The 72,089-nt window shown below is 37.7% G+C and overlaps 3 protein-coding genes across 3 annotated transcripts; 1 reads left to right on the forward strand and 2 right to left on the reverse strand.

Annotated features, from left to right (window-relative positions):
• Positions 1-23,078: 23,078 nt before the first annotated feature.
• On the reverse strand, positions 23,079-28,860 carry LOC105167779 (benzyl alcohol O-benzoyltransferase). Its single transcript, XM_088883202.1, is given in 3 exon segments — positions 23,079-23,874; positions 23,876-24,192; positions 28,290-28,860. Coding segments are annotated over 3 exon segments (1,377 nt in total). The 5' UTR covers positions 28,734-28,860; the 3' UTR covers positions 23,079-23,258.
• Positions 28,861-40,053: 11,193 nt separating this feature from the next.
• LOC148787143 (uncharacterized) lies at positions 40,054-42,365 on the forward strand. Its single transcript, XM_088884172.1, has 3 exons — positions 40,054-40,952; positions 41,034-41,677; positions 41,762-42,365. The coding sequence occupies exons 1-3, from the start codon at positions 40,187-40,189 to the stop codon at positions 42,356-42,358; spliced, it is 2,007 nt and encodes a 668-aa protein (XP_088740298.1). The 5' UTR covers positions 40,054-40,186; the 3' UTR covers positions 42,359-42,365.
• Positions 42,366-42,706: 341 nt separating this feature from the next.
• LOC105177075 (uncharacterized) lies at positions 42,707-47,947 on the reverse strand. The gene has a single exon (XM_088883495.1). The coding sequence runs from the start codon at positions 47,945-47,947 to the stop codon at positions 42,707-42,709; it is 5,241 nt and encodes a 1,746-aa protein (XP_088739621.1).
• Between the last annotated feature and the right edge of the window lie 24,142 nt (positions 47,948-72,089).

A 72,089-nucleotide genomic window follows, 5' to 3' on the forward strand; every position in this document is an offset into this window, starting at 1 on the left:
ATCTGGATCGATGTCCTACATCGCTTCTCCTTGTCCGGTTTCAAAAACTCGTACCTATCGGGTAACTGGAGTTTTCTAATCAGCCTTTAGAGAACTTCGACATGGTCAGTTAAAGTTTCGATTACAAGTGATGTTTGCATTATTCCATAACGAACCTGTATAAATTAGACACCAAGTCTAATTTTCCTCCCACTAGTCCTTTGACGTATGCAGGACCATTCCTTATATTCAAGACTTTAGTAGGTCACAGGTTTGCCAATCCATATTAAATATGGTGTCTGCATTGTGACTTCAAAAAATACTACGTTTTACAACTGGACGATTTTTTGAAAGTCCACATCCAGACGGGCCAACTGAGTTAGTGAAGCACCGATTAAACCATGTCCAATCGAGGTTCGATTTATTCCTCACCAGAGACTGCCTCTCTAAATTAGCCAACACTCGAGAGGATTGTGGAACGAGGCGTATCACCATACAATACCTCCCTCAATCGAGGGCTCCGATCTACATTGAAGTCATGTCTTCCTCGGAAGACCCCCGTCATCTAATGGTTGGAGGTGGGACTCCTTCCAAGCAATAGGTGGGAGGCTGCCAGATTTAAAACTTGAGCCTCTTACTTTCTGTTACAAGGAAGGATCCTCTACAATAAATCCTTCACACATCCTTTGCTCAGATGTCTATCTCAACTAGAAGGGATCCATGTCCTAAAAGAAATACCTAGTGGTTGTTATGGAGCACATGCGGGCACTTGGATGCTTGCTAATAAAGCACTACGGGCAGGGTACTTCTGGCCCTCCGTGAAGCAAGATGCAAAGCAACTAGTGACACAAAGTGAGAAGTGTCAAAAGATTCCTTGCTTATACATCAACCTGCAAAGCCTCTTACAACCATGCTGTCACCCTGTCCCTTTGCCCAATGGGGAATAGACATTGTGGAACCATTCTCCTTAGCACCCCAGCCAAAGAAAATTCCTACTGGTGGCTATCTACTACTTCACCAAGTGGGTGGAAGCTGAACCACTCGCCCGTATCACAGAAACAGAACTGATGAAATTCAAATGGAAAAACATCATTTGTCGTTTTAGACTCCCTCGAGAGATAATCTTGGATAACGGGCGAAAATTCCAAAGCCATAAATACAAGGCTGCAATAAGGGTCTGCATATCAAATAGAGATTTACATCAGTAGCACATCCCAAATCCAATGGACAAGTAGAGGTCACCAACCAAATACTTGTCCAATGGATCAAAAGATGCTTAGAACGAGTTGGAGGAAGCTGGACATAAAAATTAACTAGTGTCTTATGGGCATATCGCAAAACCCTTAGAGGATCCACTGGAGAAAACTCCTTCACCATGGTGTATGGGACCAAAGCAATCATCCCAGCAGAGTTGGGGATACCCTCCCACAGATTCCTACATTTCTTAGAAGAGAAATAACACGGAGTTGCTGAAAGAAAACTTGGACCTCATCGAAGAACTAATGGAAAAGGCTTTCATTTGGACCCAAAGATATAAAGCACCATTATCAATGCTCACAATAAAAGAGTAAGACACGAAGCCTTCAAGTAGGTGACCTTGTGTTACGGAAGGTAGATGTATTGAAATCAGTGGAAAAACTGGATCCGATCTGGGAAAGACCCTTCAAGGACACAGTAGTAATAAGACGAGGCACCTATGAATTGCAGGACCCCGAAGGACGTCCGCTATAATGACCTTGGAACATTCATAACCTCAAGAGATATTACTCATGAAGGAGAAAGCCCCAATTCGACATCCTATAATAAGTTCTCCTAAAGGACCCTTACTTAAAGTTTCCTCCCGCAAGACGCCTTACAATAAGTCCTCCTGAAGGACCCTTCCTAAAAATGTCGTCCCGCAGGACACCCTAAAATAGGCACTCCAGAGGGACCCCTCCTAAAAATGTCCTCCCGCAAGACACCCTACAATAGGTTCTCCGAAAGGACTTCTCCTAAAAATGTCCCCCTAAAGGACATTCTCCATAAGGCCCTCCAAAAGGGCCCTTCTAAAATTTGTCCTCCCAATGGACATCCCCTAACTAGTTCTCCTATAAGGACTCCCTTTGCCAAGTCTACCTTTACAGAAATCCTTCTTGAAGAAAGAGGTTAAGAGCGCATAAAGCAAGGAAAAGTGAAGGAGCTAACCTACCCAGAAAGGTTCCAGGGGGTACCTCCCCTAAAGAAATCAAATGAGACCTCCCTACTTAAAATTCCTAGAAGGCACCTTCCAAGAAGGATGATACGAATATCCAGCCAAGTAACACCATAGAGGCACCCTCCATGAAAAGGAAGAGTACATCTTCCCTTCAAAGAGATTTTTGGTGACCTCCCTCCAAAAACGTAAAGGAGGACCTCCTATCCCAACAAGACCTGTGGATACCAACATATCAAAAAAATGGTCTCATTTCACAAGATGAATTGCAAGAGAAGAGTAAACTGATCGAATCGCCGAACCAGGCCCCTGGCCTAAAAGCACGGCCAGGGGCGAATTAAAAATATCTCAGTGGAGCAGAAAATTAAAATTGTTTCATCCCCATTTCTCATGCGGGATAGCAAGGAAAGCAAAGAAATAAAATTATTTTCGTCCCAGCCGAGATGATAAATCTTTCGTCTGCAAATTCAATGAATGAATTACCTCTTGATGATCTTGAATCGGATCAATATCATGAATAACAATATCTAATCTATCAAATCAATTCGTCGTCGAGACTAACTGTCAGATTACATCAAACTTTCTCCCCACAGGTGGGGTCTTCTACTTCCTTCTCCAGAGAGACAGCATCGGTAGGCAAGGGGGTAGTAGGAAGAGCTGTGTCACTGGGTTAAGGAAGCTCTTCTCCCGTCTCTTTAGAGGCACCTTCTTCCTGGAGATCCCCCGTTGTGGCATCAATTGCGGCTTCATATAGAGGACTCCTCACTTCTACCACGGCCTCCCCTAGTAAATTGCCCAAATCTTTTTTTGTTAGAGATTGAGAAGGATCACAATAAAGCCAAAAAAGTATGAATAGAAGATGAAGAAGAAAACTAACCTGAGTATGGGGGAAGGATTCCATCTCCTTGGATGGAGGGTTCGGCAAAGGGATCAGGTGCGTTATATAAGGCAGTAGCAAGATCAAGGAAAGAGAGCTCCTCTCTTGGGGAGAAACCCTTAAGCTCGGAATTGCTCTTTGCAGGCCGAGAAGCCATGTTCGGAGAAGGGTCCACTCTCTTAACTACTTACTGTTGGTACTCTAGGGATCTCTTGAACTCCTTCAAGCGGCTCTCCCAGTAGGCCTCCAAGAAGTTTTTGCCTTCATAAGAATGGGGGAAGTCCATCAATACCTTCTCCACTATTTTCTTAAGGGAACCCTCATAGCCGACCACCTTCTTCTTCAACTACCTCACCTCCCTCTCCAATTGTTGACAGCGGCCCATTACCTCCTTTTTAGCCTTCCTCAGCTTTGCATTGTCATTCCCTAAGTGCTCCAGCCTATTCCCGAGTATAGCTCTGGGCTTACTAGAAGAAATAGGAGTGGTTCCTTGGGGGTTTGGAGGAAAGTTCTTCATAAACCGTGGTTGTCTACCAGGAAACAAAAACTATCAAAAGCAAACACACATACATAGGCACCAAGCATAGGCAGGAAGGTACCTTGAAGATATAGAGGTCCCCCATCCCTTCTAATTCTTCCTTGGAGAGAGGAGATAATAGTTGCCTATCCCCAGAGGACAGAACCCCCTCCTAAAGTCTGCCACCAAAGAAGCTTTTCCTTTATCCTGTTCAAGCAAGTGGCGACTATGGAGACATGCAGAGGGTGTGTGGGAAGATCGAGGAGGAGTGTCCATTTTCCCTTTGGAAGGAGGTGCGAGAAGGAGGTGCCCCTGTTAGAGGTTTCTTGGAAGAGCTCCCTGCCCAAGGACCTGGCAAGAAGGAGGAGACAGGGCGCTTACCCTTAGAGTCGCTGGAAGCAGGAGCCCACTTTTAGGCTCAGGAGTAGGGGCCCCCCCGGAACGACCTCCCAGCACATGATCTTCCATCAGTTTGCTAAATATTATGCTCTCTACACATAGACAAATAAGATAACTCAACACTCCACAAAAATATAAAGAATGAGAGCAACAATAGGGAAAAGACTAAAAAGAAATACCCATAGAATCCCCTAAGGGCTCTGTCACGGGAGCCAACCCAAAATGCCCCAACAACCTTTCGCCAATTAAAGATTAGCAGTCATAAGGAGGGGCATTCAACTTTTCTAGCAAGCAAGACAGCGCCACTGTCCTTGTCCCTACATCCGCAGGACGAGGGGCCTCATGAATCCATTGCCTTACGGAAGACCAAGCATGGGGAAGGAGGATAAAGAAGTAGCTGACTTTCCAATGTTTAGGAGCGTGGGGGAGGTACAAGAAGGATAAACCCTTCTTAGCCTTCTTAAGGCGATAACACATGGCAAATACATGAGCAGTCACAGGGTAACCATGAAAATGAAGAGCCATAAAGAACCTGGCCAAAAGTTTAAAAGAATTTGGAACTAGTTGATTTAAAGGAACTTGGAGAATGTGGGCAATTTCGGAATAAAAAAGAAGAACAGGAAAACGAAGGCCTGACCTCAGTTGGGTGGCAAAAAAGCATAAACAGTTAGGGGGAGGAAAGAAAGGACGACTTATAGGGGAGAGTGGTATATACGACAAACTCAGGAGAAACATGACACTCCTGGAGGAGCAGGCTTACGGAGGAGGTCCGTAGGATAGAAGGCCCCCAGTGCAATGGTGACTGGGAAACCTTCTCTTCCTCCCCCTCCTCCACTGAAGGGATTTCTCCTGGAATAGACCCAGAACGTTCACCTATAGTAGAAGACTCCGGTGTCTCGGCCTCCTCTGGTAGAGACCTCACCCTCTCTTCCTTAAGAGAAGAACCCTCTCCTTCATTTTCCCCTCCTCTTCCTCATTGGTGGCCACATTAATCAAGCGACGAGCAGCGGCAGTGGCCTGCCATAAGCTTCTCCTCAAGCCCTCCCAAAATGAGGCGGAACAGGGTCCGTCCTTTTGGAGGTAGCCTCCAAGGGATCATCGCGCAAGAAGACCTCCTTAAAAAAGTGCACAAATTCACTAGAGGAAAATATCTTTCAGAAAAAATGAAGAAACTTTCAAGAAAAGGAGGAAGAGATACTTACAGAAGAAAATGAAGGCTTGATAGAGAGCCTGGTGCTTTGAAGAGCAACCTTTTGGAGGAAAAAAAGGACTCAAGAGGTTGCTGAGGAAAGGGTTTTTAACCCACATCTTCGATAACTGCGACATTAAGGAGCAATTACCACACGCATGCAGTTACATCAAAGACGCGCCCTTCTTGCCATCATTACAGTCTTCAAATTAGCCTGCCAAAAGTTGCAGCCTCGTTTCCCAATAGGGCAAAGTTGCAGCAGTTGAACAGATGGATGGATGCAAGACAGGAAGGTTCTCCCTTTCCAAGAATACCAGGGCCTTCCATTCAGAGTACGAGAGATTACCTTCCTCCCTAAAAAATGAAGACGGGTCCTCCCTCCCGATGAAGTGAAATTTTCTACTCTAAGGATTTACGAGACATCCTTCCTCCCTAGATGGGGGGGGGGGGACTGAATGATGGGTATGGCCCAAAAGGGACTGATCCAAGAAAAAGCGCTAGGCCCAGATATACCCGCTAGTCCAGGAGAGAGTCAGCCCGCCCAAGACTCCAGGCTTGACCCAAGAAATGGACATCCTATAATTTGGTTTGCCCACTAGGCTCAGCTCAAGAGGGCACCCGCCCCACACCAAAGTCCAGCCAAAGAAGGAAGCCTACCTTGTCAAATATGGCCCAAGGAGGAAGCCAAGTTCGAAGACCCTCAAAGCCAGCTTGAAGGAAGGTTGGCGCCCTCAAGAAGTTGGACTCTTCATCTTGAATGGACTCCTCATTAGCTAGGAGTCTACACAAAGAAGAAGTCTCCATTCATCAAAGACTTGCTGCTCAAGGAAATGGATAAGGAAGAGCCTTATCCACGAATCCCACCTTTCTTGCTGGTTATGCGAATCCCCCTCAGCAGGACTCCTAAAACTGGGGAACTCCTCCTCTATTATAAAGGAGGTAACCCTGGGCAAGCACCCCTTCAACACTTGAGAACCTCTCTTGCTGATAATCTACTCCTCTAATTTCGTGCTTTTACATACGAAATTCTCATTTTTATCATAATTTCTTATCATAATTCATTTTTATATTTATCTATTTTTAAATCCGGAACTAACTTAAGCATCAGAGTGCTAACCTTTTGTTTTCTAGGTCCTCTTTCTCAAGAGCTTTCACTCAATTAGCCCAAATCCGATATCAAGATCCAAAAACTTTGGACCCATGCTAAAATCGTGCATATCATATATATTCTGATAAATTATTTTTATTTTATACATTCTTAAATTTAATTTTGTGTTTCTTTGTTAAATTTTTTTGGGAATTATTTTGTTGTTGCTAACTGAATAAAATTTACTTCAAATTTTTTTAACTTTCTTATTTAAATATATTGTCTTTTAACATAATCAATTAATATACAATGTGTATTAAAGAAAATTTTAATTTTTCATCCAATAATATAAGGCTTTTCCACATTTAATTCTCACTTTAATTTAGTCTTGTATCCTTAAAAAAATAACAGTTTTGGTCCCATGACACCTTCGCCTTAAATGTATAATGGAAAAGGCCGTCTGGCCATTAAGTGTATGGGACCAAAAGTGCTACTTTTTAGATGTTATGGGGTCAAAAATGAGAATTCTGTAATCAATGAAACAAAAAATAGAAAGACCCTAAATTATGGGCTGAAAAGTGCTATTTCTCTTGTGTATTAATATGGTGTATATATATGACATTTATAAGAATATAGCATGGTCCCAATCATTTGATTTCATTAATCCAGTCCAATTGGTAGCACAACTAATCCAGTAATTCAGTTACTTGTTTGATTTAATTTATGATCAAGTTTTCCTAACATTAGTTTCTAGTCTTCCACTAGTCCCACCTACGTCTCAAACAACAAATAATTTGAAATGGAAGTTCATGAGGGGTAAATGGTAATTCTATTTCCTCACAATAGTATTAAATACTAAGGGGGTGTCAAGGTTATCTACAATTGGAAAGATTTCCTATTCAAGCTAGGATAGCTCTAGAGGGAAAAAAGACAAAATAAATTTGGTGCCTAAAGATTTCTTGTCTTTTCCATTACTGCGGGAAAGATTAAATATGTGTAGTAGATAAAAGATATTGTGACAAGTGGCGTAATCTAATTTATTAGGCATATACCATTAAAATGGCATTTGTCCTTTCCCTATCTTTTATTTTAAGCCAATAATAATCGTTCAACTTAGCAGGTCTGCAGAAGGCATTAAGTTGGGCACAAGATTGTTTTACGAGCTGCTTGCAGAATTGGGCTTTCCTCCATCAATATTTTCACTAGTCTCGTCAAAAATTGGCCTAATAGTTGTATCATTGCGTGACCGATCAAGAAACACCTTATCCTCAAGGTGGAATTGGGGAAAGGAGGATTGAAACTTTGTCAACTCGATCCAAGTGGCGTCTCACTCGTTCTAACCATCGAGTGAACCAATACTTGTCGGCCAGAGGGAGCATCACTGCGACGACTTGAAAGGATGCGCAGGGGATGGTAGGCAAAGGTAGGGCTAAAGGTATTTGGCAGTAGAGTGCCCTAGTGGGAGGAGGGTCGCCGCAAAATGGTTTTAATAGGGAAATGTGGACGACTGAATAGATCCAAGAGCTTGCCAGCAGCTCCAATTTATATGCAACAGGACTGATATGGCACAAAAAGTGAAACAACCCATAATACCAGCGACTAAGCTTCTCGGATATGAGTCAAACAATAGAGTGTTAATGATAAGGCTCGAGACGCAGGAGCACCCAATCGCCTATAGTGAAATTGCAGTCAAGGCGGTGCTGGTTCACTTAGGATTTCATACGAAATTGGGTGCGGGACAAGTGGAAATGAGCCCGATCAATGATAGCCTTCCGCTGGTGGAACTGGTCATAAACGGTAGCGATTGGGGAATCGCCAGCCACATAATCGACAATAGATGGAGGAAAGCAACCATACAACGCCTGAAATAGGAACATTCCGACAGAAGAGTGATGGGAAGAGTTGTACCATTACTCGGCGAGATGGAGCAATCAATGCCAACATTGGGGGTTTCCTCGTTGTTCCTCGTTGATGAAGGAACTTAGGTACATTTTCAAAATCCGATTGAGGACCTACATTTCGGCATCAGATTGGGGGCGATAGGTGTTGCTGTAAGCCAAAATGGTGCCACAGAGTTTAAAGAGCTCCCACCAGAAATGGTTAACAAATATCTTATCGCGGTAGCTGATGATGGTTTCGGGCATGCCGTGCCAGTGATAGATGACCTTGGTGAAAACAGTTGCCAACTGGAGTGCCGTAAACCTAGACGGAAAGTGAGCTATTTAAAGTGGTGGTCAATGATAACCCAAATCACTGACTTGCCACTTGAAATTGGTAACGGGGTAATAAAATGCGTTGTAAGATCCTCCCGAATGCGTCATGGCATACGCAGTGGTGGGAGGGTTCCCAGGGGCTTTTGTGTTGAATATTTGCTTTATTGGCAAGTCGAACAGGTGCGGACGAACGCCTTGATGTCAGATAACATTTTCGGCAAATAGAAGGAGGTTGCGCATGTTGGAGTGACCATAAGGCAGCAAAATTCGGCACAAAAAGGTGACTCTTGAAGAAAACAAACCTGTTTTTGGGATAATAGCTGAGTGGAGACGAAGTGTGCTAAAGTACCTTAGCAACTAGTGACTTTCGCTCAGACAAGGTGTGCAAATAATCCTGCAATTAGTCTAAGACAGCTGGTGTGGCTGAGGACATACCCTCAAAAAGCAGAACTAGATTTTCACAGCCCATGTGTAGTGGATCTCAAAATCATATCCCAACAACTGGGTAAGCTATTTCTGCTACGCTAGTATCTGTATTGTTTGTGAAACTAAGCCCTTCAGGCTGCGCTAATTACTATAGATGTTGAATTTGCGGCCTAGTAAGTATTGACGCCATTCTGGGACGACCTCAAAAATGGAAAACATTTTGCAATCATAGGTTGACGCTTCTTGCATTCGGCTACTCAACTACTTGCTAAAGAAGGCAATAGATTGGCGCTGTAGAGAAAGAACGGCGTCAATAGTTACTTGAGAGGCGTCCGTAATCTCGTCAAAGGGCTAGGAAAGTCCAGCAATAGAAGTACGGGTAAGAAAATCATGGCCTGTTTAAGTGTATCAAAAGTGGAAGCAGCAGCCAGCTACAACAAAAAGTCTAGCTTTTCAGGAGGTGTGTGAGAGGGCCCACAATAGAGGCCTAATGACGAACGAATTTGAAATAGAATCTAGTCAACCCCAAAAAAGCTCGTACTGCTATTAGTGACTGCGGAAGCGGCCAATTGGAAATTGCAAGAAGTTTTGATGGATCAGCAGCCACGCCAGCCACCGATATGACATGTCCTAGATAATTGGTGGAAGGGACCCTAAATGTACAGTTGCTGCGCTAGGCAAAAAATTTGTTGTCCTACAAAAGATGAAAGACCTGCGTCAGATGAGACAAGTGAGAAGCCCAAGAATTGCTATAAATTAATTTCAACACTGCCTGAAATGTAGATGGGGCATTAGAGAGCCCGAAAGGCATCACAAAGAATTCGAAATAGCCGTCAACAGTGTGAAATGTTGTTTTGTACGTGTCCACGAGCGCGACACGGATTCGGTGATAACTGACCCGCAGATCAATTTTAGATAACATAGTAAAGCCATGCAACTTATCTAATAATTCATCCATCGTGGGGATTGGTAATCTATCCCAAACAGTAATAACGTTCAACCCTCGATAGTCAACACAGAAGCGCCACGAGCCATCCTCTTTTTAAACGAGCAAAATAGGCGAAGAGAAAGGGTTGTGGCTGGGTTATATAATCCTATCCCGCAGCATTTCGTGAATCATTTGAACCATGGTCTCCTTATTGGAAGTGAGGATAGCGGTATGGTTTAATATTGATGGGGGAGTGGTGGGGCAGTAAGTGTATGTGATAGGAATGTTGATGGGGAGGGGGTAGGCCGTAAGGGACAGAGAAGACTTGTGGTGAGGACACGACAAAGCTGAGAGAATGAGGCATATTGTGGTGTAGAAGTGGGGGAACCAGTAAGTATAACAAGGGCATTGTTGTGATAAAATTGTATAAACAAAAAAATTGGATAAGAAAGGCCCAAGAGTACAAAGCTATTACACACCCAAGACTATATCAGTGCCAAATATAGGAGTAACGTATGAAAAATTAGTAGGAATGCAGAGTGAGGGCAACATTGTGGCAAACACCGGAGCAATGCAGGGCGACGCCATGCCCCACTAACACCGAAAAAGAAGAAACAGGTGTGATGGGCAGCACGAGAAAGGTGGCAGCCCGAGAAAGGTGGCAACCCGAGGCGGATTAATATTGTGGACCAAGATCCAATGCTCTCGAATGTAGCCCCATAAGCAAAGGGTACGTAAAGAATTGGAACCCAAAGCAGGCTGGAAGTGGATATTATCATTGGATGAATTTGACAACAAGAATCAAGCTAGAGGCGGGGGCAAGGTGATCGAGGTGTTGTCAACATCCTGCGAAGTATCCACCGGATCAGGGGGTTCAGAATCATCAAGAAGCAGGAGCATAAATTTCTCGGCCTTACTATGATAGCCCGACCCAAATTTTTCATCATAGTTGAAGCAGAGACCCTGAGCTCTGCATGTCTACATTTCCAAAGGAGAAAGGCAGCGAGGCGAGAAAAGGGAGCAGACACAAGGGCTAACAGTAAAAGGGGGCGCGCGACCAAGGAAAGGCGGCTGGGGTTCGTGAGCTGCGAATGTCCTTGTACTTGGCCTTGAGGAGCTTAGCCAAGCTAATGGCCTGACTGATGGATGACGGCTACAATACGTCCATCTCACACCAATATCAGAACGGGTCCCGAAATGAAGCAATTAAGGATGGCTCTCAGAGAGAGAACCACTATACGACTGCAAAGTTGTTCAAAATCGGCCTGAAATTCAATGACAGTGCTACCCTGGCGTAGCTTGAATAACGTTGCCTAATGATTAGAGAAGGAGGATGGCCTAAAATGCAGCTCAAAGGTACGAACAAAGGAGTCCCACGAGGAAAGTTGATGGCTAGTGTGCATCCATTTAAACCAGCTCAAAGCATGGCCTTACATATAAAATGAGATGATATCAAGGCGCTGACATGGGGGTATTTGGTGGTAATCAAAGTATTGTTCCGCCTGAAAAATCCAATCTAGGTGGGTTGAACCCTCGAAGGGCAATAAATTGATCATTGGCGGCTTGACAGAAACAGAGGGAGGTTGCGGCGTAAGGGAAGTTGTAGGAGGAGAAGGCGGTGAAGGTACAGCATGGAAAGCCGGGGAGGGAAGCAAGGCGGGTGGTGGAGAAATGGAAGTAAGGTGTTGTTGTATATTAAACACGACAGCGACATAGGAGTCATGGAGTTCATCCATCCATGCATGGAGATTGGAGAGGCACCCGGAAAGGGCCATAATAGCCTCTTCAAGGGCCTTTGTGGACTTGGGAGGTATGGGAAATGAAAGCACCAATTTAAGGTTATCTGCAATTGAAAAGATTTCCTAATCGAGCTAGGATTGCTCCAAAGGAAAAAAAAAAAGAATAAGTTTGGTGGCTAAAGATTTCTTATCTTTTCCATTACTGCTGCAAAGATTAAATACATGTACTAGATAAAAGATCTTGTGCCAAGTGGTGTAATCTAATTTACTAGGCATATACCAGTAATGGCATTTGTCCTTTCCCTGTCTTTTATTTTAAGCTAGTAATAATCCTTCAATTTAGTAGGTCAAGAGATGGGCCAGCTGGATCTCCTTAATATTGGGTCTCCCCTTTCTTCTGCATAAGGCATTGTGTTGGGCTCAAGAGTGTTTTTGGGGCTGCTTACTGAATTGGACTTTCCTTCATAAATTTTTGCATTGGTCTAGCCAGAAATAGGCCCAATAGTTGTATCAGGGGACATTTACTTCAATATATTAGTTTGGGTCGGGTAATTTGTACAACTCAATCTACCATTTACATTAACGTATGGGAGTCCGCACTTACACCAAAAGTCCGAGCCTATTTACTGTTTTGCTTAGATAAGCCAACCCACCCTAGGTGGTGGGTTAATTAATCAAGCTTGAAGGCCCAATCGGACAAGATGTTAATTTTACCATCTTGTTTTCTATCAATTTACTACATACCTTTTAATAAGTTTTGCGCTATTATTCTCCCCTTCTTCATATTTCCACCAATCATTTCCTCTCCTTCACTAACTTCGATGCGAGAAGATGAGCTAATGGTATTCTAGTTCTTGTCTTCTATTTGGCAAACTGAAAGGGTCCTTGTGTTCTGCCCCTGCTGCTGCCCCCTGTGCTCTTCCATTTGTCAACACCAACACCCATATTCTTCACAAAATAACTTTCACAGAAATAAGTGAAGTACAAGTAAACATGTTTTTTTGTCACACACTACAAAAAAAATACAAGATTTGGTGCAGTTTTAGAAGTGGTTTTTTTTGGCATTTGGAGTGGTTTGAAATCAAAGAAATTACTTTGAAGTGGAGTTTGGAACTGTTTAAATTCCATCGTTATAGACAGCATTCTTAAAATTTAGGGATGGTTGGTAAAGGACCGCTCACAATAGGACTGGTATTATAACACAGTGTTGTTGGTCGTTCCTTACGAAAATTTCTTTTTCTGATTGGAACACATTGGATAAGATTTGGAATAATTATGTAATTTCATTTAGGATATTTTTGAAACAATTTTTGTAATACACATGGCTGAATTTTGGAACTGCATTTATTTATGTTGATAATATATTTTGGAACGATCAATGGAATTGTATAGTGCTCAATTTTTTAAATAATTTACGCACAATTTATTTTTTATTTGGAATAGTTTCTTGTAACTCTATTAGGAATATTTTATGGAACAAAATATGGTATGTGCATTAGCTTGAGTTGTAATACTTTTAGGAACAGTCAATCTTTTTTTGGAACACTTACTTAGAACTGTTTTAGCAATTGCGTTTGGAACGGTCTAAATTTTGAAATTTATAACACTTTCTTTACAATTATTAAAAACGATTCTTAATTTTTTAATTTAATGATAAAATTTTAAAAATATTTTAATTTATATAATTAATTATTAAATTTAATTATATTTATAAATTTAATTAATTGAATAAATATTAAATAATAGAATGTAATAAACATTATGAAACATGAATAATTAGGAGAGAATATTTTCCAATTAAAAAAATTTAAAAAAAAATAAAATCTAATCTAAACCCTACTCATCAGCAATGTCTATATCATCTTCGTTCAGGGCGGTGAGGTTTGTCGGAGAGCATGTTGGAGCGCTACTTAGGCGATCGGCAATGACGACCCCATAGTCGAGGAGTTTGCCTGCATTTCCATCATCATGGCCACATGTCGACCATCACCATCTCCAGCCGGCTCATGCAATCCTCCATGGCCGAGTTTGGTTGTGTTGGTGGTAGTGGTGGTCGTCGTGGCAGTGGCGATGGTGACGAGTCTGGCTGGAGACGTGGGCCTCAAATCCAAGGCTGAATACACGACCCTTATTTTTGCCTCCAACAGCACCCAGCCACAACTGTTGCTTGGTTCGCTACCAACGCCTCCAATTCGATTGGGGTATCGTGGTCCTCGGCCATGGGTTAAGGCTGATGATCCTCCATCAACTTCTGGAACATCTCCTGTAAAACAGACAAAATTATTAGAACTTTACCCCAAAATTACTTTTAAAAAAGATTATTATTGTACATACTCAGCTTACCTCGCTCGCTCTAGCCGCCATCGTCCTCCTTCTTGTAGCATCTAACGAACAATTCCATCTGCTTGGGCGGCCAATCCAGCTCTACCTTCTGTAGAACAATAAAACAGTTAGCATAATATTTATAAAATAATAATATATCTTAAAAAACAATATAATTTACTTACCATCTTCCTCTTGTACATGCCGACATAGGAAGATCCGCTATGGTAACAGTAGAGGATGCAACGGGGTTCGTCGCTCAATTCACCTTATTTTTTGCAGACTCGTCCTAGAAGTCCGCATTGGTCTAGTATGCATGGAGCTAGAGCCATAACTCGGCGGCCACCCAAAGTGCCTTGACCAGCTCCTTCCGGGCAACAACAAACTATTTCCAGATCAGTTGGCCCACCCACATATCGATGACCCAAAGCATGAACTCATCATCACAGTCCCACCCGTCAATCACCCTAAAAATATCAAATTGAAAAAATGATTTGTAAAATTCATTAAACAATTTAGATTATAAGATAAGACTATTATTTTACATTATCTTCATACTCTCGAACAAGAACTGTTGGTGCTCTGGAGGCGCCTGCCTCAAACATCCTCAAGGGTGGGGAAAGTGTCCTGTGACACCCCCTACATAATTAGAGCTCATCTCATAAGCAATAACCATTTAACTTAATGAGATAAATCCTATTTTCACTAGTACATTATACAATTCTTATGGAAATATTCAATCCTCAAATAATCTAATCCCTGCTTTGATACCATCAAATATGACGTTCATTTCCTAACCAATAACCATTTAACCGGATAAGATAATTTCTATTTTTACTAATACATTATATAATCCTCATGGAATGATATATCTCATTGAAATTTTATATTTAATCCTCAATCTTAGTATTTATGAACATAAGGAAATGAGAGAAGTGAAGTTTCTAGTTATTACAAATTTTAATGCAAATTCACTGAAATCTAACACATAAGTAATCATGTAGCCAGAGCTCCCAAGTCAAGAATTCCACTGCTGAGCCTCCTATTAATATAGATGATCGTCTAGTCACTATGGCCTATTTCAGGAAAAAAAATTATGTAGCAAGAGATGAGTTGCCAACTCCAGTAAGTGTAGCTAATTAGCCTTAATAATATATATATATATTATATATTATTTTTAATTTAATTTAAGCTTTTCTAGAAAGTTTCATTATGTCCTATCTAATTTCTTAATTAATATAATTTTCTCCCAAATACTATAATGAGCTCCAATTGACTCCATTCAAGTTTTGACATATTCCAATTTAAACCTATAATTTATTTATAATTAAATCTAAATTTTCTTAATAATTATAAATTATTCTCTCAATTATTTAAAAAAAATCTATTGGTCTTACATGTCTTCGTACCACCTCATTGATGTGCTCATGGAATATTCAGTCAGACCTAAAAGGGACATACTAATTAGTGACTTTGAAAATAAAATAATACTAAAAGAATATTTATAAACAAATTTACCTCGTGTCATCGAGGCTGATATGCTGGCCAGTTGATGATGGGGGGCGAGTATTGGTGGTGGAACACCCCACGGACGGGTAGGATCAACTGGTGGTGTGGCAGACGGGTGTCCGACCTCCTCAACTATCAGTGCCATAGCAGATGGTCCAGTATCATCTGGAGTCTGCACGGTCGCTGAAGGTTCAACCCTGTCAGATGCTGGGGGTGGTCGAAAGATTGCTTCCCCAGCATGCGATGCATCAAACGACACTGGTGGAGCTTGCGGGCCACGACCACAACCACGTCGTCTACATGGTAGAGGAGGCGTACTACTAGACATAATCTATACAAACAATAAGTATTAGTTTTTATAATTGTTGAAAAAATTATCCTAATTTCATAACTATTGAAAACGCACGCTTCAATTTGTGATTATTGGTATTATTATTTTTAAATAATATTGTAATTTGGAATATACTAATTATTTTATTTTAATTATTAATTATTTATTAAAGATTGTATATATTAGCCTTATATTGTGATTATTGATATTATTATGCAAATAATATTATTATTGAAGATATTAGACTAAATTTTATGATTATTGCCATTATTATGTGAATAATATTATTATTTAGAATATTAGTCTAACTTTTTTATTATTGAAATCATTATGTAAATAATATTATTATTGGATTATAGCCTAATTTTATGATTATTGACATTATTATGTCAATAATATTATTATTTGGAATATTTGTCTAATTTTGTGATTATATATTGATATTATTATGTAAATAATATTATTATTGAGAATATTAGCTTAATTTTATGATTATTGATATTATTATGTACAAAAAAGTATTATTATTGAGAATATTAGCCTAATTTTATGATTATTGTCATTTTATGTAAATAATATTATTATTTAGAAATTATATCTAATTTTTTGATTATTGACATCTTATGTAAATAATATTATTATTTAGAATATTTATCTAATTTTGTGATTATTGATATTATTATTGAAAATATTGTCCTCATTTTGTTATTATCAAAATTATTTATAAAATGAAGGAAAAATCATTCCGGACATGTTAGTCATAAAACAAAAAGTAGACCATAAATTAATTAATATCATTAAAACACATAATTTTTTTCATTAAATTGATAAACGATCAGTAGATCAAGTATATTTGCATATCTAAAATTGTTAGTCTTACATAGATGTAAGTAGCATCTTATGTTGTTATACTTGATCGCCTAATCATACAGTTAAAATTTTAATCAGACCATCGGATATGATCAAATCGACAAAATACTACATTTAATGAAGTTTTGGGTATTTTTGTTATATGGATACTATGATATCGTATTTGTTTCACAATTAATGAGGTTCAAATCTATGCAACTGTCAATCAGATCATGTGATTTAACATCAAACCGCGTCATATATTCACATATATGTAGTATTATAGGTGTTTAAGTTTGGAATTAATCGGGTTCACAGATATAGCGATATCGTAACCGAGAAGTTAACTAGGAATTTTTTGTTATAATTAGGAACGGTTTGATTATACTTTCCAGCACAGTTTGCTTTAAATTCATATTAGGAACGGTCAAATATTTAACAACCTTTCTGAAATGTAAATTTCCCTCCAGTTTTCATTTGGTGCCAAAATTAAATTTGTTTGGAGCACCTGTAGGAACGATAATTTTATTTTGATCGTTCTTAGGTTTTGAATTTTTCTCGTTTTTCCTGTACAATGTTGTAATATTTTCATGTACGGTTGTTATTTATTTTTCCATTTCAACTTGATATTTAACATTATTCACTTACAATGGGAATAGTTTATTTGTGGACTATTCCTATTTGGTAATGTTAAATCAATAATGTTTACAAAAAATTTTAGGGATGTTTGATTACAAAATTATCTTCTTCAGTCTCGTAATCCTTGTCAAAGCTATCTTCGTCAAATTCACCATTTGTCAAGTGGGATGTACCTGCTCCTTATTGATTTACAACACAAAGATCAACGACTAATTGTATAGCATTTGGATCATGCAAGTCATAATTATGATTCCCCGAACAACTTATGGAGTAGGTATTGTTTCCTCTTCTTGAAATGTGACTTGGGTCTATCGACTGTCATCGATAACTCTTCGAGCTTTGATTTTGCATACAATCATCCAGTCAACTTTGTTCTCTTCATGCTAGGATACTCCGTGTAGTATACATATACTACTTGCTGCACTAGAATGAATGGTTCGTCCTTTTGATTCACCTTTTTGAAATTTACATCAATGAGGTGATAATGAGGATGTATTTTCATACCTATCATAGGATCGACCCAGTAGCATTTGAACAAAATGATGTGCATGTTCGGAATAAGTGGGTAATCTAACTGAATTATCTCTTCGAGTATCCCATAGAAGTCATTGTCTGCGTCTGTATATGATGAGCTTTTAACACACACCCCATAATTCATAATTGACTTTCCTACGCTGTGACATCCAGTGTGGAAATTGTAACCATTCACAAAGTAACATGAGAATGTTGTGACCTCAACAGTAGGACCCTAATAATGCAACTTCAACATCTCGTTGTACTTGTAGTTCAATTCAAATTTCACTTGCAATGCACATATTAGAAAAGAAATAAACGACTGACCATTTTACAATTATGACATAATTCAGGAGGTACTGCTGACGCGAAGATTGATCCAATTCTTGAATTCAGTAACTACTAGTAGTTTAATATTGGGGTTCGATGGTAGTGCTCGTCGAATTAATTCAAAAATGACCTGTATGTAACAAAAATAGAATACATAGATTAGAACTCTGAATAAGAAATTTATAAACTATTGAATATTTACACTCACTCTTAGTATGACGTGACTACTTTATAATTGCACAAGATGTATGTGTCGATTATGTGATGCTCTAAGCCGTTGAGCCACCACTTCTTTGATGCGCCACTTGCTCATCCAGAGTGTTTGAAAATAGATCGTTAAATGCATTTGTCATTCATCATGAGGTTTTCATTTCTACTGGGTCTGTTTTGTTTGCAAAAAATTTGCAGCTCGAAGTAGTGAGAAGTGAATAGACCATTTTTTCGATAAGGTATTCCTCTACAATTGACGCCTCAACCTGTGCTTTGTTTTTTTATCCTTCATTTTCAAGTCTCATAGAAATGTATTCGGACGAACATTTATTAGAAAACATATGCTACTAAAACTATTTCTAAAAACTAGAATAACTTGTATACTTACCTCTCAAATGGGTACATCCACCTGTATTTTACGTGCGGTTCATATGGATAATTAGATGTTCCATTGAGTCGAAGAAAGCTTGCGAAAATATTTTCTCGAGGTTGCACAAGATGGTCGCAACACTATCTTCTAATTCTTGTACCTTCTTGATATCTAGCATCGTCGAACATAGAATTTCGAATATAAGGTTGGCCTTTGTCAACGCACTCCACATAGGCTCAGGAAGCATTTCATGGAAGGCAATCTGGATTAACTTCTGCATAAATACGTGACAAGTATGGATCTTCATGCTATGCATCTTCAATTCTTTCATGTCGACACAATGGGCTAAATTAGATGCGTAACCATTAGGAAACTTAAGATGACTAATCCATTCACATATCCTCCTTTTATGCTCCTTCATATGGGTATATATTTCTTTGGGAATCACATTCAGCCACATTTCGTCCACCTCAAGCTCTGGTCAATTACATATGATCTTCACGTCCTTCCATGCATTCAGATTGTCCTTTATTTTTCCCATTATGTCCATCATGGTATTTATCATATTGTCAAACACATTCTTCTCAATGTGCATGACATCAAGATGTTGTTGTATCAGATGCGTCCCACAGTACTCGAGCTCCCAGAAGATGTTTTTCTTTATCCATTTATGCTCGCTATCATAGCCGGGTGGGAGTGACAACGTTACTTCAACTACAGGACTGAATTCTTCAACCCAATCGCAAATCTGTTCTCCCATCGATCTTAGACGTGCAAGCTTCCTTTCTACTCGGTTCTTAGAGAATGCTTTCTTGTTCGTACCGTACGATTGGTCTTGGGAGAGGAACTGTCTGTGGCTGTCAAAGTAGCACGTGTTCCTACCATTCTGCAAATAGAATGCATGTGTGTCATCCATACAAACTGGACACTCCATAACACCAGTGGTACTCTACCCAAACGTCATCCTATAAGTGGGGATCGTTCACGGTCCACATCAACGCAGCGTGCATCAAGAATATCTCGTTCTTTGTGCTGTCGTACATTAGTACAACCACATGCCACAAATTCTGCAACTCCTCGATCAATGGCCCTAGGTAAAGATCGATGAGACGTTTCGGATTGGAAGGGCTAAGGATGAGTATTGTCAGGAACATATAGTCAGAACTCAAGCATATTCCTGATAGGAGATTGTACGGTGTAAGTATAACGAGTCAACATGAATACGTACGATAGTACTGCCCGTGCGGTGTGAACCCACCCGTGCACAAATCCAGTCTAACATTACGGGGCTCTACTGAAAAAGCTGGATATGTCTGGTCAAAATGCCTCCATGCCCCGCATCAGATGGATGGCACATGGATCCATCTTCTGTCTGATGGTTGGCATGCCACATTATTTGCTAGGCATTCGCTTTTGAAGCATACAACCTCTACAGGTGAGGGGGTACATGGCAAGTACATAAGTATGGCATATGGAATCTTCTTGCGATTAAGTTTTCGCTCCCTGATTGGTTTGTACCTAGATTCTCCAGAAAAACTTATAGTAGTCTAGATGAATGTCGTCCTTCTAGTACAACATGCAACCGTTCTTACACGCATCATCTTCTCAATAGGTAAATTCAAGTCTCTTATCATCTTCTTCGTACTATAGTAATCGAGGGGCAGGATGTTGTCGCGGGGCAATATATTATCAGTTTGCTAGAATATTCGATCATATATTTGCTTAGAAAAATGGACCTCGACCTTGATATCCACCAATTCAGCAACAAATGCCAATTGAGATTGGGTGCAACTGCTCCATAGTAGCTACTCGACAGCATTCACTATATCATAAAATTGATCTGCCAGTCCAAACATATAATCATAGGACCCCCATCGTAATATGAACTCGGCCCGACATCAGTAGTATATGACATTGTACCATCATCAAGCACACCATCCTAACTATAATTAAACCAGAAACCTGGTCCGGCAGCATCGCAAATCATCCTTTGGGCCCAATTCATCTACGCCACATCACCCAATGCATACTGGTACCCTCCTACTTATGAGGAGTAAGAGTTTGCTCCTCTTGCAAAAGGGGTGCAGTGACGGCCTCAAAGTACTTCTACATACTTTCCTCGCCATGTGAAATTCAATTATAATATTGCGGCATAAAACCTTTCATATATAAATCAAAATTTACCTCATCCGGAGTTTTGAAAACTTCATTTTAGCACTTCTGACAAGGACATTTGATTTTCTCACCATCTATATATGCATGTTGAGACTTGCCCATTCTATAAATACAATAACACTATCCTCAAACTCTGGAGTAAGTCCCGCCCTCCTCGGCAGGTTCTTCTTATACATTCATCTCCTCAACTGTCTTAACATGATGAATCCTACACACACCACACACATATATATGATTATAATATTAAATTTAATTAATAAAAGTACAACAAATTTAATTAATTGACAAATAAAGGGTTCAAGTTGTTACCTGATCAAAATAACTTCAAATATCAACAAAATTTAGAGAGAGATTGACAAACAAATAGTATAAAAATATTAGTGGGATAGTGATAGATCAAGAAAATTCTAGAGAGATTGAGAAAATAGAGAGATTATAAGAAGAATGGAAGAGGATAGTGAGATTAAATGGAAAGAGTTGAATATATATATATATATATATATATATATATATAGAACATTTTGAAATGATCTTTGTAATGGTTCCTGGCACACAAAAATAGCCGTTGAAAATTAGTCGTTAATATGCAATCTGTGACGGTCTCAACACCATATGTAGGTACGGTTTTGTATCCTTTAAAATATAGCCATTGTACTATTGTTTGAATGGTTGTAGTAATACAATATTGATAATACATACAAACTGTTATGGATTGCAACAACTGTAGTCACGGTCATTGTAACACATTCTGTTTGAAAGAAAACTCATATTTAGGAATGGGCTTTGTACCTCATTTTAGAATGGATTTACCAACGTCATTTTTTAGACAAAAATTGTCTCATATCCTATAGACCATCTCTACCTTTAATAATGTGTTCCAAAAAGAGTTTCAAGTTTTTACCGTTATAAGTTTCGATTGGTTTTAAAAACACGAATTATAAAACTTATTTTCGAACACTTTTGGTAACGATTTTGCTATTCCAAAACCACAAAACATAAAAAAAAGAAGAATCATAAAGTCATCGACCAATTTCCGTTCTTTAAGAGTGCCAATAACCGTTCCAACATAATATAGGATTTGGAACGATCATCTCATACGTCCCAAATTCTAACTTTTTTTTGCAGTGACACTAATAATTTATGCTATAACCCAAATAATTCATGCTTGAAGTAAACGCAACCTAAACATAAAAGAATATAGCCCCAACACGTCTCCCTTGATATACAGAGTGCATTATCATCAGTAAATTTTATGCAAAAAATTTATATAGTAATATTAGTTTATTATTGTACGTACTCGAACTTAAGAATCTACTTAACATTTTTTCTTTAAAGAAAGAGATGATTGTCATCTAATTTATATAAATTAAACTTATTCTAATTTTATTAATTAATATTGATGCATTACAATTGAAAAAATTTAATTTGCTTTTATATATCAGCTAATTAATAAAAAAAATTTATTGGCTTTCATATAATTTAAAATTTGTATAAAATATAATTTTAATCATAACTAAATTATCCTGTGCATATCACGTACAGGTCACACGCTAGTGCATATATATTTCGAAACATGAAATTTTCCTCTTCAGACAAGCCAAGAAGGCCCGAGCCAATATTCATCTTCTGACTTTGAAAGTTGTGATATTCTTTGAAGGTGTCTTCTAATTCATCAGTCGGAATCAGTTTTATCAGTTTCTCTCTGTTCAGACTCTTGACAGGTTTTTCACGTGTAAATAAATTTGGGAATTAACAGGAATCTAAATTGATTAATCTCTGTTACTGGATTTTTAAAAGTGCAATCTTGTTTCTTATTAGATTTCTTGATTTATGCTTACTGGGTTCTCTTATTCACTGAACCATGTGATCATTGATGGGTTGATGTTTTTTTCTTAATGGTAATGACATACATAATTATATTAATATATACTAAACAATACATCAATATAATTAAAAATTATTAAAAAAAATCATATCGAATAGAACAAACACTCACAACCAGAAAATGCAAACTAGTCCTATTATTTATTCATTGAAGTAAACATCTGACAAACTCTATGTCCAATTTAATTAACCACCTATCTGCATGGATAATATATTCCCATGCACTTTGACGTGCATCAGTAAAACATATATTAAATTATAAGGGTAAAAGAATAATTTAATATGTATGAGACATACATTAAACAAATGCAACTTATCACACTATATAACTTCCAATACTATTAAAAATACCAAAATATTAATATTTTAAGGCGGGTTACTAGTTATTGAGTGAGGCCCATTTTCCTTGAAAATAGAATCTCTTTCGAAAATCACAATTCACCCGGTGTACAATTATATCAAGATAAAATTCCTAATTTTATTTCTTAGTAAAAATCTTCGACCACGTCACACTTATTTTATACATCCATGAAGCAAATGCGGCCAGAATACGAGGATGATCAATAGTATATATATCACACTCAAAGCTTAGTGCGACCTATGAAAATTGAACTTTTCCGAGCATCACCCAAATCAATATCATCCTTTTTCACTATCGTCTCAAGCTCTTTCACAAATACTTCCATGGCATTCGCCGGTAAGCAAATAGGAACTAGTTTTCCCTTCTCACCCTTGTTATTCTTAAAGGGTATGTTTAAACTCCCAAGCCCGGGAATCACACCAACGCCAGCTTTCGCCGGACCGCAGAACACAGGACTGCCCCCCCCAATCTCCAAATTTTCAGAGCCTAGATATGCCACATCAGATACTACATAAGTTCGCATATCGAATGCAAAATGTGGCCGTCCTCTGATCACCATCAAATCTGCCACCGATTTTATGTAGTCTTCTGTTACCTTAGATTTGGCCTTCATCACGAGCTCCAGTGCAAAATCTAAGGGTTGTTTGCATAAGTTTCCGGCGGTGGAGATCGCGAGAGGGGTAGCAACAACGTTGCCGTAGTAGCCAGCGGGGAGCGGCGGGTTGAATAGTTTCCGTCCGTTCACGAAGCATAAGATTCTAACCTCTTCGTTAGGGTCTGGAGAGATAGCGATTGTGCGGCAGCGCCAGATGTAAGCTGCTAGAAGTTCGAAGGTGGTGCAGCGAGAGCTGGTGACGAAGGGCGGAGATCTCGCCTGGCCCAAAGAAGAAGCTGCGTTCAACCATGTTCTCAAATGGGATGAGAGTTCCCTGAGTATCAGGTATGTTTTCGTACTCATCGTGCATGTACGACACGTGTGGCGGGTCACGCGCGCTGAGAAGGTGTCTTTGCCAAACTGGGAGGACAGAAGGGATTTCAGCGCCGCGGGCGAGCTCAGTCATGGTGGATGCGAATAGAATAAGTCCAAAACCATCGCACATGGTGTGATTGACGCGAAGAGCCAAGATAAACCCACCACATTTTAAGCGCGTGGCCTGCAAGTGAAAAGCTCTAAAGAGTAAAAAGTCTTTTAGACAAAATAATATTTGAATTTTATTTTTTCCAAAGACAAAAGATGGTATACACTTAGGGGTGGCATATGAATCGAGTTGGCTCACGATCGACTCAATTTTGAGCTTCACTCGAGCTCGAATATTGTGTCTGTTCACCAGCTCGTGAGTTTTTCCTATTTTTTTGTTTTTTTATAAATATTTTTATTTTTGAATTTTTTTATATATCTAATTTTATATTTAATATTTGATCAATTTTATAATTAAAATTGACCATATATTATAATTATTAATCAATACCATACATTTTATTTTGCAATGATAATAAATTATGGTACTTTTATTTATACATTTAATTTTTATACAAAAAGAATTTAATCAACAACTTAGTAAATTATAATATTTTATGTAATTCAAATTGTTATTTAATATGACATATATAAACTTTTGTTATATTTTAATATAAATTTGTATTACGTTATAAATTTTTTAAATTGACAAGTAATTTACTTATGATATTTTTTCTATTTTTAAGTTTTATATTATATCAGGATACATACTATGCATTATGCAATCTATTTTATTATTTATAAATTTATATCAAAATTTAGTGATTTCTATGAATCAATCTAAAAATAATGATAATGATAATAATAGTGATGGTTGAACAATTTTAATTATTATTTTATTGTATATAATGAGATCAAAAAATTTAAACAATAATTACGATATTGTAAAATTTGGGCACCCGATTCACACCAAATTTAAATATATATAAGACCGTGTCCATAGATCATATCGGACGGTTTGATTTAAAATTACGTGGCCGGATTCTACGATACACCGACTGGAATGATTATTCTTAGTATGATATCTTGCCATTAGTATATCCAATAAGTCTAAAATATTACCAAGTGTATTTTTGTGTAAGTATGATCATATCGATCTGATCTAAATTTTGATAGTTCGATTAACCCATATTGTTTAACAATATAAGATAAAAGTTACGTCAATGTAATACTAATATTTATAAATATATAAATTTACTGCAAATTGTGAACATATATTAATCTCTACTATAAAATATTTTTATGTATTTCAATTGCATTATTTCATATAATTGATACTTTTCTATAACTTAAAACTATTCAGAATGATTTTATTTTTTTTGTACATTTTACTAATTATATTACTAGTAAACTAATGAGTAGTTTATATTTATAACAATAAATTAAAATTTCATACTATATTTTCGTATATTTATAATATAGTATACATTATACAATCTATTTTATTACTTATAAATTTATGTAAAAAATTGGTGATTCTCATTATTTAATCTAATAATAATAATAATAATAATAATAATAATATAATATGCATTATACAATCTATTTTTTTAATTATAATTTATGTAAAAAAATGATGATTCCCGCATTTAATATAATCATAATAATAATAATAATAATAATAAATAAATAAATAAAATTAAAAAAAATCAGATTGAGCTCGATCTCGAGCTCGACTCATTGCCAGTCCTAGATAAACTTACGGGTTGAATTCATTTTGCCGCCTAATTGTACTTATATTCTTTAAATTAATAGATGTAACACAATCAAATAATAAATAATATTGCTCTTATATTATATACATACACGCATATTTCTATAATTTAACCTTTTTAATGTATTTTTCATTTTACAGTCAATTAAAGATATTTTAATTGATAATTATTCTTAGGATCACTTCTTAATTTAATAATGATAACTTTGAATTTTGTGAACAAAATAATAGTATTGCTTAATTTAAAATAATCATTCACTCTTTTTTATTCATTATGAATAAATTTTATAAAACTTATATAATCTAAAAATATAATAAGAAAACTAAAAGTATATTCCACCAACTTTTTGTTCAAAATCCTAGTTGTTAATATTTAATAAATATTATTAAGATTTAATTTTTTTTAAACTTATCTTTAAGTCCTAAGATTAAAAACTATTGACTTGGATTTTTTATTATATTGTCATATTGGATTAAGTTTATAAAATTTATTAATATTTTTAACTTCTGAAAATGCAAAAGAAAAAAAAAAAGAGAGAGAGGGAGACTCTTTTATTTTAAGTTAATTAATATGTTACTATTATGTTCATAAGAGTTTAAAATTTTCAATATTTAATTAGAGCATATTCATCATATAAAAATATAAAAAAAATAAAAAAGATAATTTTCTGCTTATAAAAGGTTTACTTGATAATTTTACAAACTTAAGGGGACTAAAGTGAAAGTATCAAACTTAAATTGACCATTTTAGGGTAAAAAAATCAAAATTCAGCCACATTTTTGTCGAAAAATGGTTAGAGGGATCAAACTGAGATTTTTATTAATTTGATAATAAAATTAAATTATTAAGTATTTAATTTTTTTTTAGATAAAATTAAGTAATTAGATATCAATATTTTAAATATATTTTCTTTAAAATCATATGACAAAATATTTTAATTATTTTTTCGCAAACAAATTAATAAAAAATCTTTTGAATACAAATAAGTTATATTGGTAATCAACTAGATATACAGTTGGTGAAATATTATGTTTCAATTATAAAAGGTATAGATTTAAGTAATAATGAATTGACATTGAATCTGGCAAAAATGCAATTTTGCTCCTCTACGTATTTATGGGGCTGGCAAATTTTGTTCTGCACAAATTAATTTTCAAAGTTTAATCCTATAACTTTAATAATTTTGTAATTTCATTTTTTTTTGGTCAATTTGGCTAGAAAATTGCATATAACTTGCACATGATCCGATTAAATTACAATTTTAGTCATTTAACTTAGGAGGCATTGGTATATTTAGTCCTATAACTTGAAAGAGTTGGCATTTTTGGTACTTCATGAATTTATTTACAGAACTAAATTGTAATTTTCGGTCAATTTGGCCAAAAAGGACTAAAAATGCCAAAATTATAAAGTTACAGGACTACAATTGTAATTTTTTCTTTGAATAAATAAGTAGTGAATCAATTATTTAATTGTTAGCAGTAATTTTGCGAGTGTGACTAAAATATTTATCGTGGCTAAAACAAAAAAATTATTTATCACGGGGTGTAACCATGGTAAAACATACTTTCCATAGTAGATAAGCTAAATTTATTGGTTTATCTAGTTAATAATAGTTATTTACCATAACTTTTAATTCATAGCCATTAAAAGTGTAGGAAATAATAATTTTTTAAGTAACATTATGTGTATAAAGATGACATCATATATTTTATTTATAGATACATTTATATACGTGATATGTGTATGTTGAATGAAATAAAAATAAAATAGATACTCTTTGTAATAAAAAATCCAATCAGAGCAAACAGTTGGCGTATACATATATATATATATATATACACACGTTCTTTGGTCTATTTTGGAAAAGCAAAAAAAGATATTATCTTTTAAAGAAAAGTAAGATTAAGCCACCTTTTGTTATAAGATTTTTCAAATTCTTTAATCCACCTAAATTTTATAATTTTATTTGAAAAAATATAATTTTAGTCTTGTAACTTATAGAGGTGGTAATTTTGGTTCTAGAAAAAGTGATTTTCTCAATTTAGTAATGTAGCTGTAAAAATTTGGCAATTCTCATCCTTTTCCAGCCAAAATTACATGTGACTTGCAAATAAGTCAATTAAATTGCAATTTTGGTCCTGTAACTTAGAGAGCGTTGATATTTTTAGTCCTATTACTTGAAAGAGTTATCAATTTTTGTCCTTCATGAATTTATTTTACAGGACTAAAATTGCGAGTAAATTGCAATTTTTGGTCAAATTGACTAAAAAAGGACTAGAATTGCCAAAGTTATAAAGTTTTATAACTAAATTACGAAAATCAATTTGTACCGGATTAAAAAGGTCATCCCCTAAGTTACATGACTAAAATTATAATTTTTTCTTAATATTTTTTCCTAAATAAAAAATATTTATTTGTATCATTTTAAACTCTAAATATTTGATGATTATTTCGATAATTGTTATATTTTACAAAAACTTCTAATATTTTATAGATTTTGACATTATATATATACCTGAATAAGCAACAAAGGGCAATTCACCACACCGCCGGAGCCCGGGACATCGTAAAGAAGCTCCTCCAGGCACGGGAACGGCGGCTGAAGGGTGTCGCCGAACTGCTGCAGCCTCACGTCCGCATCTGCTTCAATGAACAGTGCGCCCTCGCCCGTGCACTCCACCACCAGCTTCCTACCGGCCGTCTCCCTCAGCCGCCCGGCCAATGGGTAGTAGAAAACCAAGGCCTTGGCCAGGGCATCGCGGAAAACCTTGACCGGATCCTTTATGTCCATGGCTGGATTTTTTGGGAAGAATGCGATGAGGGGAAGATGGAAGCGGAAGGCCTCTTGATCATCGATGTCGGAGAGAGTTTTGAATTCATGGGGTGTGGGTTTCGCTGGAGGGATCAGCTCTGTATTTTTCCTTGTAACCTTGAAGGTTAAAGCATTTGGTGATGCCATTTATGGAAGTGTTTATTGTACAAGGAGAGAGGGTTATGATTACATTGGTTTGAGAATGAGATGTATGTATAGAAGTTTAGAGGATCTTAATGAGTTGCGGGAAGTTGCATTCATATGTCTGATAAGTTAGTCATATTTTAGATTTAGTTTTATTATTTTTGAATCACTATATTCGACAATATCTTCCAAAGACTTGCGATTTAATCCCAAATATTAGCTTCGTTAGTTTTCTAACATCTCGAATGATGAGTTTAAAAAATAATGGAATCAAAATAATAAAAACTAATGATAAGGGAAAAGTATTATTTTAGTCCGCTAAGTATGTCTAATTTTAATTTTAGTTCGATAACTATATCCATTTCTTTTAGGTTCAGTAACTTACAAAATTGCTTACTTTTAGTCCTATGTCAGATTTTCGGACAATTTTACCCCTACGTAACTTTTGAAAGACAGATTTAGTCCATATGCATTCATAGGGGTAAAATTGTCCAAAACCTGTCAGATGACTAAAAGTAAGCAATTTCGTAAAGTTACTGAACCTAAACAAAAATGGACATAATCATCGGACTAAAATTAAAATTAGGCATATTTAGCGGACTAAAATAATACTTTTCCCCTAAAGATAATAAAAAGAACATCTCGAATGTTTGCAATTTTTTTTAAGGCATAATACAAGGTGTTTTTATTGGGTAAAATGCTTTTTCAGTTTCATAAAATAAAGACAGAATTTGTTTTGATACCATATCTATGGTAGGTGCCGCTTTTAATACCATAAAACTCATAATCACGTATTATTTGTCACAAAAAGTTATGTGTATTCTTTTGGGACTAAAAAGATATTGTTTGAGACTAAAAGGTGTTGTTTGGGACAAAAAAGACATTCTGATTTTGCAACTATGGAGTTCCAAAATCGCATTTTTTGGGACTAAAAAGGCTTAATTTTGAGTTTTATGGGACTAAACTCGTTAAATGCCATAGTTGTAGTACCAAAAGAAATTCTGCGCTTATTTTATGAAAAAAGAAATATCACTACAAGAAAATAGCCTGATAGCAATGAAAAAGAATTAGCGTCAAAGTAATTACAAGTAAAACTCTTGTTGCTAAATCACATATTTAATACAAGAATTTACTTGCTAATATTTAGAAATGAAAGTTTACTTGCTTACGAATTTAGAAACGAATTATTTACAATATATATTAAATAGTATAAATTAGCAACGAAAATTTTATTTTTTAATTTAGCTCGACACTAACTTTAACATCAATTTTTTTTGTAGCTATTGAGTTATTTTTTTGTAGTGTATTTATCTCTATTTTATTATTTTGGATTTTTCTAATATCAATAAAGAATATAAAATCAAAAATTCTAAAAACCCTAAAAAAGAAACACGCGCATTTATTTTGATATTTCTCTATCTATCTTTAAAAAAAATTAAGAAAAAGAAACTAGTTTTTTCCTTTTTTAGGGTTTCTTGTGATTTCTTTTTTATATTTCTCTTTTGCTATTGATATTAATTTTATTTCCCTTAGGCTTTTCTTATGTTATTTAAAACTCTTGCAAACAAAATATTGTCATTTTTGTGTAGTTCAAGTGGTAAGAGGCTCAACTTATGTCTTGATAGATTCAAGTCCAAATCCAATTGGAAACAAAATATTATACTTTATCTGGGGAATATAGTATTTTTTATTTCATAAATTAGGCGAGTTTCAATTTTGATCACATTTGTTATGGATTTTGTATTTTTAGTTCTGTAATTTATAAAATATTTAACATATTTGATTCTCATTTATTTTTTCATCTACAATTTAACGGCAGAGAGCATGTGATCGTTGCGTATTTTTTTTGTAGAGGGAAAAATGATGAATTTTTCAGCTTGGGACCACTTATGGGGGCAATATAATTATATTTGAGGGGATTTTTTTTTTTTAAGGAAATTAGGACAAAGAAAGGAAAACTTCTCTCTTCTCTCACAAAATTTGAATCCCACCCTTAAAATGGAGCACTCATAAACAACTGTTGGAAGAAGGACTAATTTTTCTTCCATCCAAAAATACTTAACAACCACATTCTAAACACGTCATCTACATTGTTAAATTATAAATCGAAAAGTGAATGAGGACCAAAAGTGTTAATTTTATAAATTGCGGGACTGATTAAAAGTATTAATTCCATAATAAATTGGACCAAAAGTAAAACAAACCCAACTTATAGGACAAAAAATACTATTTTTTCTAGTCCGCATCCAATTAAAGGTATATTTTATAAATAAATTTAAACATATATAATTAAATAAGATCATATCATTTATATAATTATACACACATATTTATAGGAAGGTGAGATGGGCAGAGTTCTATGAACCTATCAAATTTTGCTAAAACTGAATTTTCGGTTCAATATTAATTGACACGAATTGTTTTAAAACTTTGGTATTAAGTTTGATTTTTATTTTGATTACAGTTAACTGAAATAAATCGAATATCGAATACTTGGCTTTTAATGTAATACATATAACCAAATTGTTTCAGAAAAGAAGTGTTTATATATATTTTTAATATTTTTAGGTGTCTTAACTCATTTGGTAAAATTAAGGCCTCGTGACTTTAAAAGTTATGGATTCGAACCCTGCTATATGCATGGGATATTGTTCTACTGCATCGTATATGTTGTTTACTATAATAGTAGGTGTTGTTTAGATTTAATTTATCTTATATTATTGAACCATGTATTATTATTATAATTGACTTTATTAAATATTAATATTCAATAAAAGTAATTAAAATCGATTTATATTTCAATTATGAATAGTTAATCACTTTCAATGAAGAAAAAAGAATTTCCAATTATGTAAAAGACCTAAACAATGAAGCATGGATGATGAAACTTTGCATTGGGTCGCATGTTGATTCAGGAGAAGGCTTTCTGGAAACAAAAGATCGGCATCAAATGGGTTAAAGATGGGGAGCGGAACACGAGATATTTCCACTCTTTGGTGAAGAAGAGGAGGTTTCGTGGTACGATCTTTGAGATATAACATGAGAGGGAGGTTTTAATTGACCCGACATCAATTAAGGTGGCCTCTTTCTTTGAGCAGCTCCTATCCGCAGAGCCGGTAATTCTAGATGAGATAGAACGAGATTGCCTAGAGGATGGCCTGACAGATGAGGATAGGTGTTTCTTGTGTGCCATGCCAATGATGGGGCAGAGGTTCGGAAGGCAGTTTTCTGCATTGTGCCGGAGAGTGTTGTAGGGCCAGATGGATTTGAGGCGAGTTTCTATTATACCTGCTGGGATCTCGTTTCAGAGGATGTTTTTAGTGCAGGGACTGAATTTTTCCATGGCATAGTGATGCCAAAGAGTTTCACTTCTACTACCATCTATCTTATACCAAAGACTGCCAACCTAGCTTCCTAGAGTGAGTATCGGCCAATAAGTTTGTGTAATGTTATGAATAAGATCTGCACGAAGCTGATGACCATCAGGCTTGGGTATGTCTTGCCAAAGGTGTTATCCCCATCCCAGAGTGGATTTGTCCCGGGGCGATTATTGAGTGATAATGTCCTTTTGGCATAAGAGTTGGTTCACTCACTTGAGTCTCGACGGTCGGAGGTGAATGTAATCTTTAAGCTTGATATGGTCAAGGCCTATGATCGGGTCAACTGGGCCAATGATCGGGTCAACTGGGAGTTTCTTTTTCAAGTCTTGCGACTGAAAGGCTTCCCACAGTGCTGGATTGACTTGGTGGTTAATGCTGTCTCAAACTGTTGGGTTTTTGGTCCTTGTGAATGCGGACCATGCTGGAATTTTTCATTCAATAGCGGCCTACGACAGAGAGATCCTTTATCCCCAGTACTATTTGTGCTTGCTGCTGATTACTTATCTCGAGGACTGGATAGGCTCTTTGCGGCAAACCCGATGATGTATTACCAATCTCTGGATCGGGTTCAGGTGTCCCACCTAGCCTGTGCCGATGATATGATGATCTTTACTAACATCTGCAGTCAACACATGGGGTTACTCCGTGATTTTCTACATGCATATGAGCGGGTATCGGGACATTTTGGATTGGAGGGACCTGGGATCACTATCACTAGGAACATATAATCTAAACTCATGCACATTTTTTAGGGGAGATTATATAATTCTCGATATATTAATTGTATGTGGTATAACTCATTATAGGATATGGGGGTAAGGTAAGGACGGACAATTATTGATTGAGTAGATAAAAGTATTGTGAAGTCGAGGTAAGTAAATAATTAGAATTATTCATATATGTTTTCTTTATTTGTGGTATTAAATTTATGGTTCATGCTGATGTTGATTTATCAGAAAGTATATGAGTGGTGAATGATTTAATTTGATTGACGATATTGTGTACGTGAAATGCGAAGACGTTGAAATATTATGTTTGTTGTATGTTGTGTTGTGGGTATTTGAAATTGAGAATGTATCGATATATGATTTTATGTTACTAGTTGCTTACAAAAACGGTGATATGTGGAAATGAGGGAGTGGTGAAAATTGAATATAATTGTGGTGTGAAGACCCCTTGATATGTTTAAAAACCTATAAGGCGAAATGAAATGAAAAGAGCTATGATGCGTTATGAGAAAGAAAGAAAATAAAAAGAGTTTTGATGCGATATGAAAAAAATGTGATATGAAAAGAGCGACGTTGCGAAATAAAAGATCTATGATGCGAATTGAAAGAGCTATGATGCAAAATGAGATTGATGAGCTAGCTGTCAAGGGGATTAATTTGAACTTATTTAATGGTGAGATTGAGTTGATGGAAAAAATACGATATCACCTTTTGGTAAGCAAACTAAAAGAAAGGGAGTTTAATTAGTTGTTTTATTGCGAGTTAGCTATGTGATGTGATGAAGCTGATTATGTTGGAATTAAATTGACTGTATTTTATATATGTTGCCTACTTATCATGTCTGGGTTGTGTTTGATATACATATATAGATAGGGCTGGATATTTATTTACTGAGTGACAGGCTCACTCATCTGCTGACATTTTCTTTTAGGATAGACTTTGAGGTGTCTGCCTGTTAAAAACTAGGTCTACACGCTATACTCAGGCAGGTCGAGCCAGTATGCAGTTTTCTCCTCTTTGTCAGTTAGAGTACAAATCGTATTTTGTTTGTATAAATGAGAACGTAAGAGTGGGAATTAATTGTGATGGATTACTTGTGGTGTTTGATATGTATTGTTGGGTGGAGAGCCCATAACATTATTGCAGAAATAATACACAAAGATATACAAGATATTAATATCAATATAAAGCAGCGAAAATAATCGATCAAACGAAGGCTTAGAGAGCCAGATCTATTTCTTAGACTTTACTCACGATCACTAAGATCGACAGCCTTAAGATAAAACCCACGGTTGCACACGGTTTTGGCACAAATCCCTTACCACAAAGGCTATAACCCTCGATCACATAGATCTTCTTAGCACACGGTCACTGAGACCTTCAATCTCTCTATTTCACAAACATTTGCACTGAGCTTATCGGAATAATTTTCTCTTATAAGATAGGAGAAGGAGTCTCCTATTTATGGGGCCGAGAGAAGAGATGGAGATGGAAGATAGGGATCACATTCCAGAAACCATCAGCTTGGTTTTGGAAGGAGAATGATTGCAAGAGGAAAGTGAATCACAAAGAGGGAATAGAGAGATGTGAGATATGAGAGAATATTAGGGTTAGGTAGAAATAAGTAACCAATCCAGGTCGGATCGGGTCGTGGGTTGGTTTGTGGGTCGTGGGCTTGGGCCAAACCGTAGCCATCCAAGTGGGTGCATTGGGCCTTCCTATTTTCGGTCCTGGGCATAAATTTTCCAACATATTCCCCCTTGGACTAGGACCCAGAAAGAGCCAAAGCCCAAAGGGACAAATTAAACGGATCTGCAAACATCATAGCCGATTTTTCCTGCAAAATAAAGAGTGTTAGTAACAAAATTTAACTTATGGTATTTTAAGCACAACACATAGCAAACAACATAATTAACTTTTCCACAAAGCAAGCACCAAGCAAATAGTGACGCTATGAACTCCTAGCCACTGAGGCTAAATCAAACAGCCACTAAGGCTTAATCAGCCACTCAGGCAAATTCACACCATCAAGGCACACAAAGAACTCAAGGAGCCACTTAGGCGGCCACTAAGGCACAGTCACACAACTACATAGGCTATAAATTACCACCAAAGTAATGTCACAAAGACATACAACCACATAGGTTTATCGAGCAACTTAGGCTTATTCATGAAACCACTAAGGTTCATTCATACAACCATTAAGGCTCAATTAAATATCCACACAGGCTCATTTTAAAAAAAAAATTAGCGACTTAGGCATAAATCACAAACACTAAAAACATCCACGAAGGAACATTACTTAATGCACTAAGCAATAATATCACTCACAGCACAAGTGTACATAGCGATTATTGACATAAAGCCTAAAAGCATATCCTTCAAAAATAATGCACATAGCATACACGAAGAGAAAACCAAGGATTCCCAATACAACAATTTCAGCAGCAATTTCGCGAAAAATAAAAATGGTTAGATGTTACCGTGAGTCTTCAAGATCATAGCAACCGTGGCTCTGATACCACTGTTGGGTGGAGAGCCCATAACATTATTGCAGAAATAATACACAAAGATATACAAGATATTAACATCAATATAAAGCAGCGGAAATAATCGATCAAACGAAGGCTCAGAGAGCCACATCCATTTCTGAGGCTTTACTCACGATCAGATCGGCAACCTTAAGATAAAAGCCACGATTACACACGATTTTGGCACAAAGCCCTTGCCATAAAGGCTATAATCCTTGATCACATAGATCTTCTTAGCACACGGTTACTGAGACCTTCAATCTCTCTATTTCACAAATATTTGCACTGAGCTTATCGGAATAGTTTTCTCTTATAAGATAGGAGAAAGAGTCTCCAATTTATAGGGCCGAGGGAAGAGATGGAGATGGAAGATAGGGATCACCTTCCATAAGCCGTCAACTTTGTTTTGGAAGGAGAATCATTGCAAGAGGAAAGTGAATCACAGAGAGTGAATAGAGAGATGTGAGATATGAGAGAATATTAGGGTTAGGTAGAAGTAAGTAACCAATTCGGGTCGGGTCGGGTCGTGGGTTGGTTTGTGGGTCGTGGGCTTGGGCCAAACCGTAGCCATCCAAGTGGGTGCATTGGGCCTCCCTATTTTTGGTCCTGGGCCATAAATATTCCAACATATTCCCCCTTGGAGCACGACCCAAAAAGAGCCAAAGCCCAAAGGGACAAATTAAACAGATCTGCAAACATCATAGCCGATTTTTCCTGCAAAATAAAGAGTGTTAGTAACAAAATTTAACTTATGGTATTTTAAGCACAACACATAGCAAACAACATAATTAACTTTTCCACAAAGCAAGCACCAAGCAAATAGCGACGCTATGAACTCCTAGCCACTGAGGCTAAATCAAACAGCCACTAAGGCTTAATCAGCCACTCAGGCAAATTCACACCATCAAGGCACACAAAGAACTCAAGGAGCCACTTAGGCGGCCACTAAGGCACAATCACACAGCTACATAGGCTATAAATTACCACCAAAGTAATGTCACAAAGACATACAACCACATAGGTTTATCGAGCAACTTAGGCTTATTCATGAAACCACTAAGGTTCATTCATACAACCATTAAGGCTCAATTAAATATCCACACAGGCTCATTTTAAAAAAAAAATTAGCGACTTAGGCATAAATCACAAACACTAAAAATATCCACGAAGGAACATTACTTAATGCACTAAGCAATAATATCACTCACAGCACAAGTGTACATAGCGATTATTGGCATAAAGCCTAAAAGCATATCCTTCAAAAATAATGCACATAGCATACACGAAGAGAAAACCAAGGATTCCCAATACAACAATTTCAGCAGCAATTTCGCGAAAAATAAAAATGGTTAGATGTTACCGTGAGTCTTCAAGATCATAGAAACCGTGGCTCTGATACCACTGTTGGGTGGAGAGCCCATAACATTATTGCAAAAATAATACACAAAGATATACAAGATATTAACATGAATATAGAACAGCGGAAATAATCGATCAAACGAAGGCTCAGAGAGCCAGATCCATTTCTGAGGCTTTACTCACGATCAGATCGGCAGCCTTAAGATAAAATCCACGGTTGCACACGGTTTTGGCACAAAGCCCTTGCCACAAAGGTTATAACCCTCGATCACATAGATCTTTTTAGCACACGGTTACTGAGACCTTCAATCTCTCTATTTCACAAAGATTTTCACTGAGCTTATCGGAATAATTTTATCTTATAAGATAGGAGAAGGAGTCTCCTATTTATAGGGCCGAGAGAAGAGATGGAGATGGAAGATAGAGATCACCTTCCATAAACTGTCAGCTTTGTTTTGGAAAGAGAATCATTGCAAGTGGAAAGTGAATCACAGAGAGGGAATAGAGAGATGTGAGATATGGGAGAATATTAGGGTTAGGTAGAAATAAGTAACCAATCCGAGTCGGGTAGGGTCGTGGGTTGGTTTGTGGGTCGTGGGCTTGGGCCAAACTGTAGCCATCCAAGTGGGTTTATTGGGCCTCCCTATTTCCGGTCCTGGGCCATAAATTTTCCAACATGTATATATCATGTTGTGGGTTGATTATGTCTGTTATGACGTTGAGATTACGTATACATATTGATTAGATGATTTTGTACATATATATATATATATAAACACAGTGATTACTTTAAATATAACGTTTAGGGAAGATATAGCCCTAGTAGCGTTAGGGGGTGCTACATTTTCCCCAAAGATGCTTGGTTGACTTGAATCATCAGGAGTTTGTATTTCCTGTGACTTAATTGTTTCCGTTTCACTAGAGTCTGGCGATGGCCTTATGTCGGCAGTACTTGAATCTACCACTGTAGGTGTAGAGTCCTGCTCTCTCAACTTGCGAGTCATCACCGAGGGAGATGCTTTCCAAATTGGTCCCATGAGGTCGTGCCATAGCGAGCTAAAAGCTAGAATGGTACTCCTAATTGCGATCTGGACAGTGTCAAAATCTGCTCGTTGGACTTGGCTAGCTATTTGGGCTTTCACCATTAACTATCCAAAATTTTTGTCAAGCTGCTCAAGATTTAACCTGAGATACCTAAGCCTTATGATGACGGAGTTTGCTTATGCTACCATCTCTTGTTAGAAAATCTACAAGAACATTTTCATGAAATTTCATAACGACAATATTATAACAATAACATTAGCATTTTGCTTGCCATGAATGTATTAAGTCAAACATAAATTAAAATAAAATATTAGTATCAAATAAAACTTAATCTTAAATATAAGATAACTACAAATTAATATTGTATTTTGGAGTTAGGATTTTGGATAAACACAATATAGATATTTTAATCAAGAAGTATTTCTTTATAATTCAAAATAATAATTAAAAATTTAAAAATAAGCTTTTAGATATATAAAAAAATCAATATTTAAGGTATTTAAATTAAATAAAATCTCTTCGTGGATAAACACAACATAGATATTTTATTATTTATCGAATGGAATAGAGAAATTCAATTCATCGTTGGATATGCTATTCTGATGTAGCAAAACGTAGATGGTGTTTCAATACAAATTTCAATAATCATTTGATTGGAAGAAAGAGGTTGAGAATTAGAAGAGGACATTCTCATTAATTTTCCAACCACCAGTCCCTCTCCAATTTCTAACACGAAAATACCATGAGAATTATTTCAATTTGAGTAGAGAAAATATCGTGACCAAATTTCTCATGAGAAAGAAAACCTTTTCATGTTATACCGACGACATAATTTTATTTTTTTAATTGTTTTTATTAAATTAAAAAATAGAAAAATATATATATTTTTGTTATCCATAATAACAACTTTATGCACAATATTTTTAATCACTAATTAAAACTATCAAAATCATATAATAATAAGACAAAAAATTCTCATAAGTTGATACATATAATTAATCACAATTTTAATATTATCACTTCAAATTTTGTCACTAATATATATACATATATATATATATATATATATTTATACGATTATCGTAGGACACCAATTAACCTTTTTTATGCAGTTATAAAAATATAGAAAGAAGTACTGATATATGCTACATAAAAATATGACATTATTGACAAAATATCAAATAATAATTTTAACGTTGTTACTAAAAATATATATTAAGCAATTGAAGATTGAGTTATAATATCGAGTAATTTTTCAATTTTTAGGATGCAATATAATAAAATAAAAATAATTAAAATTAAATTAAAAAATATCCTAACACATAACATGCAAAACAACTGTAGCTGTTTGCTTATTGGAGGGCAAGATATATTTGTACATAATGAATAATAGGACTATTTTTTACGTTCAATTATTCTGTTTTATTGCCAACCTTTTCAGTTTCGACATGACGGGAATCCCATTAATGAACTGATATCTCAATTTCGACATTTGCCGGCCACTGTAATGTAAATACCTAACGAATTGCTTTTTTAAATTAAAATATCTTTCATAAATACAATTAGTTATGTTATTTGTTTATCCACGTACGATATTTTAAATTACATAATTGATAATGCTTAGGGAAACGTGGTCGAGTTTACCCGATGATCGAACTATTGATCTGCGATTCGACCTCAGCTCCCAAAGCGCGATCCCTGAGAACAAAAGGAAACGGTTAAGCCGGCCGGGTGCAGTCCCGGCGATGGCTCTCCGACGATCAAGTCAGTTCCTAGAACAGAGATATCCGGTGATAGGAAAGAGTATTTGTCTCTTAATCAAATGAGAACTTACCTCCAAAATCTTCATTTGCTACCCTTATATGTTTCCAAAAGATAATTTTGGTAAGAGCCAATATCCGGGTCTTGGAGCTCTAGTTATGCCCAAAATCGTAGCTAATCACTGATATGATAGCCGCAAATCTCTCCCTTTGAGCATTATGTGGGATTCTGGGATTTTCCATAGAGGCTTCCTAATTTAATGTGGAGGCTATATTTGTCCAAAGATAAAAATCCCCTCATCATTTGCCCCCCTAGTTCTGGACGCGACGGCTGAGTCGTGTGCAGAACTCAACAGGTACTTTTGCAGGCTATTTAATAACATCGATATCGAGGTCCACGTGTCGTGTGGGCAGTCTTCCATAGCATTTGAAGGGCGCGTCCTTTCTGCAAACGTCTAATCCCTTCTTGATACCAAAACTCATATAATCCGTTTTTTTTCAAAATATTTCAAACTGCTTTCGTCTTCCCCCAATCAACGCTTTCAGTCCTCCGCTGTGCGAGTCTCGCCCTATTCTCCATTCCCAGGTACGACCCTTCGCCATCCCAAACTTTGCTTCACTACTGCTACTTTCACACATAGTAGTGCGGTCAGTATGCACCAGGAAGGTCCGTCTAGAGTTATGTCTCGGTCTAGATTGCGTCATGGTGGGCGAGTAGAATCGGATTCCGACAGTGTTCCCGATTCCGATTCCGGCGATAGGCCATGGGAACATATAGTTAGTACCGTAAGGCTTCGGGTCGGTACCATAAGAGAAAAGTATTTTATCCCTCCTAGCTACGAAATTTTGATTCCTAGTTCTGCTGATCGCATGCACCGTCCACCTCGGGGGTTTTGTTCGTTTTCCCTGAATCATTTTGACGCGGGTTTGAGATTGCCCCTCGCTCCGTATGTTTCACAAATTCTCAGGCGCCTTGAATTGTGTCCTATGCAACTTTCACCGAATTCAATCCGCCACATCATTATTTTCGTCATCCTAATGAGAATCTACCGATATGAGCCCAGTTTTGATAACTTCTGGTCCTTGTACTCGTTCACTACTTCTGCAAGGTCGGCGGATAACGGTTTTTATTACCTGTCCGCCCGTAAGGAGTGCCGGTATCTGGCTCCTTTAACTTCAAACGTAGGTCCATGGAAGAAACGATTCATCTTTGTTCATCCTCCTCCGGGTCGGGGATGGCCTTTCAGTTGTGAATGGGTCTTAGAAAAACCGAGACCTGTGGTTGAGGGTGGGGGGTTAGAAGGTGATCAAATTAGGAGCCTTTCTTCCTATCGATATGACCCCAAGACGCTTCTAGTAGAAGAAGTTCTCAAGCTCGCACAACTTTCTCCTGCACCTATCCCAGTCGAGGGCTCCTTAGGTGATTGATCGATACAATTTTTATTTTCCTCTGTTATACTGAAGTCCAATGTGTTCTCATCCCATTGTTTTTTCTTTTCAGACGACATGGTAGGTCAATCACGCCTTGCCCAGCGGATCCGATCCAATCGGGTGCGACCATCAGCTGGGGGGACCGCGCCTGTGCCTTCATCAGCGACCTCACCTCATCTTGGTGACAGTTCAGCAGTCCCTCAGGGGAACCAAACCCGCAGTCCTCCTATCGACATTGGGAGTGAGGATACTCGCTCCCATGCTCGTCCGTTGAATCAGCCTGCTCCTGCTTCGCCTGATCGATCCCACACTGGAGAATCTGATTCGGGCGGCCTGTTGCCCCGGAGACGAAGGAGAGGTAAGAGCCCGATGGGTCCCAATACGAGGAGCCGGTCGCAATCCCTGGCTCTGGGTCACTCCGCGTCTACAGCCCTTGATGATCGCAGGGGCATGGAAATGTTTAACGATATTTCTGACTGCTGGAGGAAAGCTCGCGAGGATCTCCGTGCTCCGAATCACCTTATGCCTCCCCCGGTTGAAGAAAGATTCATCCCGAATTGGAATGTCTCTCCCAACAGCACTGTTCTTGGTTCACATTCTGGGCAAGTATCATGGGAACTTTTTAACGCTTCGTGTTTACCACGAGATCAGGCAGCCTTGATCCAGAGCCCTTTCACCCGACTGGAGGAACATGCCGCGCATTCGTTGATTCAGGTAAGTACCCTCTGAACGATGGTTAGTTTGTATTGTCTTCTGCTGCTGCCCTGTTATATTCTTCTCTAACGTGATCGTGCCCAGGCTTCCAATCTTGTTCGGGGACTCTCTTTGAAATGTGCCGGGTTCCGAAGGAATCAACTAATGGCTGAACGTTCCAGTGGTGAGATGCGCCTCAAGGTCGAGGAAGCCACCGCTCGAGCAGAAAATTTGGAAGCCCAACGTGCAGTTCTGGAGGCCCGCAACAAGGAGTTGGAAGCTCATAACAAGGAGTTGGAGGAAAAGATGGCCGTCGAAGTATCCAAGGCTACTGAGCTGGGGAGAGAGGCAGGCTTCTCAGCTGGGCAGGTCGCTGGGAAGGTTGAAGGTCGAGCCGAGTTTTTGAATTCCGATGAGTTCTCTACTCGTATCCGTGAGGCTCGACTTTCCGGTGCTCGCGATTTTATTCGGGCTCCATCTTTTGATACTGCTCTAGAGATTAGGGCTGCAGACTACCTAGTACAAGGTTTTGATAGATGCAAAGCTCAAGTCTCAACATTGAAAGGCTTTGTACCTGGTTTCGATCTTGCCCAGCTCGATCCTAGTCTCGATGGTGACTTGCGCCCATTTCCCGAGGACCCTGCGGCTTCGCCCAAAGAAGATGAATTCGCCTCTTTGTTAGATGTCATTGAAAATATGTAGCTTCATGTTTTGAACAATTTGCCCGAACAATTTGTCCTTTGAACAATTTGCTCTTCATATCACTTAAGACAATAGATCTTAGTGCTCTCATTACTGCCAAGTGTTTTTGCTGATATGATCGCTTTTACTAATATGATCGTTTTAGAAAACCTTTTTCAGGTTTGAGTTAATATCGCATTCTGGTAAGGCCTTTCTCAGGTCTACATAATAAAAGTGCGACCATATTATTTAGCTTGGTTTAATGAGCCTTTTCCAGGCTAATGGCGGTACAGTAAATAAACTTCATACATTATTTGGCCTTTCCCAGGCATCTACGATCGCACTACTTTCATCCTTTCTCAGGCTGAGTTATGCATAGAATTTCCTCAAGTTTCGTATGTTCCATGGTCGCTTGAGAAGACGTCCTTGAGAATCTTGTAGTAGATAAGCACCTTTTCTCCGAATTTCGACCACCTTAAAGGGGCCCTCCCATTCAGGGTCCAGCTTCCCCACGTGTTTAGAGACTTCAGCTTTTTTCAAGACTAGGTCCCCCACTTGGAGCTCCCTGGGTCGAAGTTTTTTGTTGTACCTTCTCATCATCAGGCCTTTGTGGTGGAGTATTTTAGCTAGGGCGGCATCCTGTCTTTCTTCGATCACTGTTAGGTCGAACGCACGAGCTTGGTGGTTCGCCTCTGGGTCGTAACTTGCTATCCGATGTGTTTCCTCGCCGATTTCTGCAGGAAGAATAGCTTCAGAACCGTAAACAAGACAAAAGGGGCTCTCACCTGTAGACGACCTCGGGGTCGTCCTGTAAGCCCATAAAACACCCGGTAGTTCTTCTTCCCACGATCCTTTTGAATTAATGCGAGTCTTCAAGTGTTGGAGTATAGTCCTATTGGTCACCTCCGTCTGCCCATTCGATTGAGGATGGCCCACCGATGTGAAGTTCTGTTGGATTTTCAGCTCTTTCAACCAGCTCGCAATTTTCTTCCCCTGGAATTGTGTTCCATTATCTGATACGATAGCTCTGGGGATCCCGAACCGGCAGATGATATTTTTCCAGATGAAATCGATCATCCCTTTTTCCGTTATTCTTGCCACCGCTTCGGCCTCTACCCACTTAGAAAAATACTCGACCGCGAGTATGATAAATTTCTTTTGTGCTCTCGCCGGGGGAAAAGGCCCCATTATGTCGATCCCCCACTGGTCGAACGGGCAAGCGACCTTCAAAGGTTCCATTGGTGTAGCCGGGGAATGTATCCGGGCAGAGAACCTCTGACAGCTTTCGCATCTCTGTACTAACCTCTTAGCATCCTTCATCAATGTAGGCCAGAAATACCCTTGACGCGCGACCTTCTGAGCTAACGACCTGGCACCCGAATGATTGCCGCAACTTCCTTCGTGTATTTCTTTCAGCACGTATTCCGCTTGTTCGTCATTCAAGCATTTTAATAGGGGTCCATCTGCCGTTCTCTTGTATAGTTCAGACTCGATCATCGTGAATCTGGTGGCTTTTATCCTCAAATTTTTTGCCTGCGAGGGATTTTTGGGAAGAATCCCCTCCTTGAGATAGAGTGTTAGCTCGTCCATCCACGTGCAAGGTTGGTCTATCGTGTATATATCGACCTCCGCGATCGCTGGTCTGTCCTTCACCATGACCGTTATACTACGGTTTTTTATGCCCGACAATGAGGCTCCAATTTTAGAAAGTGAATCAGCTCTGTCGTTTTCTCCTCTTGGTATCTGTTGGACCGTGCATTTATCAAAACGCTCAATCAGAGATTTTGATTTCTTCAAGTACATCGACATTGTTTGCTCCTTCGCTTCGTAATTCCCCTCAATCTGCATTGCTACTAACTGCGAGTCTGTGTATACTTCTAAAATCCTTGCTCCTGCTGCGTGAGCCAGTTCCAATCCTAAGATTAAGGCTTCATACTCGGCTTCGTTGTTGGTGGCATGAAACGAAAGTCTGGCTGCGACCTCGATCTCAACCTCTCCTGGTCCTTGTATCAGGATCCCGGCTCCCCCGTTGCTAGTATTCGAGGACCCGTCTACATGTAACATCCATGGCTCGACATCCTGAGTAGGCGTGCTTGTCAGTTCCATTACAAAGTCAGCAAGTACCTGAGCTCTCTCCGAGTTTCTGGCATGGTATTCTATATCGTGTTCCCCCAGTTCTACGGCCCATTTCACTAATCTCCCTGAGACCTCCGGTCGCGACAAGATACTCTTGAGCGGTTGATTTGTTAATACAACGATCTTATGTGACTGAAAATACGGTCGTAACCTACGAGCCGAAGTTACTAGTGCAAGGACGAATTTTTCGACCAAACTGTACCTCATTTCCGCTCCTTGCAGCATTTTGCTGACATAGTATACTGGGTTCTGGACTTTATTCTCTTCTCTCACCAATACCGAGCTCACAGCATGTTCCGACACTGCTAGGTACAGATACAAAATGTCTCCAGGTCGGGGGTTTGCTAATAATGGTGGCGTCCTCAAGTAACTCTTGAGCTGGTTAAAAGCGTCTTCGCACTCTTTTGACCATTGGAAATCCTTTGGTTTTCTTAATACTTTAAAGAAAGGTAAATTCCTATCTGCTGACTTTGAAATAAAGCGGTTAAGGGATGCGATCTTACCCGTCAATTTCTGCACGTCTTTTATCGAAGCCGGCGACTTCAGCTCGAGGATTGCTTTGATTTTCTCCGGGTTGGCTTCTATCCCTCGGCTGCTCACCATATATCCCAAGAACTTGCCTCCTCCGACTCCGAACGTGCATTTTGTTGGATTGAGCTTCATTCCGTATGATCGCATGACGGCAAAGCTTGCCTCGAGGTCCTGCAAGTGTTGCTCCGAGTGCCGGCTTTTGACTAGCATGTCGTCTACGTAGACCTCCATTGTTTTACCGATCTGTTCTCTGAACATTCTGTTCACGAGCCTTTGATATGTTGCACCTGCATTTTTTAGACCGAACGGCATTACGTTATAACAGAATATACCTTGTTCAGTTACGAACGATGTTTTTGTGCGGTCCTCCTTAGCCATACGGATTTGGTGGTAACCTTGGTAGGCATCCATCATCGAAAACAATTTGTACCCGGCGGTCGCATCCACCAACTGGTCGATCCTGGGTAAAGGGAAAGGGTCTTTGGGGCACGCTTTGTTCAGGTCTGTAAAATCGGTGCACATCCTCCATTTTCCCGCAGCCTTCGGCACCACTACTACGTTCGACAACCAGTCTGTATAGCGGACCTCCGAAACGTATCCAGCTTTCAACAGCTTACCCACTTCCTCTTTGATGATTGCATTTTTTTCTGCTCCGAATGCTCTTTTTCTCTGTTGTACGGGCTGTGCTTTTGGGTCCAAGTTCAATCGATGGACAATAATTTCGGGGTTAATACCTTTAAAATCGGAGGCACTCCAGGCAAACATGTCCGCATTGCGACGTAAGAAGGCGACCATCATTAGCTCGAGGTTTCTTTCCATGCTAGCCCCAATCTTCGTCGTTTTGGATGGGTCCCCTTGCACCAATTCGATCTCTCTATGTTCGTCCATCGATTCTATCCTCTCTTCGTTCTTAATGAAAGTTTCAACCAGCTTCCTCTTTCTATCCGTCGCATCCTTCCTTAGCGAGAGGTTGTAGCACCTTCTGGCTTCCCCTTGATCGCATGCGACCTCCCCAACTCCGGCATGCGTAGGAAATTTCATTTTCAAGTGGTAAGTGGACACAATGGCCCTGAAAATATTCAAGCCGGGTCTTCCCACAATGACATTGTAAGCAAAGGGGGTGTTGACCACCAGAAATTTTACCTTGAGAGTCCTTCTCCTGGGTTCATCTCCAAGGGAAACAGGCAGTTCGATTGTCCCCAATGAGTCCACTTCACTGCCTCCGAAGCCTACTAATGGTGAGTTCATAGCCTCCAACCTAGCATCCGCCAACCCCATCTTGATTAAGACTTCCTTCAAAATTATATCAGCTGAGCTTCCGTTGTCAACCAAAACTTTATGGACAGTGAAGTTGGCTATGTCCATTTTAATCACCATGGGGTCATTGCCATCACCTGTCTTTCCTTTTATATCACTAGCCCCAAAGCTAATTTCTAACTCTGGGGATATATTCATTACCTGCTGGCTCATCAGAGCGCTCGTTCTCCGTTCTGCCTTCTTCCTTGCTCTGCTCGAGTGTTCTATTTCAGATCCTCCTGCTATCATATGTATAATGCCTTTCACAGGCGCGTTTTCCCGGGCAGTTTGTCCTGCTACGGCTCCTCCTCCATGTCTTACCGGGCTTCGGGATCTGCTTTGTCGACCTCTGCTTTGATCCTTGGATACCAAATCTTTGAAATACCCTTGGCGGACCAGCCGTTCGATCTCGTCTTTGAGCTGGTAACATTCCTCCGTGTCGTGCCCCCTTTCACGATGGAATCTACAGTATTTGCTCGAATTTTTCTTTGCCGGGGTAGCTCTCGTGGGTTTTGGCCATCTGAGTACATCCTTCCTTTCTACCATAAGCAAAGCCCTAGCTCTCGTTGTGTTGAGTGGGGTGTATTTATTATACTTCTGTGAGTAGTGTGGTTCTTTGTTTCGATCGTGCCTCGATCGCTTATCATTTTTAACGTCATACCCGCGATCTCTCCCGTACTCACCCCTCCATTCGCCGTCCTTCATGGCATTCATTTCTTCCTCATCTATATACTTCTGCGCCAGATTCATAAGCTGTTCTACGTCAGATGGGGGGTCGCGAGCTAACGCAGAAGCGAATGCTCCCTTCTTCAACCCGTGGATCAGTATGCTGATCATCATATCTATCCGCAAGTCTGGTACCTCCAGCGTCTCGTTGTTGAAACGTCCCATGAAGTTCTTTAAAGGTTCGTCATTTCGCTGTCTTATAGTGAACAAGTGTGTCGCCGACCGTTTCTGCTTCCTTTTACTGGCGAAATGGAAAGAAAATTTTTGTATGAGTTGTTCGAGGGATTCCACACTTCCCGGTGGCAGGTTTGTGAACCACTCTGGGGCTTTTCCTGTCAGGGTCGTGACAAATAATTTAGCGTTTATCGGACCTGACTGCCCATAGAGGTTCATCACCATATCGAATGCTGCGAGATGCTCCGTGGGGTCTTTCATTCCATCATATTTCGGCAAGTCCGGCATTCTGAAGTTCGGAGCCACAGTTTCTGTCAGGATGTGGTTACAGAATGGCGAATTCCGGTGCTGGGATACTATTTCCCCCCTTTTCTTCAGTTCGTCAATCTGCTTTCCTAGTTTCTCTATCTGTTTCGATACGTTGTCAACCTCTGCGCGTGAGATTACCGGTCCCCGGGCGTGGCTCCTGTCTCTACTACTAGATCCAACTTCTGATGGCTGGCGTTTGCTTCTGTCTCTTCTAAGGGCACCTGACGTTCTATCTTGTTCCTTTTCTCCAAACAGTCTTCTTCTAGCCCCTTCTCCTTCAGCCGGAGCAGTAATCCTCCGCTCATACGCGACTATGGCTTTTCTCCCCGCTTCCTCCATTAATTGCTGTAATTCAGTTTTTGTGAGTTGAACCACGGGTTCAGCGGTTCCTACCGTGGTATCCAAGCCTAGGATGTTCCTCCCTGATTCTCCTTCCATGTTCTCAGAATATGTCGTTCCCACAGACGGCGCCAAATGATAATGCTTAGGGAAACGTGGTCGAGTTTACCCGATGATCGAACTATTGATCTGCGATTCGACCTCAGCTCCCAAAGCGCGATCCCTGAGAACAAAAGGAAACGGTTAAGCCGGCCGGGTGCAGTCCCGGCGATGGCTCTCCGACGATCAAGTCAGTTCCTAGAACAGAGATATCCGGTGATAGGAAAGAGTATTTGTCTCTTAATCAAATGAGAACTTACCTCCAAAATCTTCATTTGCTACCCTTATATGTTTCCAAAAGATAATTTTGGTAAGAGCCAATATCCGGGTCTTGGAGCTCTAGTTATGCCCAAAATCGTAGCTAATCACTGATATGATAGCCGCAAATCTCTCCCTTTGAGCATTATGTGGGATTCTGGGATTTTCCATAGAGGCTTCCTAATTTAATGTGGAGGGTATATTTGTCCAAAGATAAAAATCCCCTCATCAATAATTATCACTAAAAAAATCATTTTAACGGCGAAATTTGCGACAGCATTTCCTACGAAAGTCTTCGTCTTTTTAATTTTTGATGGAATTTGCAGGGGATTTTTGATGGAAGGAAGGCCGTCTCAAAATGTCGATCATAATTTTTACAACGAAAATTTTGATGGCTTCACATAAGCCACCGGGAAATCCGTCTAGTGACGGGAAATTTAATGATTAATTTCCGATGGATTTGCAGACGGAGTTGGGAAGGGATGTGTAAGTAATAACATACCATTTTGGGATGGATTTTTCAGCGGTAGTCGAAAAATAATGTTTTTCTTTTTTTTTTTTACTGTTTTATTTCATTTAAAATTCAAGATATTTAATTCTGAAATAAAATAAATTATAGTTAATTATAAACTATAAATAATATAAATTATTAGCGAGATTTTTACTTGTTAATTAACAACAAAAAAATGTGAAATTTGTAACGATCATTTTGAAACGATTTTTATAACCATTAAAGAATGGATAATCTTCACTGACGTCGTACAACTAATGAAATCATAAATTTAGTCTTTTTGTCACTGTAAAAGAGTTACAAAGATCATTCAGAAAGCATTTGAAATAGTTGTGTTCCAAAAAGCGTTACAAATTCTAAATTATTATAAGTTAAAACACCTTTTGTCACGACTCACATTGATTTATAATCGTGCCCCAATCCCCTCACCAATTTCTAACACAAAAATAACGTGAGAATTGTTTCCATTTGAATAGAGAAAATATCATGACCAAATTTGTCATGAGGAATAAAACCTCGTCATGTTATACAAATGTCACAATTTTATTTCTTTATTGTTATTGTTAAATTAAATGAAATCGAATAAATATTTTTTACTATCCGATGACAACTTTATGCATAATATTTTTATTACTAATTGAAACTATGAAAATCATTGTAATATATAACAAAATAAAAATTCTCCTCACTTGATACAAATAATTAATGACAATTTTAATATTATGACGTAAAATTTTATCGCTAATATATATATATATATATATATATATATATTTCTCCGATTGTCGGAGGACACCAATTGACCTTTTTCGTGTAGTTATAAAAAAAAATAAAGAAAGAAGTATAAATATATGCTACCAAGAAAATATGTTATTTGTCCATACATCCAGTATACAAAACACTGGATGCAGCATATATTTAACAGTAATATCAGTTTGGCAACCTCCTCCAAGCTCACATCGGTCTCTTCCTCCGGCTGGTATTCTACTTTGATGGAGCGGTGTTCTAGAGTGGTAGAGACGTGGGAATTGGGGCTTTGGCTATGGACTCAAACGGATGGGGTTATCACAAGTTCACGAGACCAGTCGATGCGGAACTAGCTCAGGTTGTAGTGGGTCGGGGAGCAGTTGATCTGGCAGCAAACCACAACTAGCCACACATTATATATGGTAGAAGGCGACTGTCTTAGTTTGATAAGTTAGCTGAACTCTAGCGATTTAGACTTCTCTAGCATGGGTCCTCTAGTTCATGACGTTACTGCTTCCTTTCCAACTTTAATAGCTAGGGATAGAAATAGATTAGTCCAGAAATTATTGAGGGGAAAATTATATTTTTAGTCTCATTTATTAGGAACTTTTTCAATTTTAGTCATCGTGTTTATTTTTTGTCAAATAATTAACCGAACCATTAGTATTTTTCATATATTTTCGGTTAATTATTGGACAAAAAATGTATGTGGGAACTAATATTGAGAAATTTTTCAATTTTTGAGATGCAATGTGAAAAAATCATAACAAATGAGATTAAATTAAAAAATGACCTAACACATAACATCCAAAACATGGTTTTTCCAACTTGGGGTTTAGTGCAATTTACTCTACTATGATATTACAAATGTGTAAACTACCCCCTATGAAAAAAATAATAATTTACCTCCTATTTTAATTAAAATAAAATAATTTACCCTCCTGTTTTGGGAGGTAAATTGATTTATTTTAAAAAACACGGAAGAGGGTGTTAAATTGCTGCATCTTAAAATATATAGGGAGTAAATTGCTAATATTTTTTTATAAAGCTATAATTTTTATTTCGATAAATGTAATTTTCCTAAATAGGAAAAGATATAGTACAACAATCATGAATCAGGTAGTGTTTCCATCGGCAGGCCAAGGGATACGCCACAATTTATAAAGTACATGTGTACTAACAGAGCTAGCTAGCTAAGGTAATGCTAAGTATACGCTCTCTAATATCCTCCACAATTAAGTTAGCTACAATATTCGGGTTCCGTTCAGTATGCTTGAATCGTCTAAGATTTCTCTATTTCCATATATGGTAGATACACGCACCCAGTAATGCGCGATAGGCCACATTGACGATATGTTTACCACTCCACCTCCTTGCAGCCCACTCAACATCCATCGTCCAATCTCTAGTAGGCCACACAAAGTGTACAACTTGTCTACTAGCGTGAAGACATCGACGACTGTATCGACATCGAAAGAATAGGTGTGTGTGTGTCTCCACCTCATCCTCATCACATAATACACATCGACCTAAGTGAGATAACCATGATTTGTCCGTCGTAGGTAGTTTCTCCAATATAGGAAGTCATAAGATAAATATGTGGCGAGATATCTTCAAAGCGCTTGAAAGTAGTGAAACCCAACCTAGTTTCTGGCCTAGTGGATCAAATAATCGGTATAGAGCCTGGGTCGTATGGATTCCACCTGCAAATCTCCAAACAATTCGATCATTATCCCCATAAATCGGTGGAAGCGTGTGAGTAATCTTCAAGTACTCTATGTCAGTAATGAAAGGTCACTGCCACTGACCTTTCTAGAGGGCAGAGCTAAGTCTGATGGATTTATGAAGACCAAGAGTGATCTGCCCCCTCGGGAATCTCTCCATAAGAGGACCGAGATGATGCCATTGGTCCTTAAACTATAATTTATTCATTTACAATATGATAGGAGGTTGTTAAGATTTTTTTCATCAGGCGACAAATGCATGTTAGATAGCTCTTGTTGTCTTCCACCAGCGGAAGCTTATTGCTTTGGCTTGAACGACTCTGATTTGAAGTCTCAATACAAGTTTTTCCTTCCAAAAAAGAAAAATGTTTGGCAGCCCTTTTTACTGTAGCTGCTTGCTTATTGGAGGGCAAAATATATGTACATCATGATACAGGTGAATCGCATGTCACTTGTTGATGCTTCGGGATTCATGTCAAACCTTTTTAGTTGAGGGTAGTCTATCCACCACGTGAATCGCATTAATGAACTGATATCTAAATTTCGACATTTTCGGCCGCTATAATGTAAATACCTAACGAACTATTTTTTAAAATTAAAATATCTTTCATAAATACAAATAGATATGTTATTTATTTATCCATGATTTTTAAATTATATAATTATCACTATAAAAAAAGACATTTTATCAACGAAATTTGCGACAACATTTCCGATGGAAAGTCATGGTCTTTTCAATTTTTGATGGAATTTGCGGCAGATTTTCGACGGAAGGAAGACCTCCTCACATATTTCCGACGTAAGAAGCTATCCATTAGAATTTTTTTTGCAACGGAATTCCGATGGTTTCACATAAGCCATATTGAGAAATCCGTCTGCTGAGGAAAATTTAATGACTAATTTCGGACAGATTTGCACACAGGGTTGGAATGGGTTGTGTAAGTAATGACATAACATTTTGGGATGGATTTTTCGATGGTTTGCAGTCAAAAAATAATTTTTGTTTGTTTTTTATTTTTATTTTTTGTACTATTTTATTAAATTGAAAATGGGAGATATTTACTTTTGAAAAAAATAAATTATAACTAATTATAAAATATAAATGATGGAGACAATAATGAGAATTTTACTTGTTAATTAGCTTGATATTGATTTCTTTTCGTAGTTGTTTAATTATTTTCTTGTAGTGAATTCGATTCCTCAGTAGTAGAAATTTTTAGTGATTTATTTTTCATTTTTACTGAAAAATTGTTATAAACCCAATTTTAAAAATTCAATATAGGAAAGATCTTGCAAACCATGGAATACAAGAATACATGTCGATAATAAACACAAGTAAACTCAACATTAATAAATCTCATAATTACTACAGAGCAAAATAAACAATTTAAATAATACTTTAATTCAACCCAAAGTAACCTCCAAACCATAAAGTCTTGGGATTCCAGTTGAGGAAAAGTGTTTCCTCAACCACTTTGCTAAGAATTCGGACAGACATCATTGTTTATAGAAGATACCCTCGTTTGCGGTGGTCTCCAATAGTCCCTAAGGATCGTCGGTCTCCAAGTGTTAACCCTCAACTGAATTCGAAAGGATTCAACCTTACCCAACTATACGGTTCTGTTGGGGAAGAAAATGACGATGACATTTGGAGTCTGCTAGTGTAGTAACTGAGCAGTAATTTCATAGTATTGCGAGAGTAATTCCCTAAAGATGGATGATCGGATGGGGCTGAAAGTTTGCAGTGTTGACAAATCTAAGCAACGATTCAAGTGGCAGATGATTTCGATGTCGGATGAGGGAGATGCCAAAAAGGTGTAATCCCCGACCACTTCAATGTCTACTATTGGAACATAGAAAAATATTTTTTAATCCTATTACAAGGGTGCATGCATGGAGAGCTGCAACGAGTCTTCCTTGTGCAGCAAAACACTAAATGAGCAATCTCTTGGGGCCTTGAAGGGCTGGCTCTAAGCATCTCAAAAGAGTGTTTAGAGTCTCTGGACTTGATTAGAATCGAATAGGCAGTGTAGGGCTAGGATGGCATGTTGGGCATAAAAGTAAGCCAGGATGTTTTGTGTGAACATAAGATTGCCCCGCGGACTGCGGGATATTAGGGGCAACACCTCTATATTAATTGGATGATCGAGGTAAGCACTCCAATGCCTCGTAAACCAACTTGTGGCATGTGCTACTAGATTCTAGCCGTGCACGAGCACGTGGGCATGAGGTGAAGTACAGGGAAGCATTTAGATGTTGAGCTAGCGAGCTTCATTGTCGAAGATACATGACAAGTAGTTGGTAAGACACGAGATGAACGAAGATTAGTCGAACGTGGTGTAATCTGAGACGCCGCACGTGCTAAAAATATATTATGTTGCAAGATAAAAGAGTCCGCCCTTGACACCACATCAGAAAGGTGCCCTACATGGTCAATATATCTTCTTCAACCACTTTAATGATGACATGTGGCACCTCTAGCCCAGAGTAAAGCCTATTAACCCTAAGATCTCAAGATTTTGGTTGGAAGAAGGCTGCACCTCAACTACATTACCGAGGATTTTGGGATGCCTTTATCCTGAAGGGCGTCTTACTCCGTAGAAAATAGCCTTATCCATAAGAAGCCTTTATCCCCAAGGAGGAGGCATCATACTAGAGAACAAAACCCTTCGAGTCTAGGGGGTCTGGCCTTACACCACCACATGGAAGAGACTGTCTATAAATTTCAAACTCCCCCATCCAAGAAAGGGTAATCTTTTAATTCTTATTGCTTGATCTTATTACTTTGTACTACTATGTCCAGACACTATCTTTGGCTCGTATTAGGATAAATTATATCGACATCCTCGAAGATTACATATAATTATATAAAATTCTCTATCTTTAAAAAAATTATAAGTACAAAACTCAATTGTAATTTATATCGAAACTTCTTCAAGGGCAAAAATTTGCAGAAACACCCATGAGGAAACATCGACATCTTTTGAGGGAATATATTTATAATTTTGCAAGGGACATGATGTATTTGTGTAATTAAACATACCCTCACAAAAAACATATTTTATTCTTGAGTAAATATTGAAGATTTAGTGTCATTATACGTTCTAAAATCATTGGTAAGGTGTGTTTTCCTTAGTATAAATTTATAATTACTTAAGAGTATTATTTTTTCTAAATAATGACTTCAGTTAAAGCACCATTCCTTTAAAATTGAAAATTAGTATTCTATTCTAAAAATTATTATTTTAATTAAAATTATAATGTGAGCCCACTAATTTTGAGCCCTACGTTTAACACTATTAATATAAAAAATATAATAATTAATTCGAATCGCACAAAAGGTAGGATGACAATAATCACAAAAATCTTTCGAAATTACTAAACGAAACAGATGAGGGAGAGGAAGGCTATGGAAAGATTTTCTAGAAGAATAAGAAGAAAGCACGAAGGCCTCTTCTAAAAGAATGTCAAGGCTCCATCTCCTAGTGGAGGCCTGCTCTAGCGATTTTCCTTCATTTTCACTTATAAAACAATTTTTATGCCTTTAATTTGGATCATTTGATCATGTTTTATATGTATATCAACTATTGAGATTTAATAAATAAATTAATGGCCTACATCTTTTTCAAATTAGATCAACTATCTATATTGATGTATAAATAAATGGTTTAAATCTATTTGAATTAGATCAACAACTCACATTTATACAAGCTATAAAAATAAAATTTGTAAAATATAGATATAAATTTTTACTAAAAATATATTATAAATTATACAAATACATTATATATAATATACGTATGGTATTAATAAAAAAATAAAATTAATACCACAATATTTGAATCGGTCTCTGATTTGGGAGGCCGGGAAGCGACGTCCATTGATCTAGAAGGGGGAGGGGGCATAGGTGAGGGAGACGGAAAACAAGAGGTGGTGCTGGTGGGGGAGCAGGAAAAAGGGAGACAAACACTGGTGGGAGACGAAAAAAGGGAAAAAATGGGAGGTGGTGTTGGAAAAATTGGTTTCAAATAATCGGAACGATGTTTTGAAATATTTCAATCGGATTTAGAAATCAAAAGCGAATAATCCACGTTGGAACAAATAACAAAAGCACAATTAGAAACGCTATTTACGACAAGAAATTTAAATCGAAAACTTACAACGAGAATTGTATCGTAACAATTCTCAGTCCAATTTGAAGAAGTTTATTTAACCAAATCGCAGAATAGCTGCTTGCCTTGAATAAAATATACGCCCCATATCAGCAGTGCACCGGGTGCACGTAATTTCTCCCAGGATAAGATGGTTACAATTCTTCGGTTTTAGCACTATACCGAAGAATACCTCGAACAACACTCAGAAACTTATCGAAACAAGAGACTCAAATGCCAAAATTTGAGAATATGAATGCCTAGCAAAAGGAGGGCACACGAGAGTGAATAGAGGGGAAATTGAGAATTGTTTGTTGTTTTTCCAATGCAGAAAATTCAGCTTTATATAGAGGCTGATTCCTCCAAAAATGAATGCTGAAATTCATGGCCTTAATGGCCTTCAAATCAATTTTGAAGGTCACAACACATTAAACCTCCACTAACGGCAGAATTGCAATCAAACCTAATTAAAAAAAATTTGAAACAGCTGCATCACTAATGAAATAAAACTCATTCAAATCTTTGAATTTCAAAACAACTTTTGAAAAATCTCAACAATCCCCCACAAATTCATGGATTTGATCTCAAGTTTCCATGACTTGCTTTCAACAATGGTACCTTCCAGTTTGAACCACTGTCTAAGTTATCTGACGTCAGTTATCACCAGGTCAAATGGAACTAAGCCTTGAATTTAAGCCTGTAAGTGTGACAACGTATGTGAGTAACAACAAGCCACTAGCTTTGTGTTGATCTTTAGGGTTGACACTTAGGCCATGTGTCCTGATCTTGTTCATGAATGCTTTCAGGAATAACCCAATTCCTTAGTTGCGGCCAAACAACGACATTCACTTAGTTGGGCGTCTCCAGGGATGCACTGCTAGCATCTCGTCTTATAAGACTTGACCCCATTCAGAGATGAACTCTTATTATACTTGCAGTAGCAGCACCTTTCAAAATTTCAGGGGACAGACTCCAGATACAAAGTATCAGTCTATTTGGTGCTCTGACATACCCTTACGACTTGTTGATACCACATTGAACCTTCTTTGTGGGATCTCCACTCAAAAGGTTGGGTTGCCGTCGTAGATATGTCACTCATGGGTTTTCAGTCCCATCCCCAATCTGGACTTATGAACTTGCGACAGATTCAATCCTTTCGTCAAAGGATCAGCCACATTGTCCTTTGTTCCCACAAAGTCAATGCCTATTACTCTGTTTGACACTAATGCCCTTATAGACTTCAGTCTAACTTGGATGTGTCGTTTGGTCTTTTGATTGTATTTACGACTCCTCACCTTTGCTATTGTGGTTTGGTTATCACAATGTACAACAATCGGTGAAAGAGGCTGACTTACAATGGGAAGTTGTGATAACAACCCAAATAGCCATTCTGCCTCGGTACCAGTCGTATCTAATGCACATAACTCGGCTTCAAACGTAGACCGGGTTATCAAAGTCTGTTTTGCAGACTTCTAGGAGACTGCGCCCCCACCTAAGGTAAAAACATATCCTGAGCACCCATTACTCCCGGAGTTTTTGGCTATCCAGCTAGCATCACTATATCCCTCAAGAACAGCAGGGAATCTGCCATAATGTATGGCCAGTGACACCGAGCCCTTTAAGTACCTTAGTACTCTATCCAACGCACCTCAATGAGTTTTGTCAGGACAACTAGTGTATCTAGCCAGCTTAGAGACAGAAAATGATATATCTGGTCTCGTGCCATTTGCCAGATACTGTAAGCTCCCAATAATTTGGGAATACCTTAGTTGTGCAACCGGAACACCACTTTCATTTTTGAATAAAGCTACAGAAGGATCATATGGTGTTTTAGCAATTCTACTGTTTTGATAATCAAATTTCTCAATTATCTTCTCAACATAATGAGATTGAGAAATGGTTATCCCATCAGTTGACCGAGTCAACTTGATACCAAGAATCACATTAGCCTCACCCATATCCTTCATTTCAAACTTGTTTTTCAAAAATGACTTGGTTTCGGTAATAATATCTAGACATGATCCTATTAACAGAATATCATCTACATACAGGCATAGAATTATCATTTTATCTCCTTTAACCTTGCAGTATATACATTTATCATTCTCATTTACAGTGAAGCCAAATGCAAGAATAGTTTTATCAAACTTTTCATGCCACTGTTTGGGTGCTTGTTTAAGTCCATATAGAGACTTAACAAGTTTACAAACTTTGTACTCGTTACCATGAGCTACAAACCCTTCAGGCTGATCCATGTAGATTTCTTCCTCGAGTTCACCATACAAGAAGGCTGTTTTCACATCCATCTGGTGAATCGGGAGATTATACACCGAAGCAAGTGCTATAAGCACCCGGATTGTAGTCAATCGAGCTACCGGAGAATAGGTATAGAAATAGTCTATTCCCTCCTTTTGTTTAAACCCTTTAGCCACCGATCTGGCTTTAAACTTATCTATGGTCCCATCAGGTTTAAGTTTCCTTTTAAAAATCCACTTACATCCAATAGTAGTACACCCCGGAGGGAGATCGACTAGCACCCATGTTCCATTGGAAACAATGGAGTCCATCTCACTTTTGACAGCTTCTTTCCACTGCTTGGCTTCTGAAGAAGCCATAGCATCTTTGAAAGTTATCGGATCATCCTCAATGTTGTAAGTGACAAAGTCACTTCCAAAATCCTTGACGACCCTAGCTCTCTTACTCCGTCTAGGTTCATCTGACTCCTCATGAGTCTGATTAGAACTACTAGAATTAACCCCCCACATTGACATCTTTTCCACATGTTCAGGAATAGATGTGGAAGCAAGTGAATAATTAAGTGAAACATTTGAAGGTATTCCTGTTTTTAAAGGAAATACATCTTCTAGGAATACAGCATCACGAAATTCGACTATTGTGTTAACCTCAATGCCTGGAATTTCTGATTTAATAACCAGAAATCTTAAGGCATAACTTGTCTCCACATAACCCAAGAACACGGCATCAACAGTCTTAGGACCCAATTTCTTTCGTTTGTGTTCTGGGACTAGCACTTTTGCTAGGCACCCCCACACTCGAAAGTATTTCAGGCTTGGTTTCCTACCTTTCCACAACTCGAAAGGAGTACTCGTATTGTGTTTCAGAGGGACTCTATTCAGAATATGGCAAGCCGTATTCAAAGCCTCTCCCCACAAATACTTTGGTAACCGAGTTAGTAGGAGACTGTTAATCATGTCTTTGAATGTTCTATTCTTTCGTTCAGCCATTCCATTAGACGAAGGGGAATAAGGAGGAGTCTCTTCATGAATAATGCCAAAAGTTTGACAATATTCATTGAACTTACTCGATTCATATTCTCTTCCTCTATCGGACCTTAGTCTTTTAAGTTTCTTACCAGTTTGGGTTTCTGCTTCATTTTTAAACAAAATAAATTTGTCTAAGGCTTCATCCTTATTTTTCATGAGAAACACATAACAGTATCTACTGCAATCATCTATAAAGGTGATAAAATATCGTTTGTGGTCCCTGGTCAAAACTCCATTGAACTCACAAATATCAGTGTGAACTAAATCAAGTATTTCTGAATCCCTTTCAATTGACTGATAGGGTTTCCTAACTTGTTTAGCTTCTACACAAACTTGGCATTTGTGATTTCGTTCAATATTTTGACTAGGAATTAAATTCAAATTCATCATTCGTTTGATCGAATTGAAATTTAAATGACCTAACCTACTATGCCACAAAGTAGAAGATTCAACATTCAATATAATAGAATCAGAAACATCAATTTTATTATTATCAACTCGAACTTTGAACAAGCCATCGTCTAAGTAGCCTTTACCAACAAAAATACCAAATTGCTGAATAACAACTTTATTAAACTTGAAAACCAATTCATATCCTTCCCTAACTATTACAGAACCACTAATAATGTTTCTTCTGACAGTGGGTACATGATGAACTCTTTTCAGTGACAGAATGCGCCCTGAAGGAAACTTCAAGTCCACGCTTCCTATCCCAAGTACTTCAGCTGTACTGGAGTTCCCCATGCTTACTGTCCTTCCACTGATGGCCTGATAAGACACAAAGAGAGATTTATCAGCACAAACGTGCACATTGGCTCCAGTGTCAATCAACCAATCATACGGTTCATAAATAGTCAAGAGTTCGGGTTGTACAGATACATACCCATCAGTTGCTCCTGAGGTGCTAGCACCGCTAGAACCTCCCACAACCATGTTGACAACTGCCTGCCCAGTCTTGGCCTTTTTATTAGGACAAAGCTTGGCCCAGTGTCCAACCTGCCCACAATTCCAGCATGGTTTGTTTGCTTTTGGTTTCTTATTTTTGGAGATCTTGCTTTTATTGATGGCTTTCGAGTTCGTGTTAATCTTATTCACTTTCTGTTTCCCCACTATAAGATTGGCCCTTGGTTGATGTTCAATAGGCATCTTGTGCATTTGATTTCTATGTTCTTCCTCAATGCTAATAGCAATCATAAGATCATCCAGAGACAATCTCCCTTTCTGATGCTTGAGTGTCATGCCAAAATTTTCCCAGGATTTGGGAAATTTGTCCACTATGGACATGACCAGAAATTTCTCGGGAAGTTTCATCTCAGCATCAGCCAGAGCATGCTCAAGGTTGATAATCTCATAAGTCTGTTCAGCCATAGACCGGTCCTCAACCATTTGATACCTCATGAACTTAGAAACAGAATACTTTTCGAGCCCTTGCTCTTCAGTATTATATTTCAGGTCCAACTCATCCCACAGAGACTTAGCAGTGTAAGAATCGGAACAATAGACATCGAAGAGCGTATTTGACAGGGCTGACAAAATTGCTCCTCTGCCTATTTGATCCCTTTCTGTCCACTGCGCTATCTCAACAGTTTTGGGATCGGTATTAGTAGGTTCAGGTCTGATCACCTGAATCACTGACAAAAGTCTTTCATCGTCAACCAAATTTTCATTCGCTATTGCCAGCGTTTGAAAAATTGACCCGAAAACTTGTCCAGTAAACCAGTCAAGTCGACCTTTTGTGTGATCGGAATTGCAACAGAAATCGGCTCGGCCATCTTTTAGTATTTTAGAAAACTAAAAGTAACGTTTCAAATAAAAGATTTTGAAAATAGCGTTTTCCAAAATAGTTCCAACGACAAAATCTGATTTTTCAAAACTTGTATATTTTCTTCAAGATTGTTGGAAAAATTGGTTTCAAATAATCGAAACGATGTTTTGAAATATTTCAATCGGATTTAGAAATCAAAAGCGAATAATCCACGTTGGAACAAATAACAAAAACACAATTAGAAACGCTATTTACGACAAGAAATTTAAATCGAAAACTTACAACGAGAATTGTATCGTAACAATTCTCAGTCCAATTTGAAGTAGTTTATTTAACCAAATCGTAGAATAGCTACTTGCCTTGAAAAAAATATACACCCCGTATCAGCAGTGCACCGGGTGCACGTAATTTCTCCCAGGATAAGATGGTTACAGTTCTTCGGTTTTAGCACTATACCGAAGAACACCTCGAACAACACTCAGAAACTTATCGAAACAAGAGACTCAAATACCAAAATTTGAGAATATGAATGCCTAGCAAAAGGAGGGCACACGAGAGTGAATAGAGGGGAAATTGAGAATTGTTTGTTGTTTTTCCAATGTAGAAAATTCAGCTTTATATAGAGGCTGATTCCTCCAAAAATGAATGCTGAAATTCATGGCCTTAATGGCCTTCAAATCAATTTTGAAGGTTACAACACATTAAACCTCCACTAACGGCAGAATTGCAATCAAACCTAATTAAAAAAAATTTGAAACAGCTGCATCACTAATGAAATGAAACTCATTCAAATCTTTGAATTTCAAAACAACTTTTGAAAAATCTCAACAGGTGGCGCTGTGGAGAGGAAGGGGACGGGCATAGACGATCTGCGTAGGGGAGGAAGAGCGAACTAGGCTGAGGGGAAGGGATATGAATCATAGATTATGATGGATATCATATGAATCATTGATTTGTGTTGAATTAAATCTAGCGATTGTAAAATAAAGATTGAAATTAAGGAAAAAAAAAATGTAAAGGAAATGGCATGTGTAGCACACTACTCACGTGAGGGAAGTATCTTGCTTATTCTGTTAAGAACTTGGGGAACTAATAAGGGGGTGATTACCATTTGTTTTATTAACACAGTAAGGTAAATTGCAATTTGTCCATATATATTTGCTAATAACTTTTATTACTTGATTGATCTATGTATTGGACATTTGTTGGTTACAATTTATTCTGACACAATAGAATAAATAAAATCATAATATTCTGTTTATAAAATCTTTAATTGATACAATAATTTTTAATTTTATCAAGAGTAAATATATGATTATCATATTTTATATAAATATAAAATGCTCAATTTATTTTATGCGGAAAGAAATGGAAAATCTTAGAAATAGTGATCAGAAATCCAATTGGATTGACGGTTTTGAGAATCATATAGCAATCTTTATGAATATGATAATGATTTGCTGAATGTAGTAAGCATTCATTTGTGGCACCATGTGTTTGTTGTGCTTACTATGTATGTTGAACGGTATTTTAACGTCATAAAAAATGCCCATAGACCAATTGTATAACCTATGTAGTTGGGCTGCCAATTGGATGACAACTACGAAATCAATTTCTGAGGGTTGGTTTGAAATGTTCTAAGTCGAGAACCTTGATACTGGCATCGAGAGCCCTATAGAGACTTGCACTAAGTATTCCATTCATTGGATGAGTCTTGTGTTTCATCAGCGACAGACATGAGATGTCTATGCAATTTTAGTGGATTAGTTGACAAGGTTGTTAACTGATTGAACTAACTCGCGGGAATTGTTATATAGAAACTTTGGAGACTTGGTTGACATGACTTGAATTTCAGGCTCCGAGAGATCTGGCGAAAGATGACTGTGTCGTCGATGCGGTCATTATAAGCCTTGTCCAGTGTAGTCGGAGTATGTAGTGAGAACGGTGGATTTCAAGATAGAATCCGTCTCCTATTACTATATGACGGATATATCTCCTATGCACTCTGAGGTGGTTTAGACTCTCTAAGTCTATGGCCATAGCGATTGGTCGAATAGAAAATGGTTCCTTTATCAATCAATAGAGTAAACGCATGTAAAGTATTCAACATAGTTGTCTGGTCCAAGATGGGAACCGATGCCCAATTGCATGCCCTAGACTAAGGCTAGGAGATGGTCGATGGAAGGACCGTACCTATATGGAATTAGAGAGTCTAAATGGTCACGCCAATATTCATCTAGTCTCTAGTGCTATGAACCGTTGTTAGACGGCCACCCATGGTGACGGGTGTTTTTGATTAATAGTTAATCAGAAATAATTAATTAAATTAGATTTAATTAATTATTTATGTTGGACACAATGCCCAAGTCTAGCTGAGGGTGAACCAAAAGAGTCACACACAAATCACTATGGAATTGGTGGAACTAATTGGAATTAATTCGAGAAGCAACAAATTAATTTAATTTAAGAAGAATATATTTTAATGAATGGATCATTTATTTAATAATCCATTTGATAGATGGCATAAAAATTAATTAATTGGAGTAATTAATTTTGGGCGTAACACCTTTAAATTAATTGGATTAATTAATTAGGTTTTACTTAATTAATTAATTGGATCAATTAATTAATATTTGAGCTTAGATTTATTTAATTGACTTAAATGAATCTTTGGATTTAGTTGGACTGAAATTAATTTAATTAATTATTATTCAATGATCATTCGTTGGGTTTGATTTAATTAGATTAAATCAAGCCCGATGCATTTGAAGTCCAAGTCCATTTGAGGAAGGTTGGAGCAACTTAAGAAGAAGTTGAAGCTTCTCGCCATGATGAACATGATGGAGTGGTTATTTTATCATGGTTGGAGGTTATATGCATGTGTGTGTATAGGTTGCGTTGGAGGTAAACTTGGTTGTGATTAAATTTTGAATTCAATTGTATATAATATACAGAATTACATACATATCCAGTATAACCATAACATGAGCCACGAAATTTGCTCCTTGTATCTCTAAAAAATATTCTCCTTTTTGTTCTATATTGAATTGGATTGAAATTAGAACATAAAACAATCCAAAAGCACTAAACCATAGTGTTAGGTTGGAGTTATTTTTCTTCTTGTTCTTTCTTCTATCTAGCATAAAAATAGAACTATATCTATTCCATTTTGTGGTGTGGACTAATTAGAGGGGTTCTAATTTGGATTCTAAAGTGAACTGATGAGGAACGAAAAGGGAAACATCGCACGTTGTTGATCATCTATCAGAAACAAAAGATAAAGTTACATATGGTGCTTTATGCTTTTGTATTTGTTATTATACTTTTAAAAAACACCGAACGCCTGGGAATTTGAAAGGGAACGCCCCTTTGAACCGTTTTAATTGATTTGTTTATTTCATGCTTCTGTCGCGCTCCCGGGTCATACCAATTCTTTTAGTGGTATCGGAGCCTGGTTTACTGTTGGGCTTTCAGATTAAAATGTTATTATGTGTTGAGCATGAACAGCGTGTTTAATTTGCTTTTGGAGTATGGCTTTTAAGCATGGTTATATGCTTTAGAAAATATGTATTAATTTTATTTTTAAATTATGAATATCTATGCATTTTTTGAAAATTGAATTTTCTGTAAATTCATGGTTTTATTTCAGTTTTTAACTGCAGAAATTCAAATTTTTTTTTCTGAAAAAGAGAGCAGTACGACCGTTCCTGCCTTGCCGGCCGGGGCGCCCGCAAGTGGGTAGATGACCGTCTGCTGTTCCGAATGATTGGACTGTTTTGCGCTTTTTTTTTAAAAAAAAAATTGAATTTTTCTGATTTCTGCATTTTTTTTTAAATTATTAATTTTTTGGCTTATTTTGATTTTAATTAAATTGTGCCTTAAATTAATTTGAAAATAGTTTTCAAACAAACAAAAAAATTGTACATTGGATGTATGGTTGATATCCATATTTTTAATTGCATTATTAGTATGTTATTTGCTGCATTTAATTATGTTTCTAGTAATTGATATTGATTATCTATTATTAAACACATGGATTGTATTTAGTTGTTTAACATGTTTATATTTGATATAAATATATTAATTATTGTTTATTGGATAAACAATGGGGATGATGACAAAGCCCATTGGCCGAATGCATGGTTCAATTTTATGTTGGGTGAGGGCTGCGTACCTCTTTGTTTTAATTCCTTCTTTTGGTTTTAGCCTTGAAATAATAAAACTTGATTTCTCTCTCCTTTTGTACTCCTCCAACTTTTAATTGGGGTTTTGAATTTCAGTTGTGATGAGTGTAGTTAGTATTGTGAAGTTTCATTTATTTTGGATAAATGTAAGCTTCCTAAGAGATGAAGGCCAATGCCCGTTTGATTGAGCTCACGACGAATGAAGAACAAAGAGCAAGGCCCTTTAGAGTGATAATCGGTTACTGTTTTGTAATAGTTACGCCACACCCTAGATTGAACATAGACTCACTGCGGATTTAATGGGTCACTTAGGATTGGGCTTTTGTGATCATCCAACAAGGGCGTGCTAGGCTTATTTTTGCATGTGGTGTATGTTTTAATATTTGAAGTATGATGTGTTTGGAATGCATCTGTTTATACTAAATGATTAAAACTGATGCATGCAAAATCTTATAATGATGAGGTCTCGGTTACAACCAACTTAACTCTCACTTGGATGGTCCAAGTTAAATATTAGGCCCAAAATGGATTAAAATTCAAATGGTTTGATTAAATCCAAGCTTTCCATCCACAATAATGTGGTGTTGATGCTACTTTCACCTATTCGTGGTCTCATGAGCCGTGGCATGATTGGAATGTAATAAAGCTACACTATTGTTGTGAACGAATAAAATATACTCCTGTTTCCTAATCTCACGGGTTGTGGGGGCGTTAGTTGAGATATTCGTTTGGTTGATGGGTCGGGCCTAACGTTGAGTAGCGTGATTCACTTGGAATCCTTGGGAATCACGTGAAGAGGCAAGGCAAAATGACTTGGGGATCTCTTTGGATGAGAATGGTATAGGTTGCCTCCCATAAAGCCTTTTTTCGTGTGAATTGTAAAAGCGGGGCATGGAGAATTACGTTTGTGGACCCTAAGCCCACTAGAAAATAATTTTTCAAAGATCCCACTTGAGTGTGCTGTGCTTTTTGAAGAAATAGTGGGACAGGTTGATGACTGAAGACCAAGTTAATATTATAATAATCTACTTAATTTCTATTTACATTTGATGTAAATGTCTAAGAGGCCATTCACTGCAATTCTTGAAACTAATAAATTTGACAAAACAAACTACAATGATTGGCTGCAAAGTCTAAGGATTATCCTAGATTTTTAGAACTAAACCTATGTCCTGGATAGGTTTCTTCCTCGGGCTTTGCCGGAAGGGTTCACATGCGTACAACGTTTGACGTTCAAAAAGTGGCATAAGGATAATCAAAAGGTTCGCAGTATCGTGCTGGCATTAATGACCAATGACATCCAGAAACAGTACGATAGGCATGATGATGTCTGATAGATAATGCTCCGCATGAGCTAGGTTTATGCGGTTCCAGACTGACATATTAGATATGCTGTCATAAAAGCATTTTTCGGTGCCAAGATGATTGAAGGGTCTTATGTACATGAGCATGGGGTTAAGATGCTATCCCTTGTGGAGAAGCTCAAGGACCTTAAGACTGATCTTGAAAATGAGATGTACATTGACGTGATCCTTCAGTCTCTTCCTCTCTCCTTTGACCCGTTTATCATGAACTATAACATGAATTGGCTTGACAAAGACCTTCATAAGTTGATAAACATGTTGGTCTAGCACAAGGTAACGATTGAAAAGTCTGCACCTTCGGTATTGGTAGGGGAGGCTTCAACTTTAGAAGCAACAGACAAAGGGGCCGGACGTTGGAGGAGGAAGAAAGGTAAGACAGAATTAGCTATTACAAGTGCTTAAAACACTCCTGTTGCCTAGCTAGGCATGGGCAAAGGGAAGAGGAAGGCGGTTCGACAGTCATGGATTCCAAAAGGTGTTTGCATTAATTGCCATTAAAAGAGACAATAGAAGAGGGAGTATCCCAAAGTCCTCTATAATCAAGGTATAATTTGTTATTGAGCCTTAACATGACTACTACTATACTTCTTGGGTATTTGACACCAACTGTAAAGCTCAAAACTGCAAATGGTGTGTAGGTGGTGAAAAGGCGTAGAAAGTTGAGACAAATGATCCTAAAACATAGCAATAGCAGGGCTGTTGTTACTGTGGTTAAAGGACTAGATAGTCTTAACTATTAGTGATCATGTTATGTAAAGTTGATAAGATATAATTATGTAACCTAGCATGATCAAATTATATTTTTTCCATTGTTGGACAATTTGGATTACATGATTTTGATCAATGATGGTTATTTCATTTAACAAAGAATGATTATATTTGTCTGCTGGGGTGTTTTACGTAATTATTTCAACACTATCTTGTAATTGAATTATGAGTGCTCAAAATAAATGGTAAAAATGGATAATCAAGATAAACTCACAAATTTGGCATGCGAAGCTAGATCATATTTCTCTAGGTACGATAAGGAAGTTGGTGAATTCAACGAGTCTAGAAATTGACAAGTTGAGTCTACAAGCTTGTAAGTCCTCCCTGAGCAAAATGAGGACCGAGAAGCACTTTGTAGGACAAAGTGTGTTTGTCAATAGTATATTGAATTTGATCCAATTAGACATCTATGAGTCATTGAATACACAGAGCTAGAAGGGGGTTCACAAGTCTAAGGACCTTTGGAAGGTTCGGAGGATCAAACTGGTTGCAAAATTAAATCCTTCAATTGGATCTAGGTAGTGTGTATTTAGTGGGGGTTCTTGAAGTATCTGACGAAAATGAAATTCTCAATCAGTGGAGTTATTCTTTGGAGTGCCACAATTGAACGGTGGCTCTGATAAGGGAGGGAATGAACCTTGTTGGACTTGGTTCAATTGTTCTTTCACTGAACTACCAAGTGCGGTGGCTCAGCTTTGATTTGGCCACACTTTAATAGTGTGGCCTGTGATAATTGTAGTGTGAGCTGCAATCCTTGTTCTTCACTTCAGCAACATTTCCTCAACAAATTTCATTGTTCTTGTTCTTTCTCTTCCTTGTTCTTCAACATTTCCTGGCCAATTTTCGTTGTTCTTGCACAATTTTTACACCTTTCTCGTTAGAAAAATTTAAAGTGAGTATGTCTAATTTTGGCCTATTGATACCAGTATTTGTACGGGCAATTAAATCATCGATCAGAGGATGTGTCCGAAAATCCGGATACAGCTTTATCAGTACGACGTGGTGACATAGAACCACATCATATTCATGTTTTGCAAGTATTCAAGAATATGGGGTCTCTTGGTATTTTGCAGTGTGGGCATGTTGAAATTGACACCCACTTAATTACTGCTTTTGTAGAGAGATGGCGCCCCGAGACGCATACTTTTCATTTTTCGATGGGTGAAGCAACTGTAACACTGCAGGATATCGCCATCATCTGGGCACTCCCGGTGGAAAGTAATCTTATTACCGGGGTAGATACAAGGTATAGTACCCAACGGTGGCAAAATTATTGTAATCAATGGTCGGATTTTATGCCAAATGAAGTTGCTTTTAGATGGTCAAGAATAAAACTAACAGTGTTATATGAATATTTATTAGAAAATACATGTGATGATGATAGCCCGTTTGAGGCTGTGTTACAGGAGGCACGTATATGTGCCATGTGCATTCTTGGTGGGGTGTTGTGCCCTGATGCTACGGGGAACACCGTGTCATTGTTATATCTACGACATATGAAAAATATACATGAGCAATATACCTCAAATTGGGGTTCAGCAGTGTTGGCTTATCTATACCGGGAGCTATGTACAGCATCACAACGAGGGAAAACTAATATTGGCGGTGCCATGCAATTATTACAAATATGGGCATGGTCTCGCATCATAACACTTGCACCCATTCCCTCGAGTGAAGCTTCAACTCTGGTGCCGACCATAATGGACCCTGACAACATTCTGCCTAGCCCTTCATATGCTGCATGGTATGAACATTTTTATTTATTTCACTTACCTTTTTTAATTTTGATTTTAGGTGGTCGTATCATATATCCCGTACTCATACGGTGCACAATGCTCTACATATAATAAGGAACGTGTTGGATCGTATGCAATTAAATGAGGTATATCGGTGCGATTTATTTTTTACGTTTAGTGTATATCTGATGCATTTGTTCCAAGTATATTGATTGGCGTTATATGATATTGTAGTTTATTTGGAATCTGTATGATGATAATGCACTCGACATTCGGGCATTGTCCTTTTATGCAATGCGCACACCGTGGAATATACGCTGCCCATTGATCAATTATTCCCTGGTGGAGATCCATTACCCAGAGAGGGTTCTCCGCCAATTTGGCTAGGTGCAAGACATCCCCCCAAACCCATTAATCAGTGAACGTCGTTTACACACAAGAGACAGGCGGGGACGTCATGACATGGACTGGGCAACGTTTCACGCGGACTATGTTGTGAAATGAAACAATGTGCAATCACTGGTGGAAGGACCCGTTATTGAAGGTGGTCTTGATACCGTTCCTGACTATATGAACTGGTATCATCAAATTACTCGGGTCCAGAGTTTACATAACACATTATTTACGGACATGCTGGGCTATCAACCAACTGACACCCGCGATTGGGAATATGTGGTAAGCACCTTGAAATTATGAACTTTTCCAGTTCACGGTATCCAAGTGTTCGAGTTAGACCGGTTGACACAGCTCGTGGCAACGCATTTACAGAGGCTGGCCGTTCGAGTGTACATGCCGAGGCCGGGCCATCTACTGTTTGCACAGAGGCTGGTCCGTCGAGCTTTTACCCGGAAACAGGTCCATCGACTGCTTACACTCCATATGCTCCATACATGCCATCATTTGATGATACGTTTACACATAATGTTAACCCACAAATTCGAATACAATATGTTACATCACATGTTCCATTCGAAAACACCGATGTGAACACACCTAGTGACCAAAGAGATGATAATCCTCCTCGAAGAAACAGAAGACGTCCACGTTGTGGCACTGGAGGGAATTATTAGAGTTGTGTATTACATACGGAAAGCATAAGAATATTGCATATGTAAATTGAGATGTCTATAAAATTTCTATTTTATTTAATATGATTTTATTTTAATTTTCACAAGAACAATTTAGATTTAATTTAAATTTAATATATATACGTTATGTATAAAAAATAATAATAGAAGCATGTATTTAATCTACATTCAATCTACAAAACTAAGTTATGTATATAGTGTATATATTAAACTTAATATAAAATATAACATAATTTTAACGTTTTCCATTATTCATAGTTATTTAATTATTATTAAATACAAAGTATGATTATTTAATAAATTGATTACAGAAATATTATTACAGAAATATAAAATTGATTATTAAAAACGTTGTTTAATTATTAAGTAATTTCATTTTAGTTCCCATTTTATCATTTGCAATTACAAATACTGATTATGTAATGATAATGATTATTTAATGTTAATAATTAATTGCAAAGTATCATATGCAATCCGTACGATAATTCTTGTAGTTTTTGGTTATTTGATGATAATCCGTACGGTTATATTTTTAAATTTATATGTGAGGGACCAAATTATAAATAAAAAATTGAAATGTCTATAAAAAATTTTTAAGATTTGCAATTACAAAGTTGCATTTCACCAAAGATAGCATGATACAAAGTTATTTTAACAATATGAGAAAATCGTGTATATTAAGATAGAATCATTCCCGAGCTTGACGAGCCTGATATTGTTGGAGAGCACGTACTTGTGGTCTATCTATTTCGTTCGATATTCTAGTAGAAACTTGTCTACCCGGGCCTCGACGAGCTCGCACTGTGGGATTATTCACAAGTTCAAAATCCACCGGATCCCAATATTCTTCACCGTATACAGGCTCAAACCTCTCTTGATATGTCTTCTTGTATGATTGTACACTGTAATAGTGAGAAATAAAATTTAACGCATTAACCCCAAAATGCCGACATGCCTGAATGGCATGTGAACATGGAATTTCATTTGTACCCAACTTCCCACAAGAACACATATGATGCTTCAATTTGATGACATAATTACGGGAGCCCTGCCCGATCAAGCTTAATGTTACCATTGAGGCAGATTGTTGGTTATAGTCAAATTTCTGAACAATGTGACGTACTGCCTCAGCATGTCGGGCTTCGAACAACTTGAACGCAACATCAGCCCATTGTTGATTTGCATTGATCATCCGATTACATCATGTAGAGCGCTACAAGAAATACTGCACAGAGCGGGATAACGTTATTTGCACAATAGCCATAATTGGTAAGCGTCTCGTACCTTTTAATACTCCATTTATGCACTCAGACATGTTTGTAGTTAGGATACCCGTTCTCCAATCACCATCATGCGCCAATGTCCATTGAGCCTTGTCAATTCTCCCTAGCCAGTCGTATGCTTCCTCGTTCAATGATTTGATCTCTTCCAGTATTCTATCAAATTTTCGAGGATTGTCTTCTGCCCTGCTCTCAGCACATATCCTTCAACTGGATATTCTTGAATTTGGTGTTAAAATTCAAACAGACATACCGTAAACAAAATTGATGTACTCCGCGCGGAAATTTGAATGCGGGTACATAATTTATAGCATTGATCAAACTAGCATGCCTGTCTGAAATCAAACAAACTCGATCATCCTCTGACGGCAACAAATATTTGGAAAGCATTCGGAGGAACCAACGTCATGACGCAAGCGATTCTTTGTCCACGAGTGCAAACGCTAACGGCAGCACCTGCTGATTTGCATCTAAAGTTACTGCTACCAGCATTTTATGCTTGTACTTCGTGTACAAATGTGTTCCATCTACGCTTATAACGTCACGGTAATAGCGATATCCCTCAATGCATGGTCTGAAAGCCTACAAAATATAATTCAACATGTACCACCCCGGCTATCTGTTTCCAAATGCAGCCACTCCACAACGGCCCCAGGATTCCATTTTTGCAATGCCGCCATATATTTGGGCAACTTCTGAACAGAACTCTCCCAAGTGCCGTACACTTGTTCTCTAGCGGCTTTCAAAGCAAACTAGGCCTTATGGTATGGGACTTCAAAATCAAATTTATCTTTCGCAATCTGCTGGACATGTTTTATATCACAAGATGGGTCTTGACGAACCATACCCATCAGATGTGTTGCAATCATACTCTTTCCCAAGTTACCGTGGTCAATAGAAATCTCATTCATCAGACATGTATGTGGTCCGACATACCTGGTAATTTTAAATAATCCCATGTTGGATTTGAATATGGCCCTTAGCATCCAACAACACCCAGTCTGTGCTTCATATTTGCAGGCGACTTTCCATAATTTTTTGTTGCTCTCTACCACTCGGTATTCTCGTCTTGCAAATCGGACCGAGTAATCTTGTACACTTGCTTTCAAATGGTCCTTACTTTTAAACACTATTCCATTGGCGAGCTCTCCAGTATTTGAGTCATAAAAATTACCCCACCTACCAGTGGGGATATCAATCGAGTCTGCAGGGACTTCTAGATTGTTGTGCTGAAAAATGGAATGACCGGATATAGGTTCATTCTGTCGGGCACGGTAGGCAT

The sequence above is a fragment of the Sesamum indicum genome, linkage group LG8 (assembly GCF_026168435.1).
Source record: "Sesamum indicum cultivar Baizhima isolate 11 linkage group LG8, ASM2616843v1, whole genome shotgun sequence".
Classification (NCBI taxonomy): domain Eukaryota; kingdom Viridiplantae; phylum Streptophyta; class Magnoliopsida; order Lamiales; family Pedaliaceae; genus Sesamum; species Sesamum indicum.

What these genes read in the sequence shown, in the direction of transcription:
- LOC148787143 (XM_088884172.1), top strand. Translation starts at nt 40,187, where the DNA reads ATGCACCAGGAAGGTCCGTCTAGAGTTATGTCTCGGTCTAGATTGCGT. An exon ending in CCCAGTCGAGGGCTCCTTAG is followed by an intron (nt 40,953 to 41,033) that starts GTGATTGATCGA and finishes TTTTCTTTTCAG; the next exon opens with ACGACATGGTAGGTCAATCA. An exon ending in CCGCGCATTCGTTGATTCAG is followed by an intron (nt 41,678 to 41,761) that starts GTAAGTACCCTC and finishes GATCGTGCCCAG; the next exon opens with GCTTCCAATCTTGTTCGGGG.
- LOC105177075 (XM_088883495.1), bottom strand. Translation starts at nt 47,947, where the DNA reads ATGGAAGGAGAATCAGGGAGGAACATCCTAGGCTTGGATACCACGGTA.